At 45.3% G+C, this 72,089-nt stretch overlaps 1 protein-coding gene across 3 annotated transcripts; it reads right to left on the reverse strand.

Moving 5' to 3' along the window:
- Window positions 1–23,706: 23,706 nt before the first annotated feature.
- Window positions 23,707–60,410, reverse strand: DGAT2 (diacylglycerol O-acyltransferase 2). 3 transcript variants are annotated; one of them, XM_034759154.1, is made up of 9 exons: window positions 60,224–60,410; window positions 55,369–55,419; window positions 47,598–47,717; window positions 46,132–46,239; window positions 44,710–44,780; window positions 31,264–31,468; window positions 27,745–27,919; window positions 26,451–26,648; window positions 23,707–25,200 (listed from the first exon to the last, which is right to left on the reverse strand). In XM_034759154.1, exons 1-9 carry the CDS (start codon window positions 60,264–60,266, stop codon window positions 25,176–25,178), a joined length of 996 nt encoding a protein of 331 aa, XP_034615045.1. In that variant the 5' UTR covers window positions 60,267–60,410; the 3' UTR covers window positions 23,707–25,175. The 3 variants fall into 3 exon arrangements, with proteins under 3 accessions (XP_034615045.1, XP_034615043.1, XP_034615044.1); XM_034759152.1 differs by having other exon boundaries at window positions 26,451–26,653; window positions 60,224–60,403; XM_034759153.1 differs by lacking the exon at window positions 55,369–55,419 and having other exon boundaries at window positions 26,451–26,653; window positions 60,224–60,399.
- Between the last annotated feature and the right edge of the window lie 11,679 nt (window positions 60,411–72,089).

Raw genomic sequence — 72,089 nt, forward strand, 5'->3', positions numbered from 1 at the left:
GCTCAGTTTACAAAGGCTAGTGTGTGTCCTCTCCACATTGAGGGAGGGGTGAACTTAGTTAACTTACACTGATCAGACTTCTGATCAGTGCAAGATGGTACAGTTCTGGGATACAGGACTGGGGAGCTGGGGTGGAATTGACTGGAGCCTCTCTATTGTTGCTTCATGAGTGGCTGGGAGATCATTCATGTAACTCAGTTGGATGTGTCTCAGCCTGTGGATGGCTGTGTAAGTGCAGTACCTGCCAGAAATTTGTAGCTTGCCAATGGCATCACAATGGGAGAGGCAGCCCAACTTGGTGGGACAGAGGGCTCAGCGATTCCTCAGTCCAGGATGCACTCCGGGGATCTCATCACAGCCGCACACACACCCGCCCCCAACACCTGCTCCCAGCATGCAATGCTGGTAGGGTGACCACCTTTTCAAAAGGCAAAAGCAGGAAACATGCAGGATCACTCCCACCAAGGGCCCCACCCCTGCATCCCTCTTCCCCAGAGGCCCCACCCCTGCTCCTCCTCTTCCCTCTGAGGTCCCACCCTCTTGCAAAACCAGGCCAAAGCTGGGCTGTTATAAGAGCTGCCTAGAGAGGCTAGGCTGCTATGGGGAGTCCTGGGCCCTCCACTTCCCCTGGGCAGGGGGCTGGGGTGTCCCCGCTCCCCAGGGGTGCACTGCCCAGGGCAGGCAGAGGGTCCAAGACTCCGGGGCTCCCCAAAGTGGCCTGGGCTCTCTGAGCGGCTCTTACCAAGGCCTGGACTGACCAGTCAACCACACACCTCATTTGGAACTGGAAGTACACAATCAGGCAGCAGCAGAGACAGGGGAAAAAAAGCAAATGCAGTATAGAGAACAGTACTGTGTTAAATGTAAACTACTAAAAAATAATGGGAAAGTTTAAAAAAAAAAGATTTGACAAGGGAAGGAAACTGTTTCTGTGTTTGTTTCGTTTAAATTAAGATGGTTAAAAGCAGCATTTTTCTCCTGCATGGTAAAGTTTCAAAGCTGTATTAAGTCAATATTCAGCTGTAAACTTTTGAAAGAACAACCATAACGTTTTGTTCAGAGTTATGAACATTTCAGAGTTACAAATAACCTCCATTCCCAAAGTGTTTGTAACTCTGAAGTTCTACTGCATATCTCAACATTTTCAGCCAGTATTGCCAACCTCATGCATTAAAATATCATTAATCCAGGCACAAAAAATCATGAGATTTTAAAAAATAATTCATTTTGGGTTCATTTTGTTTGCATTCTGCTTTCTGAGCCCTTAGGTTGCATTCTAAAGCCTTTTTCCTTAACAATGAGGGCTAGAAACTTTTTTTTTTTTTTTTTTTTAAGAAAGCTGAGATTCTTTTGCCATCTTTTTATTCCAGAAGTTGGGGCCTTAAAAATATACCCAAAATCAAAAGACTCCTGGTAAAATTATGGGAGTTAGTTGGCAACACTGTATACTTTTAAACCCAATTCTGCTTATTAGCTAAAGGAAAGAAGTGCATATTCCAGTTTGTAGGTGTAGCTGTTTATTGAACATATCTGCCTTTTTTGCATTATTATTGATAATGCTCCCATTTCCATCTAGTAACTGACCAGTACCATTTTCAGAATTCTTTTTGTTTCTGATATATTTTTAAATCTCCTTCTTATTATCCTTAAGTCTGCTGGCCCTACATTTCTCCATGTGTCCCTTGACTTCCATTATTAATTTTCTACAATTCTTACCTTCTGATTTATATCCATTACTATCAGCTTCCCCTTTCTTCCATTTGTTGTGTGTTATTTTTTTTTACAGCTGCCTTCACTTCCCCTATAAACCAGTTTTGTTTTTGTTTTTTTAACCAGCACAGTCTTCTTCCTCAAATATGGGATTCTGGCATTTTGGACATCTAGTAAGGTATTCCCTTATGGTTATTATTCATATTTTTCTGATTAAGTTCTTCCTCCCAGCTGATTGATCTTATAATTGTTTTCAGCTTTGTGAAATTGGCTCTATTAAAGTACAAATATATATATTACTGGTCTGGACTTTATTCTGCTTGCACATTATAAGTCTGATCACTTGTACCTAAACTAGCATTAACTTTTAGTTCTGTCATCAGTCCCTCTTTATCTATTAGGACAAGGTCTAACATAGAAGGCTGCAACCCTGTTTGAGTTAGGAATTTGTCATCTGTAATGTTTAGAAATTCCAAGGATATTTTAGTACTGGCAGCATGAGACCTCCAGCATGTCACTCAAACTGAAGTCCCCTATTTTTTTCTTAAATGTCATAGATAGGTGCGTAAAGAGATGATCATCCTGTTCCTTGTGTAATTTGGTGGTCTGTCACAGACACCAACTAGTACCCTCATGCAGTACATGCAATTTCAGGTTGAAAGTTTTGGGCTTGATGAAGTTAGAAGTGGGCTGAAAACTGAGTTTATAATGAGAAGCTAGAACCTCTCAGTAATAACTTAATCCACAAGAGCAATATAAAAGCTGTCATGGCATAGTCACAGAGGATTTGATTAAAGAATTGACTTAAAAAGCATTGGAGTTACTAATCCTGGGGCAAATCCTGTTTGCACATAGATCTATGAGAGTTTTGCCACTGACATCAGTGAGATAAGGATTGTGCCCCTGACCTTTATACCTTCTCTTTGTATAACATATCTCTCACTTCACTGTTTGTGTGACTTTGCTCTGTACCTTATTATAATGTTGCATCAATGAAAAGTCCAAGACTACTGTACTGTAGGCAGCAACCTATGGCAAAACCAGGTTGGTATGCTGTAATGGTGGTGCGGTCTGCTTTTTATTTTTTGTTATTTAACAAAACAAGTTTTTTCACTGTATGTCAAGATATGAGAATCTCAAAATACTCTTGAATTACTTTGTGACCGGTTTCAGAGTGGTAGCCGTGTTAGTCTGTATCAGCAAAAAGAACAAGGCGTATTTGTGGCACCTTAGAGACTAACAAATTTATTTGGGCATAAGCTTTCGTGGGAGGTTTAGCCCACGAAAGCTTATGCCCAATAAATTTGTTAGTCTCTAAGGTGCCACAAATACTCCTTGTTCTTTTTTCTTGAATTTCTGGTGTTGTTTAGAAAGGTTCAGGTACAAGGTGTTTTCTTACAGCAGCTAACACGATACGTAGATGATGAAGGAGTTTAGTTACAGCTAAACAGAGACTGGGAGAACTATTCAACAATTTAACCCTTAAAAACTAGAATTCTCCCTCTGAAAGAAAATTAAGACACAGCCAACAACAACAAATCCTGTGTCCACATAATAAAGAAAATGGACCAGATCCTCAGCTAAAGTAAATCAACATAACTCCACTGAAGTTCATGGAGTTATGCAATTTATATCAGTTGAAGAGCTGACCCTATCATCAGCTGACCCTATCCAATTCATAGTTCAGATTAGAATTTTGTCCTTTTCCAACTCATTGTGACAAGGAATTTATTGCCAGAGGCTCCAAATCAGTCAGTACCTATGTGTTGTAATACCTAGGTATTACAAGGTGAACTAAGTATGGGATTTCATTGCTTTTGATAGCTTAAGTGTGAACTTTACATAGTTTAATATGGATTTGTAGATTGTATGTGGCCTGCAAATAATAATAGCATATTCTGAATATATTTCATCATAGAATTTATAAACTCCTTTGGGCAGGGACTGTGGCTTCCCTTATGTTTTATATAGAACCAGCCACTCTGAAGGCACTTAAATTATTAATAATAACGGCAAGACAGTGCTGAAAATCTCAGCTGTGCACTGGGCATTACATCAGATCCTTTGTAATTGGCTAAAGACTTAGTAAATTGTAATTTGAAATTTTCTACCAATAATGTTGTCTATTTGTGCCCATTTGATGATTCTAGAGTTACCTAAATTAAGGAGGGAGACAATACCAAGAGAAGGAATAGTCCTTGATCTGTTTTTATCATGAAGAGACTCTTTAGGCAAAATTTCTGTAACTGCAGCAAATACCCAGATATGCAGCACTCATAAGTCCATCAACAAATACTCAGTCCTGCTCATGTGAATCCAATATACTGCAACAGCAACAATGTTTTCAGAATAGTCACCTTGCTTTCAGGCAGGGAATGTAACAAGCTTATGAGTCTTGTGTTCATGTAAGATCTAAGCTCACAAAATCCCCGTGATAAGAGAGCTATTCATTTCAATGCTAAGGCTGGCCAGAAACTATTTCTTCCGGTCACTTTTTGGAAAATAAGGCCGAGAAAGAATTAGAATGATTATTAAGAGAATTTTAAGAAGCATTTTTAATGGAATAGAACAAACCGTTCTGTAGAAAAGATATATTTGATGTCTCAAAAACTTCTCAAGGAAATTGGATGGGGGGGCCACTAAGAAGTAGGAAGGCACTGATAGAAATGGTTGGGGATTTATTATGTATTTTTCTTCTGAATCTTTAGTATATCAATGCCCTTTCAGTTAGGTGGCATTGAATCAAAAGCAATGCTGTTAGGGGATTCTCTGCTTTCAGATGAAATGTAAAACCGGAGCTCTGACCACTTATTGTATCAAGATTCCATGGCATTTTTTTGCAAGATTAGATGTGTTAATGACAGTGCTTTCGCCAAATTCCAAATCAGGTGATTGCATTCTGTCTAATTCCCATCCTAGTCATTTGTGCATGCAGTTCCCTCAAATGTACGCGTAGTCACTGCAACTGCATGAACAATTTAGGCACACAAATAAACACACATTTGCTCATGGAAAAGTACATGCAGAGTTCTGAAAATGTGGCCCTGTACGTTCTCCTGTGTATTCATTTGTCTGGAAATCTGGAAAATCCTAAATTTCTATGGGATAATGTACTGGTAATTTATCAGGATATTTTCTAATCCCTTTTTCACACACACTATCCTCAGAATCACTTCTAATCTTATCATTTTCTTGCAATAGTATAAATTCCCAAGGTAAAGATGTCTTCTTTGGTTAAGACATGTTTGATTTGTTGATCTGGAAGACAGTCCTATATGCTGAAAGGACTGCTTTTTAGAAAAATGAGGAGTCCTTGTGGCACCTTAGAGACTAACAAATTTATTTGGGCATAAGCTTTCGTGGGCTAGAACCCACTTCATCAGATGCATGAAGTGAAAAATACAGGAGCAGGTATAAATACATGAAAGGATGGGGGTTGCTTTACCAAGTGTGAGGTCAGTCTAACAAGATCAATCAATTAACAGCAGGATACCAAGGGAGGAAAAATAACTTCTGAAGTGGTAAGAGAGTGGCCCATTACAGACAGTTGACAAGAAGGTGTGAATAACAGTAGGGAGAAATTAGTATTGGGGAAATTAAGTTTAGGTTTTGTAACCTAAAGCAGCCTGAAGCAAATACTCACCAGCAACTACACACCACACAACAAAAACACCAACCCAGGAAACAAACCCTGCCACAAACCCCGGGGCCAACTCTGTCCACATATCTATTCAAGGGACACCATCATAGGACCTAACCACATCAGCCACACCATCCGGGGCTCGTTCACCTGCACATCTACCAATGGGATATGTGCCATCATGTGCCATCAATGCCCCTCTGCCATGTACATTGGCCAAACCGGACAGTCTCTACGCAAAAGAATAAATGGACACAAATCTACATCAGGAATCACAACATTCAAAAACCAGTAGGAGAACACTTCAACCTCTCTGGTCACTCAATAACAGACCTAAAAGTGGCAATTCTTCAACAAAAAACTTCAAAAACAGACTCCGTGAAGCTGCAGAACTGGAATTAATTTGAAAACTGGATACCATTAGATTAGGCCTGAATAAAGACTGGGAGTGGTTGGGTCATTACAAAACCTAAACTTAATGTCCACCATACTAATTTCTCCCTACTGTTACTCACACTTTCTTTTCAACTGTCTGTAATGGGCCACTCTCTTACCACTTCAAAAGAGATGAAGTGGGTTCTAGCCCACGAAAGCTTATGCCCAAATAAATTTGTTAGTCTCTAAGGTGCCACAAGGACTCCTAGTTGTTTTTACTGATAAAGACTAAGACAGCTACCACTCTGAAACCTGCTTTTTTAGAGGTGCTGATCACCCATGACTCCAGTTCAAATCCAGGGGACTGTTCCTCTGATAATCCAGCCCAAACTCTTCTACAGCGTAAACAATGTTGCCAACTCTCTTGATTTGATCACAAAATTATTTTAAAAACTGGTGATTTTTAAGCAGTTTTCATGATTTTCAAGTCCTGACTCATTAATTTTGAATGCTTGGGGTTGTCAGTACCTCATAAATACAGTCAGGACAGGCAATGGCTTCATGCCTGACTTGTATGGACCACCTCGAAGGATAAGAGAATAGTTCAATCTCCATTCCCATTCAGACCCTGGCTTCTCTAGTGCAACTACCAACCAAGGTAACAATTGTGGTAGTATTATTTATGTGATGTCAACATGTGTCCACCAGGAACTGGACAGAGACCACCAATTCATATCACATAAGCTGCTAAACAGCTATGAGCTAGTATAATTTTCAGGAACAGACCTGAAGATGAAAATAGGCTCTTTTCAGTTTTAGATGCAACCTGGAACCAAAACCATAGGGGCAGGTTCAGATCCTGGAAATTGAGTCCGAAGATCCTTGGAAATCCAAAACATTTCAGATTTGAGGTTCTGGATTTTGTCTTGTCTTGAAATTAGAGCCCTAATGGGAAATGCTCCATTAGTCTTTGTTTACTCTCTCAGCATTCTTGGGCGTGTGTCTTTGTATCAGTTCTTGCAACTTCCAGAGCCATGATCTGGATTAGGAACATTCAGAAAAGCATCAGTCTGGCTTTTAGAAGCGTTAGCATAGGGAGAATTTATGAGACCTGACAAGATCACAGCATAAGATTCCTGGTTTGATTTTAAAATGTTGTAACAATCCTCAGACCACGGAGGATTGGATAAATTCATGGTGGTTAAGTCCATTAATGGCTATTAGCCAGGATGGGTAAGGAATGGTGTCCCTAGCCTCTGTCTGTCAGAGGGTGGAGATGGATGGCAGGAGAGAGATCACTTGATCATTGCCTGTTAGGTTCACTCCCTCTGGGGCACCTGGCATTGGCCACTGTTGGTAGACAGGATACTGGGCTAGATGGACCTTTGGTCTGACCTGGTACGGCCTTTCTTATGTTCTTATGTTCTTATGACTCCACAGTTGTCATTAATCTGCACACCCCACACACTCAGAACTTCACAGTGAGACTAGAAAGATAGGTCAGATCATACTGCTCCAGAGACATAGGTCCCTGTCATTGAACTAAAAGAGGAGTCTTCTTTAGATCTTCATCTGCTAACAGCTACCTGACCAGTTCAGCAATGATGATAGGTGCTATAGAAAACTCTAAGGTGGATGGATGGATAGAGAGAGCATTATACCTGCACAGAGTTGAGCCATTCCAAATCCAACCAGTAGAGGGCAGTGGTACACACGCACACCAGCCATCACATTACATACATAAAATAACAATACCACACGGCTATCTAGCAAGTTTCCAGGGGATTGGTGCACAAGATTTTTGAGTGGTTTAGAACATAAAGTATCTGTTATTTTGCATGGAAGAGCTCTCCTTCAATTGCCCCAGAACAACTGTATGGTTCTTACAAAATATAAAAGACAAAAACCTGTGGAGAGATGTCCCACTAAACCGAAGAGCAGTATCTCACAAGAGCATGAGCACTGCATCAAAATGTAAAAATCTGATGTATTCCAAACTTGGATAGGTTGCTCAAGAATATCTTTGATTTTCCGCTCTTTGGTGTAGGAACCATCTTTTTGTTACATGCATGCATGTTGCCAAGCACAATGGGGCATCAGTCCCTCCTGGGATCTTCAAAACATTACTGCAATACAAATAAGAAAACTAAGTGACAGGCCACAGAATAAACCTTGTATCTTCATGAAGTTTATTGCTTTTTTTTTAAACGATTAATTCTCTGGAGCTCTAAAAATGTTAAATCAATGTTTTAATTGGAGTAGCCTGAGAAATTTGTTTGCAGTATAAAGTGATCATATCATGACACACAGCCTTATCTAAAACTCACTGAAGTCAACAGAAAGACCCCTCGTGGCTTGTTTGGGCTTTGGATCAGGCCCCCAGGGAGGTGAGGTTGCGTAAAAAACATCATCATATTGTGATGCGGTGTCACGTAAGGGTTACGTAAAAGGTTACGTAAAATCACCATGGCGTCACGGCAGCAGTACAACGCAGTTCAGTTTTTCAGGGCTGATATTTTTAAGGTAGTAAAGTTATTCTGCAGCATTGTTTGTTAATGAAGGGGGAAACCACCCTCCTAAATTTGGAATGATTCTGCAGTATTTCAGAGAGCTGGTCCACCATAGTGGATAGATCTTTCTTACTGGAAAGTTTGGGGCATCGTGGGAGGTAGATCAGGATTATACTACTGTTCAGGAGTTGTCATCAGAATGTTCTACACGGGGAATATTGAAAACCCAGGAGCTTTCATGTGCTGGGTCACTCCTCAGTGCTCAGGACATTAGATTCAGAGATCGTCAGAAGTCGGTGGAGCTATGATTTGGGTTGACACCAGTGGGCAATCTGGCACTCAGACTTGTTAAGAGACCCTCACCCGCTTGTTAAATGTAACAGGTACCATCTTATGTGCTAGCCTGAAAAAATTCCCTTCGGAAATGTGATGTTAATTTAGGTTGGAGAATTGCCAGTTATTTTGGATTTTGTTTGTTCCAGTTAGAGCAGACCGTTTTATGGTCATGTGAAGGTCTCTGAGGGATTTTTGTTTTAAGAAGTGACAAGAAGGCTATAAGATAGTACTCAGAAGTGTGCTCTCTCTCACAACTGTTAAACCAAAAAAGAACCCACAAAGGAAAGTTTAAAAAAGTAATGCTTAAAGAATCATACAAAACTCCCGCATTTCATACAGAACAAGAAACACTGAAAAATCTTCAGTCTTCTCACAGGGCAAATGACAGGTCCTGCCATCATATACTGGTGTGTTGCAATCTTACCAGATTTCACAAGTGAAACAGAATCAGGCCTAGTCAGTATTGGATGAGGAGGACACCCAGGGCTGGATTTAGGAGCAGGCGACTCAGGCGACCATCTTGGGTGCTGGGGCTTGGGGGGTGCCAGGCTCCGGGGGTTGTTTTTGTTATTAGCTAGAAAAGGGAAAATAGAATGTTGGAAGTAAATGTTTCAGGTATTCCATATGTGGATTCATTTTTCACTAACCTTCTAAAATGTTCTGGACCTTTGTAGACTCTCGTGGGACCTTCCAGACCCAGACTTTCTGAAAACTACATTTTCCTTGAAACTCCTAGAATGTTGTCAGCCATGCCCTCGCAGGTATATAAGAGGCAGGGCGTAACCAGTCAGTCAATGAGATATAAGAACAAAGTGAAGTGAAGTGAGAGCCCCGCTGTGATATCGTGAACTGTCATAAATATAAAGGGAAGGGTAACAACCTTTATGTATGCAGTAACGTAAAATCTTTCTTGGCCAGATGTACTGAATCACTTTACAGGAGATGTTTTACCTGCCTGGTCTCTCTCTCCGTCCAGAGAGGGAACAAACAAAGAGAGCACAAACAAAACCTCCCCCTCCAGATTTGAAAGTATCCTCTTTCCTTATTGGTCCTTTTGGTCAGGTGCTAACCAGGTTATTTGAGCTTCTTAACCCCTTACAGGTAAAGTGATTCAGTACATCTGCATGATTTTATGTTACTGCATACATAAAGGTTGTTACCCTTCCTTTTATATTTATGACATGAACCTTGTTTTATTGTGTAATTGTGAAAATGTACTTGTGTTTTAAAACTTGAAGAGTGTAAGTAGCAACTAATAAAGGACATATTAAAGGAGACACCAGAGATATCTATTGAACCCCTATCTATGCAACAACATAAAAGAAAAACTCTTACTTCTTTTGCCTTGCTTAACACATAATGTTTGATGACTTTCTAAGACTGCAGAACATAGACTTTTGCTCTCCCTAATACTGTCTATTTTCCCCTTTAGGAAATAAAAGATGCCCCCAAAGAAGCCTTCAGGAGCTCAGTATAGGAAACAAAAAGCTCAAGTTGAAGCAAGGCAAATTTGATGGGAAAATATCTGAAACAGAACAACGTAGACCAGATTTTAGACAGTAGCAATTGTCCCAGTGCAGAAGAAATTGGGGAGCGAAGTATAAATGATGGAAGTCCTATTACTAATGAATTAGCAGATATACCTGAAGATAAGGAATGGAAATGTGAGGAAAGTGATGGAGAATCATCCAGTTTTCCCGGTGACGTACAAGAGGGTGATGATAAAGAAGAATGTGGCTCACATGAAAAGGAAACTAATGACAATGAAAAATCTGGTTTACATGAAAAGGAGAGAAACGATAAAGAAGAATTAGCCTTGCATGATGACAGAAACAACAGTGAGAAAAATTGCACACCACAAATCGATATATCGGGTCTTGCTTTATGGCTGGTGATCCTAAACTCTGCCAATATTGATCGTACAATTTTGAACAGACCGGGCAAAATCAAGGATATGACATTTCCACTAAATGAGAAGAAGCAACACTTCTCAAAGTCACACTGTGAAAGAGTGCTCAGGAATGGGGTACAATTACTGGCATAACTTAGCTGATGCTCTGAAGCAACATGAAAAGTCACCCAGCCATTTTACGGCCTACTCCAAATAGATGGAGTTCGAGTCCAGAATCAAGCTGAATAAATGTACAGATGCAGAAAAACAGCGCATTATTAATATAGAAACCTAGCACTGGAGGAACGTCCTTGAGCATCTCATCTCATCTCAATTACCCTCTTCCTCGCAAAAAATAATTTGGCTTTCTGGTGCTCGTTAGATAAGTTGTTTGCTGAACATAACAATCATTTCCTCCGTTTGGTAGAGCTCCTTGGGAAATATGACAATGTCATTCGTGAGCACCTCCGTCGAGTAGTTCATAAAGAAGGTATGGACCAATCCTGCAGCAAAACAATTCAGAATAAATTGATTGATGTTATGGCAAGAAAGGTGCTTGATAACATATTGATGCAGCTCAGCAAAGCTAAGTACTACACCACAATTATGGACTGCACTCCCGACATTTGTCACAGTGAAAAAATGGTATTTACAGAACACTTTATCTGTTTCCAGGCTGTGGATGACTCTACTGGAAATGGCCTAGCAGAACTGTTTATGAACTCTTTGAATGAGAATAAAATAAAGCTTCAGAACTGCTTCAGCCAAGGTTATGACAATGGCGTGAACATGAAGGGAAGAAAGAGTGGCATCCGCGCAAGGATCCTTGCGCTGAATCCAAGAGCTTTGCCTTGTGGCTGCCATTCCCTTAACCTGGTTGTGTCAGATGCAGCATCATTTTCTTTGGATTCGGTATCTCTTTTTGAAGTACTGCAAAGGATATAGGTCCTGTTTTCAGCATCAACTATCAGGTGGAAGATCCTCACAGACAATGACTTCAAATTTCTGGTCTCAATTGTGGTTTGGCATGATATCTTGTTCCAAATAAACATTTTCAGGAAGGCATTACAAACTCAGTCGATGGACATCGCGACCACTGCTACTTTGATGAGAAGCAGCTTGATTTCGTAGTGGTCTACAGAGACAATGGATTTGAAAAGGCCATCACTGCTACTAAAGAAATGGCAGAAAACTTAGGAGTTGAGTCGGTCTTCAAAGAAACTCATATTCACCGGAAGAAGGGATAGTTTGGTTATGAGGGCAGAGATGAGGTGATGGGAAGCTCGGAAATAAAATTCAAGAGGGAGGGTTTTTTGCTCGCTCATTGATACTGCTTGAATGTCCATTGAAGAAAGGTTTAGACAAATGAAGCACTACAAAAAAACCTGTGGGGGGTGTGTGTGTGTGTGTATGACCTTAGTAAGCTTCTGGTGGACAGGAAAACACTCTTGAACAATTGTATGGACCTTCACCGGACGCTGACACATGGGGAATGTTTGGACATCAATGATAAAGAAAGATCTCTATGTTGACTTGGACAACATCCATCACATTTTGCAACACGGGAAGCACTCTCCACTCCAAGTTCTCCAATTCATTCAGGATGCAGAGCTGAAGGACACTTTTCCTAATGTGTGGATAGCTTTGAGGAATCTGCTCACGCTGCCAGCCACAGTTGCGAGTGGCGAGTGCAGCTTTTTGAAGCTCAGGTTCATTAGAACATATCTTGGATCAACGATGGCCAAGAAGAGACTGACATCACTGGCTATTTCATTACTTGAAAATGCCATTGGCTGGTCTTTGGATCTCTCTGATGCTGTGTTTCAGTTTGCGAGGGGAAAGGCGAGAAAAGGGACCTCTTGAACTAAAGGACTAGGGTTAACATTCTAAGGCTGTCGCCTACTGTAACACTCTTTAATAATGGTCCACCCAGTGTTGGTGCACAGTTCAATTTCTTGATGTTAGTACATTTAAGTTATTCTTCAAATTAAAAAGTTTCTATAAGAAGAAATGAATTTTTTAATTTGCTTATATATGGCAGGAATAAATACAGATTTACAGATCCTAGCATGCACATTTATCGTCTTATATGACAGGGATAAATCAAGTATGCAAATCGTGCATCAAAGTCATGAAATGGGCTACAAATGCAATAAAAAATAAGGCATTCAAAAGTTTAACAAATGGGGGGTTGGGCACGGAAGATGCTCCTCATCTGAGGCATCATTTGGTCTAGGGCCGGCCTTGAGGACACCTTAAAGGGAAAGTCAGGTGCTGCAGGAAATGGTATTGGGGACTGAGGCCCCTGCTCAGCAAAGTACATAAGTATGAGCCTAATATTAAGCACATGAGTAGTCATACTTCATTGGGACTACTTATGCTTAGGTATGCGCTTGTACTGTGCTGACCCAGGGCCTGACTAGGTGGCAATTCCCCCCCGCCCCCCCAAACCCGGAACACTGCTACAGCATGGCATTAGGAGCTGTGTGCTGCGGAAGGCACCATTTTGCATCAGGTGTAAAACTGAGATCCTAACTCTGGATATTCATTAAAGATGCTCCAGGACAAATGGTGCTAAATTAATAGCTCATTAGTAAATATACAGAGATCCATTGGATGGCACATACAGCTCAATGTGGTAATTAAACTTACTGAATAAATCGTCAATTAACCCATTTCATGATCCAAAGAGCAGCAGGGAGGGCCAGATTTGGGGTTGGGAGAGAATTTTTCCTTAAGTTGCTTTCTCATGGTTCTAGTGGTTATACATTGTTGGGGGGCTGTGCATGGGAGGACTCAATGAGGTACATGCCTGAGGGCTTACATGGAACTGAAGAGATGCTGGCCCTCAACACAGAGCTGAATTCTATACGATGGGATCCCTCTGCGTGTTCTGCGGAACAAACTGGGCGCGTCCTTCTATAGAACTTCCTGCTGCAACAATGCTCATTTCCATGCTTTTGTCCTCTTGGGTGATGTTGGGCTGGATGTCAACCTTCACTGGCACCTTCCAAGTTCTCTTAAAACAATACGTTGCAGAAACTTTCCGGGCAAATAGGAAAATCTATTATACAGACATGCCCTGGGCTTAACTGTTATGCTTGGCTAGTTTCAGCGCATGGGGTGGGGAAGACATCATTTAATATTTTCCTTTGGGATCAGCTGTTCGTGTAGTTTCAGTGCATCTTATTTAGAGAGGAGCATGATTTAGTGCTCTGGACAAAGGACTAAGAACAAGCAATTTCTTCGTTCTAATCCCAGCTCTGACACTGACTCTTTTTGTGACTTTGTGCCAGTCACTTAGGCGTTGTCTGCACTAGAGAAATTCAATCAGTTAAAGCTCTCAGAATGCTCACAGAACACTTTGCATCCATACAGAAACATGTTCATCTCATGCACAGAGGAAAATAAATTATAGGTCTTATAAAAACATAAGAATGTCCATACTGGGTCAGAGCAAAGGTCCATCAAGCCCAGTATCCTGTCTTCTGACTGTGGCCAATGCCTCGGAGGGAATGAACAGAACAGGGAATCATCACGTGATCCATCCCCTGTCGCCCATTCCCAGCTTCTGTCAAACAGAGGCTAGGGATACCATCCCTGGTAATGGCTAATAGCCATTGATGGACCTATCCTCCATGAACTTATCTAGTTCTTTTTTGAACCCTGTTATAGTCTTGGCCTTTACAACATCCTCTTTCAAAGAGTTCCCCAGACTGACTGTGTGTTGTATGAAGAAATACTTCCTTTGGTTTGTTTGAAACTTGCTGCCTATTATTAGAACCCAAGGGCGACTCTCCCCAAAGGACCCCAATGCTATGATAAACGATTGTGTTCCCGAGCTATTGCTATGGCAACTAGTACACCCAGCAAGGGGAAGAGCACTAGATACCTGCCCACTCCTTGCTGAGGATATGTCTACACTTAAATCACGGCAGCTGCGTCGCTGTAGCCCTCCAGTCAGACACTCACTACAGAGAAGGGAGAGGTTCTGCTGTCGCTATAGTTAATCCACCTCCCCGAGAGGCGGTAACTAAATTGACTGAAGAATTCTTCTGTCTATCTAGCGCTGCCTATACTAGGGGTTAGGTCTGCGCAACTCTACCACTCAGGGGTGTGGATCTTTCACAACCGTGAGTGACGTAGCTCAGCCGATCTAACTTTTTAGTGTAGACCTGGCCTGAGGCTCTGCAAAGATGTTAGACCCCAAGAAGTTGGTGAGACGAGGATGGGAATTAGAGGCAGGTGCCCAGGAAGGCCGAGTGACTGAATTTTTGGGCGGCCATATAAATGGAATTTGAGGTCTGGCGCATGAGTTTCTGAAGTTCCTACATCAGCCTGGGTTGAAGAAGACTCAAGACCTGTCCTACCCTGTGTCTGAGTCAAAGGGAAGTAGGAAGTAGGGACGAGTCCAGTAACTTTCTCTGGAAAATGTCTCAGTGTGTGAACTGACAGAAATATTGGGGTAGATTAGCTACAGGCCAAGACCACCAGTTAGCCAGGTCAACACAGCCCAGTTAACCACCAAGTGCCTCTTTCATAACACAGCACAGCCCTCAAACAGAATGATGTAGCAAGCTTTGTTATCTTGCAGAGCCACAAGGTGGAGTAATGTGAGCTCTGTGTTGGCCTCTTATTCTGCTTCCCCTGATCAGGTAAACCGTGCTGCTCAGCGGTGTCCCTATGACGGGTCTGCACTCCAATCCTGTGTTTAAAGTAGCCACAATGCTGCCAACTCTTGTGCTAGTCAGTAGCTCTTGCAGTCACATGACTACATCAGAATTTCAGCTTTCATTTAAAAAAAGTAGATATCTAGCTGTCAAGGTTGCAGAGAAAAGCTTGAAAGCATGAACCCTAAAGTCTTGAAAGCCCAGAAGGAATGAATAAAGAATTAAAAAAAAACAAATGTATTATTTTTGAAAAAAATCTCATGATTTTTTAAGCCAGCCTTGTGGTTTTTTGAGGCCTGGTTCCTGATTTTTGAATGCTTAGGGTTGGCAGTTCTATAGCCATAAATCCAACCTTGTGAGTGATTCCTACACATTAGCAGGTGTCAGTTCTGCTGTGTGTATGTAATCATAGGCTTTACCATGCCAGAATGTTATAAAATAGATAATTAACGGAAAAGGAGGACACTAGAATGATAGGAGCTTTTACTAAAAAAAAACCAATCCGGGGCGTAGACACTGTGTCTTTTGTTTTGGTAGGAATAGTTGGAGGTATCTTTTCCGCCTGTTTTCTTGGTGTTTGTGGATCAGTTTCAATTTGTTTTTAAAAGGTATTTGTAACGGCAAGAGTCAGCAGATGACATATTACACATAGCCTTAGAAGTTCTTTTTCTGAGCATGCACGTGATGCTCGGTCCATGCTGATAGTTTTGTGATGGATATTCTTTTGAGGGAAGCTGAGGCATTTGGCTTTAATCTAAATAGAGTCAATTCTTTGAGCAAAGTGGGCAACTGGGTTTTAGTTAAGAGTTCTGAGAGAGGGGATTGCCTGACTGCTGTTTGTGACCACCTCTGTTCAGAGACAGGTAAATGTAGTGTAAAGAAAACAAGAGACACTAAAGATATCCAGCCTTTGTGTTGCTGATTTCTCCTCCAACAAGAAAGTGACTTGCAAGACTGTGACATCAGCCCGCTTGGCAGAAGGGGGTAACACTATTTTCAACTGTAACCTACAGTGTGAATTAAATCATGTTTTACAAGACCAGAGAGACTTGGTTTTTAATGGCTTTTACATGATGATCTGTAACTAAGATCTCTCCATCTTGTCCCATGAGTCATCAGTTGGAGTAAGAATCTAGGTGCTTGTTTAAATTTCCCCTTCTCACCTCACACACCTTCAGCTGGAAAAAGTAACCTCTGATGCGCTCTGGGATTCCTGACACGAAATCCAAACTAAACTCAATTCATGAAACAGACTGAGGTCCTGCTGAATAAAAGCAGATGACCTGATTTTCCAAAGTTCTGAGCGCCCACAAATCCCATTGAACTCAATGAGAGGTGGAGTTGCTCAACGCATTTAACAATCGTGACATGCACCCAACCCTCACATGAACCTCTTGCTACACATCAGTAAAACCTCATGGTTTGGAAGAGTGTTTTAAAGTGTCTGGAAGTATCTCATTAAAATTATATTCTTGGATTATTGTGACGCCAGATCAAATTTCCTCAGTCTACAAGTAAAGAAATGTCTTGCAAATTTATCCTCTAAGACTCTAACTGGAATTTAATTAACGATTCTCTTAACCATGCATGAGTCAGGGCAAGTCTACACTTAAAAGAATGCAGCTGCACTGCTGTAGTGCTTCAGTGAAGATGCTACCACGCCGAGGGGAGAGCCTCCCATCGACTCAGTGCTGTCTATATGGGGGTTAGGTCGGTATAACTGCATCGCTCAGGGGGGTGGATTTTTCACACCCCCAAGCCACGTACTTTTTCCAATAGAGGTCTGGCCGCAAAATCAAAGCCATCTTGCTCTCCCAGAGCTGTATTGATGCTTCAGGGCTAACAGGACTAAAAATTAGTTTTAAAAAAATTGCTTCAATGACAACTAAGCACATCTGGCTTGGAATGCAGACGTGGGGCATGTCTTCTGGGTAAGAAGGTGCTGTTTTACAATAGCCCCCATAACGCTGTTAAACTGAGGTGTTGGTGACTCACACAGAACAGGCTTTTTGAAGGAGAGTTTTACTGAGTGACGATTAGAAGAGTTCTCTTAGTAGAAATTCCTTATTGTGGCCCCACTGTTGATGATAAAACGACAACGCATTTTTACGCACAAGGTAGGGACTGTCTTTTTGTTGTGTTTGTCAGACACCGTCCACAATGGGGTCCCCATTTGTGATTGGGGCTCCTAAGTGCTACTGCAATACATGTAATAAATAAAAACAACACCTTTCCGGGATTTCCCACTCTGAGTACTTTCCTAAAACATACACAAACCCAGGAATTCTATTGTGGCACTACACAGGTTGACCACTGGGGGGCAGGACATGCTTACTGTTTGGTCTTTTTGGTAGAACTGAGATGACAATTCTTTCTGTAAAGATCAAATAAATAAATCACTCGCTATTCCTATATTTGCATATAATAGCCCGAGCGTCTCCCTGTTTCTGTTAATATAATAATAGCCCCTTCTCTCTGTGGATCTCAGAGCACTTAGGAAACATCAGTGAATTCATTCTCACAACACTCTCGTAGGTAGGTACGATTACATCTCCCCTATTACAGAGGAGGAAACTGAGGTACGGACAGGCTAAGTGATGGGGCAGAGCTAAGAATAGAATGCAGGAGTCCGGCGTCCCATGTCTGCCCTTTACCTACAAGACCATTCCACCTACTCTTTCAACCACTCTCATAGGACAGATAGTTCTGCTTTTACAAAGCTAAGTAAAAATGAGCAGGGCGTTACCCACAATAACTAAAGAAACTTCAGGGCATGACTATAGGAGCCAGGCACCAACTGAGGTACTGTACTTTTAGCATGAGGTGGCAAAATGGGATGAGCAAACTTTGAATAAGTACATGAGAAGCAAGAGGTGACAATGGAAAGTTTTGCCTGCTACTTAGTAAGGAGGGTGATCCAGTGTTTCAAGTGGTTTGAAAGCCAGAGGGTTGGGATCAAGCATAAGCCCCCCGCCCCACACGTGAAGTAAATGTTCATGCATTTGCTACAGACATTTCACAATGTCTTTAAAAATATACTAGGTGAGTGCATGTAGTTTGTAGCTCATGAAGCTATTGATGCATATTGATATTGTTTTTAAATGAGGCAACAGGCCTCATACAAATTATTCAAATAAAATACACAAATTGTTCTTCTTAACCTCTGAGGATAGGGCAAGAAGCAAGGGGCTTAAATTGCAGCAAGGGAGGTTTAAATTGGACATTAGGAAAAACTTCCTAACTGGTAGGGTGGTTAAGCACTGGAATAAATTGCCAGGGAGGTTGTGCAATCTCCATCACTAGAGATTTTTAAGAGCAGGTTAGACAAACCCCTGTCAGGGATGGTAGATAATAGTTAGCCCTGCCATGAGTGCAGGGGACTGGACTAGATGACCTCTCAAGGTCCCTTCCAGTCCTACGATTCTATACAACCTGTGAGGTTGGGGGGATGGAGAACTGGCGAGGAAGGGGTCTGTGAGCTTCAGTGGGTTGGAGGGTCTCTCTGGGGATTGGGAACTGATGGGCACAATGAGAATCAGTGGGATGGGGGGGGTCTCTCACTGAGGCTGGGGGTGCAGTGACAGTCAGTGTAGTTAGAGCTGAGGGGTCTCTCTGGGGCCAGGGGTGCAGTGACTGTCAGTTCAGTTAGAGCTGAGGGGTCTCTCTAGGGCCGGGGGTGCAGTGACAGTCAGTGAGGTTGAGGCCAAGGGGTCTCTCTGGGGGTGCAGAGAGTCCCTGGAGCCCGTGCTGGGGGTGCTGCCTCTCTTCCCTCCCATACCCATCCTCTCCCTCCCCTGCTGGCCCAGCTCTGAGTCTGTCCCCACCAGGCACTAGGAGGCCAGCTGTGGAGGGTCAACACCCCCTGCAGCGTCTCCCAGCCCCTCTGTGGCACCGGGGCTGTGCCAGGACTGGAATCCTGGAAAGCTGGATTTAGGGCTCCCCTGTGTGTGGATGGGCCAATGAGTGGGCTGTGCCTGCCCATGGAGGACTGGAGCAGGGTTGGGGTTCTGTATGGGGCAGTAGCTCTGATCCCGCTCTGAGAGCCCCACACACCCCCACCCACGCTGTAACCACCGGGGTGAACAAGTAACAGTGACAATGAGAAGGTTGAAATGCTTCGGAATGCAATCCCAACTAAAAGGGGACAGAGAGGCCTCAAGGACAGATTAGAGCCCAGCTAGGGAATGGGGACATAATGAAACCTGAAAGGTTTGATTCCACTTAACCTAAAGGAAGAAGCAGAAATAATCTTAGCAATTATTTCTGAGCAGACCTGGAGGGGAGATATAGCCCCAGTGGATCGGAGAAAGGGAAGCACACTGTGGGAGAGAGGGGGAGCCCAAGAAGTTTCCCTTTAATACTAAGAAGTTTGCTGTAACAATAAAGCAGTAGAGGAAAATAAGGTGATAAGGTTAAGCGGAAACCACAGATACCAATATAGCAATACTATTTACTACTATTTGTAGGAGGGTGGTGCCTAGAAGCCCTGACTGAGATCAGGGCCCCATTGTGCTAGACGCTGTACAAATGTGTGGTCAGAGCCAGCCCTTCCCCCAAATAGCTTACCATTAAAATAGACAAGCCTGACCAAGAGTGGGAGGAGGACAGAGATGGGAAGTGACTTGTTCATGGCAGGTGAGTGCCAGAACTGGGACTAGAACGCTGGTTCGCCAGGTCCTGGTGTCGAACGTAGCTCTTACAATAGCGCAGAGATAGCCTGTACCTTCCCAGAGTAAAAGCCATGGGAGGCGGATTCTGTGAGATTCATTGTGGAGTGTCCTTCAGACGCTTCCATCAGGGTTAACGGCCTTGGTGTCTGCACAGAGTGTGGGTGCACAACCTCTAATCCGGCGGGAGGAAGGAAGCTGCAGCGTGTTTCACCAGCCCCAACATGGTGCTCTCTTCCCATCCAGGACCACCAAAGGGCCTCTCCTCAACATCTGTCTAAACCCCCATTCCAAGAGGGCAGCCATGTTAAGGGTGTGGAGCGTCTCATCTCCCATGGGCAAGGTGAGCTCACCAGCAAAGCAAACACTGGAACTGATAGTCTTCGTTGTCAGTAAGGCAGGAGGAAGCGAGCAGGCTGGTCCTTAGCTACTACTATCCTTGACTGATGAGTCATTTGGCTCCCTGCTTCTGTGTACGTGAAGCCATCAGGCTACCAGCCCTGACCAGTTCTGTTTCCAGGATACAGGAAGCAGAAGTAGACATGAGATGGAAAGCCCAGATCCAGGTCCAGAACCGAATTGCCGGGACGCTTGGGCCTATCACTGCATGCGTTATAACAGAGAACCCCTGCAGCAGATCAGATATTAACCATAAGCCCCTGTACTCAGTCCTGTCCCGGGTCCGGTACAGCTTTTCTGTAAATCCGACAAAAAGAGAATGTGATTTCAAACATTCCAGGATCCTGTGAATTAGCCTTGAGGAATCAACTTCCCCATCAGACTGTCTTCACAGACAGCACATGTTTGCTTCTTAGAGCAGAGTGACACAGATGGTGTCTGGTCTCTTGGTCCCAATCATCTAGGGCAGTGGTTCTCAACCTGCGGCCCATGGGCTGCTTGCAACCCAATCAGCACACAGCTGCAGCCCATGTGATAGCCTCAGGGCCATACAGTACTATATGTAGTATATAGTGTGGATATGGCCCACATCACACAGAGAGCTGCATATGTAGCCCACAATGGTAAATAGGTTGAGAACCTCTGACTTAGGGGGAAAAGAATCCTTTTTTGCACCTGCCTACTGAGCTTTCACTGGCCTCCCTCCTGGCTGGTTAAGTGCTCCCCTCCAGCTATTCTAGCATTCCTAAGCAGTTCTCATAGCTGGGAATAGTTTTGTTTGTTCCCTGCTTTGGAATTTCAGTGCAATTTATCAGGAGCTCAACTCCTCCCTGGTTGGAGCCTTAGTAATGGAGTATCTCTTGAAGCAAGTACACAGAAGACCAGCCAGACCTCAAGTTTGGGGCTTCTTGAAGCCAAGAGCTTCAAGAATCCTAATCCCAGCTCTGAGAGACTTTGGGCAGGTCATTTGCACACAGGCTCTGGGTGAGTTTGTGATGTTGCTAGAGAATTTAAGGGGGGGCCGGGGATTGGTTGTATATGTTGGACTATAACTGTATCTGTCTGTAACAGTGAAATATGGACAGATGGCTAAAGAGAGGTAATGTTAAGAACACAAGTTATCAGTAATGAAATTTGTTTTGCCAGTATCTGTGTACTTGCAGAAATTGCCGGTGAGATGTTGACTACTGACTAAACATACGGATCTCAGCCTGTGATGCAAAACATCAACACCAGTCACAAAACAGGATCTATACCAAAGACGTAAATGACAAAGTACATCAACATGGGATTTACTTGGACTGGAGACAGTGAATACCCTCAGCCGCAGGGCGTGGGATGTAGTGAAGGTCTGTCGAATAACAGCCTAAAACCATCTCTTCTATGCAGACACTCAGGAACAAAACATGACCACCACAAGGGCAAACCACTAGGATTTTTCAAGCGGACACGGGCGCAGTTAATGGCAAACAAGAAAGTTTTACGCTCTGCTGCTGCCGACAATATTAAGGCCCTCAAAGCAGCATACTTCGTGAGTTACAGTGTTGTGAAATCAGGAAAAAAAAAAATCTCACACTGCAGCAGAGGAACTACGGTACTATTGCTTGTGGCTGCAGCCATGGTAAGCACTATGCCCCAAAATTAATTCAGTTCCTGCCATTATCAAATAACAGCGGCATGCTGAATTGATGACATGGCCCATGGGGTCCTAACTCAATCACTAGTAGCCAGTACTTTGCTCCAAAGCTGGACAAATCCATGGACATAGCAGGCTTAGCTCACCGTCTTGTGTACATGTGGTATATTTACAAAGGTGCAATACAGGAGGACATTTTGTTTTTCCAGTTGCTGCCTACCAGAACTGCGAAGGAGATTTTCTGGTTGCTTGACTTCACAAAAACATGGTATCATCAGGTCAGGATGTATTGACATCTGCACTGATGGCGCAAAACCAATGACTGGTAAGTGTAGTGGACTAGTGACACGTATCAGAGCAGTCGCTCCCAATGCAATGCGGGCACATTGCAGTATACATAGGGAAGCACTTGCACCAACAGGAAGGAGGTGCAGGACAGCGCTGTAAACTTTATAAAAGCTCAACCCTTGAGCTCCAGAATCTTTTCCACTCTTTGTAATGAGAGTGGAAGCAAGCATGTCACTCTATTGCTCCACATGGCGGTTTGACAGCTGTCACAGGGCACATTGCTTTGAACTTCATGCCCACCTCCAGGTATTTTTTGGACAGACCACCCATTCCCACTCACTGTCTGTATGACACAGCTTGGCTCTCATGGCTGGGCTACTTGTCCGATATATTCTCTTGCCTGAGTGATCTAACTCTAGGACTTCAAGGGCTCAACGCAACCATCTTCGATGTCCAGGACAAAATTATTATTATAGTTCTATATATTAGGTGTGTGTATGCGCATTGTAATTTGTAAATGTTTGGGCATTAAGAGAGTAACTAGCTCTGTTGGTCTGGGACCATGTGTGCCCTGGGTACCAGATTTAGATGGCTTCAGTTCTGTCAGTACCAATGACACTGATCCAGGTGGAGATAATTTTCAGTTGATTGTGGCACTCTATGGGGACTCCTGGGCCTTGCCTTAGAGGTCTTGCGTGAGTGGCTCCTGGAGTCTGCACTCACTCATCTCTCTTGCAGTGAGGGCTCCTGCCAGGACTCAGGAAGTCTACGGGCTGACTCCTTGAGTAGGAGTTTGAGCCCCAGTTCTCAGTCTTCCCTGGATCTGGGCTTCAGTTGCTGACACAAGGCACACTTCTGTGGAATGTTTCTCTCTCCCAGGCAGTGAACGCACTTTGAGTGTTCGTCAGGCACTGAGAGATTCCTTGCAACTGAGACACTTTTTGAGGCAGGGAGGGAGAAGAGGGGGCTTGGGCATACCAAGGGGTTGGCGAAAGACAAAAGTTTATTAAAAAGGCAATGTCCAAAATAAAATGTAAACTAAGAAGAGAGGCTTCCAGCGAATTGCTAATTTTTTAGCTTCTAAAAGCATTGAGCCACAAATGGACAGCTCAACCATCCTTGGCTAGAGAGACTGAGCTATAGAAGGAACTGAGGTGGGTTTGCATGTGAGGAGCAGCACATGCACCCAAAGTTCTCCGATCAGCAGCGCAGCGACGCAGAAACCCTTACAGTAGAGCACCCATAGGGACACTACTTGAAGTAGTAACTGATGTGTAAGATCTGCACAAGAGGAGTTTCAGCACATTTCAGGGCTCTACTCAAAACCTGGGTCTCATGAAGGATCTCTGGAAAGTAAGTGTTTAATTTCTGAGAGGTTGAGAGGGGAAGAGTTAAAGATTTACTATTGCTTAATCTGTAGGATGTCATTGCCCTGTGCACATGCACCCAGAGTATGTTGGAGGAGCACTTGCAACACAGTCTAAATAAAATAAACCAAATAGCCACAGATAACATTTAAGGAACCCGGTTACACATCTGTATGATGCAGAAGAGAGCCATAGCGGAGGAGAAGAGGGTATGAACTATTTTTGCTCAAATTTATTTCTATAAATTTGTACAAAAAGTTTGGATGTGGTACAATATTCCATCAAATAGGAAAGGAGGAACATTTAGTTGTGATGCAAGATTCCAGGACTGTCCTCTTGCATAATACAAAGGCACGTTTCAGAGCTTCAATACACTCAACAATTAACTGTTGAAGAAGGCAGGTTACACATGCAGTAGTGCAATGTTTTAAATCACACACACACACACACACACACACACACACACACTCTGAATACAACATCTCACTACAAGCATCATTGTCAACATCCATGTAAACATTTTATAAACAAACATTTAAAAACAGTCAATAAATGTATATCCTGTGCAGAAAGACTACTTCCTTACATTCACAGCATGGAATATATTATAATTTTTTTATAAACTCATCTTTGAACAGCAGAATTCATTCCCAACTTTACATTTGGACCCTGATCTTGCAAACACATGCATTACTTCATGCACATGAACAGCCCCGTCGGATTCACCCTGCTGCACATCCCTGGAATGTTTGCAGGATCAGGGCCATTATTACATTCACATAAAATTGCACCTCCCAATACTTCTAGAGTTTGTTTAAAGTATTGCTGGCTAATACTGAGCGCTTCCAACATTCTCATACAACACACATTCAAGTACCATCTAAAGTCAGACCTGCTTATAAAGACATTCAAAAATTAAAAAGAGGGAGCTAAATATACTATATACTGCATGGAAATAACATGGTACATTAGAGTTACAAGTTCTTTTGGTTTCCAACCCCATGCACACCAGAAGCTATAAAACGGGGCCAAACCATCAAATTGCATTGTTTGTGCTTTCAGAAGGGGCTTTTCCCAACCAGAAACGCCCTTGTGCTATGTACCTACAATACCGGGGTCACTATCAAATCAAATAAGTGCTTTCTTTGGGTTGCAAAATGAATGGGCCCAAATCTCCCAGCAGAATCTGTGCCACTGCTGGTAAGAATCTGTAGCAGTGGGAATATTTAAAGTCCATCATTGGCAATCAGAAATATTATATAGCAGATTACAATGGGAATCACATTTTCCCGTCCTCATTCCCACAGCTGTGGGGAATTGTAGTGTTCTTCTTGATAGTGATAGCAATTTGTAATGGGATGTATCTGAAGCAAGATTTTTTTTATTTTTAAAAAGGTCTAACATTTGAATAGTTTAACAACTTTTTTTCCTTTAAAAACAGACACCCATCCACACATGCTTTCAGCTTTATAGAACAAAAAACAATGTGGACTTTTGGAGACACCATCTCCATCTCTGATTTCGAGCAGGTCACCACCAGGTCAAACGTAGTTCTCTCAGTTGATGTCCAATACCTCCGTCTCTGGCAGGCCAAACTTAGTCTTGTACTTATCAAAGAGTCTAATCAGAGAGCTCACATACATGCAGTGATAAAAGTCTATCTCCCTCTGGCTCGGATGGTCAACTTTAGGAATGGTGATAGGCTCCCCAACTGAAATGAAAAACAAAATCCAGATTAGACAGTTTCTCTCCCAACAGAGGGTCTGAGGTTTCTGCATTGTCTAGACTCCTATCTAGGCTGGAGTTTTGCAATGGTCTAGCTACACTTATGCAGTCCCAGATGTAGATGCCCTGCAATGGTGTAAGACAGGGTTTGCACCAGAACAATTTAACATACTAAGGGGGTTATCCAAAGCCCATTGCAATTATTGGAAGGTTTCCCACTGCCTTCAGCGAGATCTGCGTCAGAGTGCAAGTCACACCGGCACAATCCCTGGTTTCCAGTGGTGCAGAGCATGTCTTTAGTAGCCAATTACAGTGGTTGTAACAGAATCAAAGTTACACCAGTGCAAATTTTGCTGCCAATGCACCAGAGGGTGTAGCAACTTCTGCTGTTACAGACCAGCAGTAACTTACTACCCCTTCAAGAGTAAGAAGGAGGAATTGTATCTTAGCAGGATTTCTCAGGAATACAATGCCTCCTGGTGCAACGCCTGGGGTAGTGCAGCTTATGCATTACCCTGGGCTGAAAGGTAAATTCTAGCACACTGAACTGTTCCTGGGTGATCCATGCCAAATATATTGATCTTCTGCACTCTGCTGAGTTGGCTATTGGTTCATGTGCTGTTCTTATCTGGGTCACAAAGGGAGATGCCGCTCTACAATACTGTAAATAAGATATTCCCATAGGATCCACGTGGAGAGAAGGGGGACAGAGTAAGGAAACAATGATAACTTTGGACTGTCTGCACAGCTTAGGCAATTGCTGTAGGATGGATTTTTCATTCACTGTGGATCCTTTAAGACGACTTCAAGAGTCTCAGTTTCTGGTAGGTCCAAGTAACTGCTGTAACGTTTAACACGGATGAATTAGAGACCTGACAAACCTGCTGCAGTAAGAGAAACCCTGCATAGAGCTGGGCTGTTTTTTCCTTCTGAAAAGCTTGGTGCTTTGGGAGGCGAGAACAAAGAGGGGGCTCAGTGTCAGAACACTCAGGCTGGAGTGGGATCCAGACACAGATCTGGATTCCAGAGAGCAACCCAGTGTAACGACTTCTGCTAAACCAACATGGTAACTACAAGGAAGGATAAAAGGCTAAGTTCACCCTGCTTGAATCTGAGCCTTTAGATCCAGGGAGTCTAGTTATCCTAACCTCAGCACAGTCTAAACCAGCCTCTTCTCCAGCCCAATAGAACAGGGCGGTGCAGAATGTCATGTACATGTTCAAATCCAGTGCCTACCAACAGTGGTGATGGGCTTGGAATAAGGTAGCAATCCCCAGGTGTTGGAAGAGAAAAGGCCACGGCCATGGAATATGCACGGAGCAAAACCGATGTGTTTCTGAAACTTCTTCTGGACCCATCTTCCCCAGGAGCCCTCCTCGAAGATCACCTGCTTGTAAACCTCGTTCTCGCCAAACGAATACACCGGGACCAAATCTGCTCTAGAAAGAAAGAAACAAGACGCGAATCAAAACCTTCCAGAGGCTGGAAATCAGCTTCTAGGCTCAAAGCCAGCAGACACATGCCTGAGCAAAGAAGAGCAACAGGGGAGGCTCCAGCTGATTTTCTGCATGCTGTATTCACTGCAACTTTGTCTGCAACATCCAAAACAAGCCTTCACTATTGCTAGGAGTTACTATGGTTTCCAAGATGCAATATGCTCCAGTGGGTGCCCTGGTCAGTTGTACAAGTCATCAGAAGACAGAGTCTAAACTAGAGAGGGAGGATGGGATTGTGATTAAGGCACCAGAGAGACTCAGGAGATCCGGGTTGGATTCCTTGGGCCAATCATTTAATCTGTTTCTCCTCCATAAGGAAGGATTTCCCCCATTTTTCTCCCACGCTTTGTCTTATCTCTTCAAATTGCAAGAGCTATGGGGCTGGGACTGCCCATGTATATGTACAGAGCATGGCATGCCTAGCACAACGATCTTAGCTAGGGCCACTCGGCGTTCCCATAATACAACCCCCAAATCAGAAAAAAGGTGAGCTATCCACCAATGACTTACACAACCAGAGCTGCATGGGTGGGGCTGAAGCAAGCACCTGAACTGCCAGTTTCATATAGGTGCGCACACACAAAAAGTTAATCTGGTTCCTATTTCAGGGGTGGGCAGAACAATACCGTGGAAGTGGAACAAAGTAAAGGACAATACAGGCTTTGGAACAGCAGAGTCTTACTGATAGGGTTACCATACGTCTGGATTTTCCCCGGACATGTCCGGCTTTTTGGTCCTCAAATCCCCATCTGGGAGGAAATTCCAAAAAGCCAGGCATGTCCGGGGAAAATAGGGAGGGGTCATGGGGCTTGGATCTGGGCCGGGGGCCGCTTGCCCCGGGGGCCGAGCCGGGCCGGAGCCGCTGGGACCAGGGCTGGGGGTGCTCGGCTGGCGCCATTTGCCCAGGGCTGGGGCCGCTGGGACCAGGGTTGTGGGTGCTGAGGGTGAGTGTAATGGGGGGGCCGTTATAAATCTACTCCCATAGGTGTGCTGGAAATTGAAGTGTTCTGGATTAGAGCTGATTTCTCCTTTACCCGTGTCGTAGAGCCAGCTTCACAAATCCCTTCCGATTTTTCAGAGTCACCGAGTTCTTCCCTGGTGTGCAGTTCAGGGACTCTGCGGCTCCTCCCACCACAATGACAATTGCATTTCCACTGCCGTTCTTGGACAGGATGTAATCTATGCTGTCGCGGTTCACAGGACAGATACCTGAGCATTCCAGGAGAGAGAAATCTGGCTAGGAATTACTGAAGACTTGCCATTTGTAGTGCAGAAGATGAGTGGGCAAGGAGGGACACATTTGATTTTGAAAACAAAGTGCTGCATAATTCCCAACTTCTAAAGAGCATCTCCCCCCATCCTCCAGGGTGAGATATGGCACTTATTCAATTCCAGCTGTTATAGACCAGCTGGATGGTCCTAAATAGGCCAACCATCCTCCTAACTTAGAAAGGAAATCCCCACAGACCAAAATGAACTCCAAAGATTTTTAAAGCCACATGGGTATGCTGAGCTCAGCACTGCAACACCTAAGTGATTTAGAAACCTAAATCTCATTGTCAAAAGGGATTTAAGCACTTAAACATGTAAGTTAATATATATAAATATATATATATATATATATAAAGATTATACTTATCTCAAAGAACTGGAAGGGCCATTGAGTCCAGCCCCCTGCCTTCACTAGCAGAACCAAGTACTGATTTTGCCCCAGATCCCTAAGTGGCCCCCTCAAGGACTGAACTCACAACCTGGGTTTAGCAGGCCAATGTTCAAACCACGAGCTATCGCTCCCCCCCAAAGTTCCATTGATACTGGATGGTATTTAGCGTCTTAAGTGCCTAACTCCCTTTTGAAAATGTTTTCACTCCTAAATCAGTTAGGTACTGCAGCACAGACCACAGCAATACCCAAATACCTTTAAAAAGCCGGGCCTAAAACCGATAGACTCAGACTCATAGACTCATAGACTTTAAGGTCAGAAGGGACCATCATGATCATCTAGTCTGACCTCCTGCATGATGCAGGCCACAAAGCCGTCCCACCCTTTCCCTTGCCTCGGCGCCGGCTTTAGGAAGTGCGGGGCCCAATTCGAACAGTTTCGACGGGGCCCCGACAGGGATGACTAAAAAAAACACGTTAAAAAAAACACGTGGGGATAGATGCGGCACTTGTCTTACATCAGTACAAGGACCCTAATCCCACCAGCTTTTTGCTATTACAGGACATCATTGCTCTGGCGCGTGGGCACTGAACTTTACCCTTTCAGTTGGCAGTATTGGTCACTGGTGTAGTGCCGGAACGGCTAGCACATAAGAGCTCACTTCTGCACTCAGATGAATGCCCATTTGTCCAAGAGCCATAGGGCTGTCTAATTTAAGGGAAAAATCCTGCCCCCAAATTTTGTAGCACTCAGAGTAGTTTTACACTTATCAAAGGGAGAAACTGAGTGCTCAGTCAATTTAGCAGGATTTTCTAAATATTTTAATGGCTGTGTAATGGTTTTTGCTGGGGGATATAGTGTGAAACCATGAAGAGAGACAGGAAACAGTGGGGAGAAATCTCATGTCCCTGGAAAGATGCTTTCGTGTTGCATTCTGGGGTGGAAAGCAAGAAATGCACAGTGCACCTTCACACTGGGATCTCTCTATTCCAGTGTCGATTAGCCAAAGAACTAGCGCATTTTTCTAACACTGCACTTCAAAATGGAGAGTGCTAGAAGTTAAAGCAAGCTAGACACTGTCTGTTCTGCTCTCAAACTAGAAAGTATGTATGGTGAAAAGGTATTCTGGTGGCCTTCATTACTGCAGCATAATTCTCTCAAGAACCCAGTACTGGCAAAGATGAGGATACAGTCTGCAGGAGAGTAGGTGAATACCATCCATTATACAGCCCTACAGGGGGGCATAATGCTTTACGGAATTAGTGCCAGGCTTGGCTCCAAGGAGCTTAAAATTCCAATCAGAAGTAGAAAAGGGGGATTTATTTTCCAGCTTTATTAAAAATCACTTAATTGACAATGCCAAATATATGCAGTATCTTCTCAGATTCCTGAAATACAGGGATTTTATGGTAAGGTTATTCAGTCTAGAAAAAGTGTCCTTGTTCCTAAATCAAGTTTCAGATACACTAAAACACAGTACACAGTCAAAGGACTTCTATTTTCCTGAAATCAGTGACAGCTTTCTCACTAGAACCTACAACATACATGATTTAAAGATTGGAATGAATGAGATGCATTAGTGCAACACAGGAAGATCAATTTCACTGCTTAATACCCCCAGCCCCATCTAAAAACGGAGAGACAGCTTGCTTTTCCCTTCAAAAGGGCTTTATGGAACAGCTACAAGCTGAAATAATACCTAGTCTATCTGTGGTAGGTAGCTAACTAGCCCATAGGACATGCAGGTTAGCAAGAGACCATCCCTCCTTGGTAGCAAGCCATGGTGTGACTCTACCTCACAGTGCCTGCCATGGTCTGTTTGTGTGCACTCTACTGGTGTGTATGTGTGTGTGGGCGGACACATACACACACTTCGTTGCAGTGCTTGGAGCTAGCCCTTTGAAAAAAAAAAAAAAGACAAGATAAAAAGCACATCACCACATTGCATGTGGACAGTCCATGGTAGGCTAGATTCAGACCTCCAGCTTGCCACAAACTAAATGTTCAAGTGTAACCTCACCACAGGCTACTGCCACACAGAGCATGTCTAAGTCTCCTTCCTAAGACCAAGTCTACACTACACTTATTTCAGTAGAAGTACGTTGCTCAAGGGTGTGGTTTTCACACCTCTGAGCAACGTAATCATACTGACTGTAGCCCCCTCCCGAGACAGCGCTATGTTGGCAGGTGAGTTTCTCCAGCCAACGTAGCTACAGCCTCTCGCAGAGGTGGAGCGACTACTAAGCCGATGGGAGAGCGCTCTTCATCAAAGCGCTACAGAAGCGCAGCGGCACCAACGTCTCTTTTGTAGTATAGACCTACCCTAACATTCCTTTCCTGGCCATCAGAGTTAATAGTCCAAGTTTCCCCCTTAAAGGCAAACTGCCAATTTTCTATAGCCTTTTTGGTAATTACGGTAAATGTAATAGGATTAAGAAGCAAAGTTAACCACAGTACTAAAATAATCAAGCACTAAAGAGAACACTTACATTTGCTAGACATAAATTTGGCCTGTTTTTTTCTCACCACCTCCAAATGCTCAATAGATCTTAGGAGATGGAAGAGGCTTATTGTATCCTTTAGCCCACATCCACTGGTGCCACTGCTAGATTGCCCACCTGCAGTGTTTCTTAGAACTATAGCAAGATATGGGCTTCAGTGTGCCTTTGTCTTTCTACTAATATAAACCAGTCTCAGCCGCTCCAGCAGGCGAGACGAGACGAGAACAAGCTGAGGAAAAAGATTCTGCAAATAAACTGATTTCAGCTTCAAGCTTTGGATGCTGCAATAGAGACCAGGGGGAGGGGGGAGGAGGGAGAGAGACAGAGAATCTGGAGAGTGGCTAGGTGGGAAGAGGGAGAGAGGAAGGAGTGGGATCTTTCGTTCTTACCGCCAGACATTAAGTAGTCCCTCAAAATAGGCATTCTAAAGTTCCCAGCTAACGTAGCAAGGTACGGTCTGATACCAGGAAACTTCTGGCCAACACCAGTGGCTTCTGTGCTGAAGTTGCAGAACGCACCCAAGCCCATGATTCCATGCGGGTGGTAGCCAAAAATGTAATTCCTGTTGGTCAGCAGATTGTGGGTTTTAACCAGCTGAGAAAGAGAAAGGAACATAAAGTTAACACAATTGTTTTAAAACACCAGCAAAATTGCACGCAGAAATTCTCTCGCACGATACAACATAAGGCCAAGAGAAAAGCAGGTTTTGAAAAATAAGTTTGACACTAAATTTTGAAATCTGCAAAGCGTCAGTGCCCAATTCACCAATGCTGATCTTCTGATCCCAGCCCAGAAATTTACCTCCCATCACCATCCACCAAGGAAATACAGGACATGCCATCTTGAATTCACTTGGGATGGTGGAAATGAATGAGAGATTCAACAAGAAAATCCTTTTGGCACCCTACAGTTAAGAGGCAAATATTGTATGAATGTGTAGTCCCATGATAGGGAACACATGCTCACTTTGCCACGTTTAAGGGAGTGATTGGGTTTCAGCAAAAACCCATTTCCCTTCAATGCCCCTCCTGCCTAGGGTGACCAGATAGCAAGTGTAAAAAAATCAGGACAGGGGGTGGGGAGTAATAGGTGCCTATATAAGAAAAAGCCCCCAAAAATCGGGACTGTCCCTATAAAATCGGGACATCTGGTCACCCTACTCCTGCCATCCCTCATTCCTGAAATCCTATTCTTTGCAGTCCTGGAAGCAGAGGCTGTACTTGGTGCCACAAAGCCCTTTAGACTGAACTACTGCACAGGAACTAGGGAAAAACCATTTCCTGTATTCATTACCTGTAGCTGCTAGCAAAATTAAATTTGCCGAGTACCTGAATGCAGGCTCTGACTCCCTGAAACCCCCATCTGCTGCTTTGCACTTCTAGAGCAGTTTACATTTAGTCACCTCCCGAAATAAGCAGCCTCAACATAGTTTGCGCTTGATTGGCAGCAGATAGTTTCTGTAACATTTTTCTTCCCATGTTAGTGAGATCTTTCCCCAACTCTAAAATGCCAAAAGTGGGTGCACAAGGCCTTCATAACCAGGGGCTGGTACTGTTCAGTTCCTGGAGGACCTGTACAGGAATCCAAGTGACAAGCCTTTTTGATTCAAGGTTGTGCAAGTTTTCTGGCCATTTGAAAATAGGGAGAAGACAGACTGGTACAGAATCAATCCCTCCTGGACAAATTCAAATTTCATCCGCGCATCTTAGTTCTCAGCCACACATAGGGTTACCATCCATCCGGGTTTCCCCGGACATGTCTGGCTTTGTCGCTTCTAATAAAGTAGAAATGTCTGGGATTTCCCCCTTCCCCCAATGCAGAGTGCGGCGCAGCTGATTGGATGGCTGGGCCTGATTGAAAGCCGCTTGCAGCCACTGGGGCCCTCTAGCAGCCAGAGTCCCTCCCCCTCCCCTGCAGAGCAGTGCCACAGTGTTGGCTGCACATGAAGCTCGCAACTCTCCCTCCGCCTGGTAGGGGGGACAGGCAAGGGACAGGGAACGGGGGATTAGATTGGTCGGGGGTGCGGGGGGGGGCTGTCGGGAGAAGGGGGTGTAGAGAGTGGTTGGGGCAGTCAGGGGACAGGGAGACTTAGATGGGGGCAGGGTCCTGGGGGCAGTTAGGGTGGGGGGGGTCTCAGGAGAGGGCAGTCAGGGGACAGGTAGGGGATTCTGAGGGGGGCAGAAAGTGGGAGGGGGCAGGGCTAGGGCGGCACCCCGTGTCCTCTTTTTTGATTGTTGAAATATAACCCTAGCCACACATAGCAAACAAAATGCAGAGAAAAATCCACGACCTGCCTGAAGCCGTGCTAGGTGCAAATTGGTTTCACTTAATTAACCTGCTACCATTTAGCACACAAAAAACACCCCCATGAAAAGCCATCTGACTGGGAAAGGAAGTCATGTAGTTGTCGTGTAGTTCAGTGACCCTGTAAATCATAGCATAGGATGGCTTTGCATCTGTGAGTGACCTTCTCTGCCATTAAAGCCTGGCTACTTTATACAAGTTATCAACTGGTCTTTCACAAGGCAGAACAGGATCACGGACTAGAATTCCTTGGTGGATGCAGGAGCAGAGAGACTGGCTTTGTTTCAGATGGTGCATTCAGAATAAGACTGTACAGATTCTGCCAGGTTCCAAAAAGGCAGAAACTTTAACTGCTCTGTTCTAGTATATAGTACAACACACCACAGTCTAAATTTTGGCCTCAGATATCTACATGCATCTTGCATTAAAGTCAGTTTAATGGGTTAACTTCAGTGGGAGCTGCACTCATGTTTGGGTACTGTGGTAGTACTCAGGAGCCCCAGTCACGAGCCAGGATACCATTGTGCTAGGTGCTGGATAAACACATAACAAAAAGACAGTCCCTGCTCCAAAGAGCTTACAAGTCTCTCACATGTCCAAAGGCAGAATATGACCCTTGGTATGCATATATAATAAGTTGCATTTGAAAGAGCAGAGAAACTTTCCAAAAAACTGATAATGTTGCACCATCATAGCTGATTTACGCCAAGAAGTTTATTGGTGATAGGACAACATGGCTCGACTAAACGACAAAGCAATGAAATGCATCTCTGTGGGCCTAACGTGTTGTGATCAATCTAATGCCCTGGCGTTTGTATGCACATGCAATAGGCTGTATTTGAAAGAATGCAGAAACTTTCCAAATATCTGGTGAAAGTAGGTTTGCACCATCACAACACATTTTACATGAAGAGATTTCTAGGCAACAGAAGTCAAGTCACGTTGTCCTGAATTGCCAAGATTCCAGATCACCAAAAAGTACCTAAGCAATTGATCAAGCATCCAGGAGTTTGAATCAAACAGAGGACCATACTCTCAAAAACAAATCTACCACACAGTAACATATTTGTTCTGAAAAAAGCACACGATGATCCATACATTTAACCTGCTGAAGTATCATTCATCATCTTCCCCAGGGACTTACTCTCTTTGCAACAGTTACAAAGTTATAAATTCTGTGGAACTAATACCCCAGGAGTATTATAAGGATGCTCAGATGTATTACATGATGGTAGCAGCCACCGTTCTTGAGCAGGAGGGGACCCTGTTTTGCTAAGTGCCAACCCCATGCCAAGATTCAAACTTATTGCTTTATAAATTAGGGCAATTTTTTTTTCAGGGTTTCCCCCCTTTTTAATCTCATGAAAAGAAAAGCCGGCAAGAGGACACAAAGCAACTCTGTTTTCCTTCTCTGGAAGAAGAAACCCCAAAGTTCTGATTTTGAGCCCCAGAACGACAATCTCTAGATGAGCTTTCTGAAGAGCTCAATTATTTATGGTTTGTACTGCAGTAATTCTCAAGATCCTCAATCACAGACCAGGATCCCATTGTGTCTGGCGCTGTACAAACCTAGAACAAGACAACCCCTGCCCTAAAGAGCTGCTTATATTATAGCACTCACAATGTTTGAGAATCAGGCACCATGTGGTTTTAAAGCTAAACTCTGTTTCATGTCTCATCAGCAGAGAAAGGAGTTAAATGCAAAAAGATTGCATCCCATTACTGAACAAACTGCTGTGCATCATTAATTGGCACAGTAGTGCATGTTCTGCCACCGTGCTTTGTTCCAGTACCCGGATATAGCAGGAAGGACATTCCACATCTTTATGGCTTTGGGATGCAAGAAAGAGTCATGGGGCCAGACAAAGAAATGGAAACTGCTTTTCAGGAGTAGCAGGGATAACTAAAAGGAGGGGAATGGGTGGAGAGAGACTGAACATTCAGTTATGGATAAAATAGCGGTACCCGATTTCTCCTGCCCTAGTACTGGGGGAGACAGGTAGCAAGTAGTGACTAGCAGGCCTGGGCAAGGAGGGTGGCCACAGTACACCTGCAGTTTGGTTTAACCAGACTCAGGGTCTATAAGTTACATGTAGTGCATTTATTAATAGCTTTAGAGCCTTAGACACTTTGCAGTTAAAAGGGTGAAGGAGCTTTAACAGACTCCGGTGAAGCAGACGGTCCCTTTGCTGTCAGACTAGCAGTATAAACACCTAAGCACAGCTTTCCCACTGCTGGAGTAGTCTAGATAGAGGAGCACAGGGAAGCAGGACTCCTATTCCATTGCCAGCTCTGCAACTAATTTTCTGTACGTCTTGGGGCAAGTTATTTGATCTCAGTTTCCTCAGCTGTGAAGGGATGGGGCCATACCTCTCTCAGGAGAGAGGCTGCTTTGGGTTACAGCTCAGACCTAATTAAAGATGCTGCAAGGTCTGGGTTACCTTTCTGCATTCTAATAATGCATATGGAGAGCCTGCCCCTTCTATATGCCTCATTGACCACACTGAGAGGGGGAAGAGAGCCAGCTCATCCCAGCAGCTGTACTTGGTCACCCCGAATCCCACGTGCTTGTGTTTATCCCGAGAGGTCACTTTAGGAGGGAGTTCACACCCTTCGGGGCTCTGAAAGCTGCACTCTGCAGTGGTGTCTGTTCGCCATTGGACTCTAATCTGTCAGGGCTTCCACTGGACAGGAGGCCCTTTTGCAACCCTGCCAGCCTTCTGGAAGCTGAAGCAGCAATGAGGAGTGTTTGGTTACACCCCCTCCACCCCCTTCTCCCAGCACTGTGAATGGGCTACAGAAACCCCACGGGTATGTCTACACTGCTGTCACGAGGTGGGATTGCCTCATGTGTGGACAGGCCTGAGTTAGCTTGGATCAAGCTAGCTCACTAAAAATAGCAGCAGAGCTGTGGTGGGACCGGCTAGCCACTGGAGTGCAGTCCCACCAGTACTCTGGGTGCATACTTGGAGAGCTAGCCCATGCCGCTGCGTCTACAGTGCTAGCGATACCCAAGCTCGCTCGATCCAAGTAGTAGGTCCAAGCCAGTAGGCCTATGCATTCTGCAGTCACACCTCCAGACAGCAGCCCAGAGACGAGCGCAAGCCATGTGTGGCTTATGCGCAGCAGATGGACAGGTGTTCCCCACAACCCCTCCAGCCTGGCAGACGTCTGGCACATGAGACAACCTTGTCAGAAAACTACATCCTCCCCTTCTCTCCTCAATTTAACACAGCCCACTGCCCTTCCTTTGCACAGCATCCCAGAAGGATGGGGCAGGCCAGCCAGTTATGTCTGTGGTACCTGCTGAGGGGGTAGGTGCCGGGTTAGTGAGTTGTATCACTGAGCAGACCACGCCCATGAGGCTCTTAAAAGCTGTACCCCAGAGTGATGTGGCATTTCCAGCAAAGCAAGGAGGCTTCTAGAGAAAAACACTCAGGCGGAGGGGGAGGGGGGAGAAAATCCAGAATTATAATAATTAAAAGAACAAGAGCTTTGGAAGCATGATAAATGCTGTGTCAGGGCTTCAGCCAAACCTGTACCTGGCAGAGGCTAGAAAGAAACTTTTCCTGGGTACAAGTTACCCAGGAAGATTTTCTTGCACCTTCCTTTAAAACTGCCATTGGCCACTGTTGGTGGCAGGACTGTGGACTAGATGGACCACTGGTCGGAGCATGGCATTTCCCACAAAATCCTATAGGTGATTAAGCCAGCTGATTAAGAGGGAGAGTAGTCCATAACTGCTCATTGTTTTGTTTTCCCCTGTACATATACTACTACTTTAGCATGGAGATCCTAAAGCTTCCCTGGTGCCCCCCTTCAACACCTCACTCTCTGCTCCCTGTGAAACCTTCCTCCTCCGCTTATTTTACAGCCCTCACTAGGTGAAAGGTGCCCTAATGCAAAGTTCAGCAGCACAAAATCCCTGCTTCCCCTTGCCTCACGCTGTTCAGCGGTTACCGAGAGATATTTAAAAAGGGTTACCCCCAGACTGAAGCTACGACCTTTGGCACAGTGCCCTGAGGTTGGACTTTCCTCCCCACAGCTAATAAAACTGCTGTGAACGTGACCACTGGGTGCACGGGGAGCTGTTGAGTCTGACACCGCGACAGAGCATGCACAAGCAGAAGTGGAAGTAGTCATAGTAACAGGACACAGTCCAAGTAGAGAGCCTGAACAGCCTAGGGTCCAAGGGTTTGAACACCATCCAGACCTAGGGCTCACCTCAAAGCACTGACTGTCCAAATTTATTTGTAGACCAAGGGTACGTCTACCCTTTGAGTGGCGGCAGCAATGGTGTGATGGGCCAGCTGTGTCTAGTATGCACCTAGCATGTCAGCCAGATACAGGCTTGGGCCAGCCAGCCCCTCCCACTCCTCACACCACCATACACTACTGTTAAGCCCACTAGATCAGACAGTGGGTCTTACCCCTCAAGCTGTTTGAGCTGGAATTTACACCTCCGGCCCCACATGGAGACACACCCCTGGAGTGAAGGAAAGGAACACAGCTACAAGCCAGGGGGCAGGGGTGACTGAGCACAGGGCTAATTCCTGTTCGTATTTATTCCTCTTTATGCTGGACCAGCAGGAGACGTTGGGTAAGGAGGAGGGAGGTTAGAACAAGCAAAGAGAGCAAGGGGTTGGTGAGGGCAGGGAGAACGATGCAGGCACCGCGAGGACTGAGGCAGAGGCTGGCGCAAACAGCCGATCAGCAGAGAGTAAAAGCCGTCTGAGAGCTCCCAGTGCTGCACGCTGGCTGCTGACATCACTTGGGTCCAAGGTGTCTGGAGCAAGCGATACCAGCTGGGCATCTCCCTGCCTCACTGGTGCCAGGAATACCCCTCGTATCCCCAGAGGCTGGAGTTTGTCCTGTCTTGCTTCCTCCATAGCCCAATCCCCTGACCTGGGGTGGGAGTGCTAAGCCCCAAGGTCTGGCTACCATTTTTGCAGAAACACCCATCTATTCAATCTCAGCAGAGGGGCTGGAGGTTATTGAAATTAGGGATTAAAGAAGACCTGCGATGTCTAGTGCAGGACGCAAGAGCCTCTGCTTCAATTTAGCTGCAGCAGGACCAGCTTAGAAGGAAGGAAAATACTCTTCTGTATGCCAACTAGGCCAGCCAGATCAAAGGGATTTGGGAGCAAGCTGGAAAAGCTCTTACAAGCCTCATTTGGCATGAATGGTGCAAGGCTGCCTGCAGCCACCTTTGACTCTGCTAGCAAGATAATTGCCAGGTGCTTATTTGAAATAATAGTATTAAGCAGAGGCTGTTTGCAGCTACACTCTTCGCTCCCGAATGGCTTCAGCAGAACTTTAAGTAGCCAGCATTAAAGTACACACATTCAGCATTTTAACTGTGCATCTCTTCTGATCAAGCAGGCACTTTATAAAGCCAAGCACTACAGCGTTCACGTGCACAAACACTAGTTCACATTCACAAGCACTGCAGTGGTTCTCAGCCAGGGATACATAGAGGTCTCCCAGAAGATACGTCAACTCATCTAGATATTGGCTTCGTTTTACAACAGGCTACACGAAAGCACTAGCAAAGTCAGTACAAACTAAAATTTCATGTAGACCATGACTTTGTTTATATTTCCCTATATAGGAAATCAGGGTTTCAAACCTGAGGGGGGTCATGATATTTTGATAATTATATGGTAAACAATTTTTCAGTAATAGTGTGCTATGACACTTTTGTATGTGTGTGATTTTATAAGCAAGTAGTTTAAGTGAGGTGAAACTTGGGGTACATGACAAATCAGACTCTTGAAAGGGGTCCCAGTAGTCTGGAAAGGTTGAGAGCCGCTGGTTTAGAGAGAAAAACACAAAGTGTTGATGTGCACCAATGCTGATTTCACTCAGGAAAATTCCCCGTAAATAAAGACCTTTACTTTATGACACAAGACAAAGTTATGCAATCAGATTGTAATGACAACTAGATAAGCAGGCAAGGATTAGCAGAGCACGCTTGGTAAGTGGACTCTAGAATACAACGAGGCAGAGTCTGTTGCTGTCTAGAACCACTAGACTAACAGATACAGGTAACTATTCGTCACAGCACCTGGTCCAGACGGACATTATCAAAGGTCAGGCCTCATATAGACCTTCTCTTGACTGACACCCCCCAGGCTGCAGAACTCCTGAAACTGCCCTGGGACTGCAGTTTACCTACATTGCTAAGCTTGAAGAACTCCTACTTCCAGGGCCAGTCACTAAGTCGTAGCAGACATAAGCCTTACTAAGCCAACAGCTTCCTAAGCTTATTTCTGCCCCACTAACTGATGTTATTCTGCTCCCTTACATGCTAACCTCACTAAATATATTCCCTACACCTTTGGCAGCAGGTCAGTTTTGTATCCAGCATGATCTTTAACGGAAAGAGAGAAAGGACACAGGATTCATGTCTAGCTTCCTCTGCTTCCCAAGTCTTGGCTGTTTCAAAATACAGTACAACCTCCACTATGTGCATCTTGCAGCACAGCCAGCCTAGCTACAGGGATGGCCAAAACCCAACTAGAACAGGACTCTGGCTGGCTTCCTTACTAATTCACAAAAGGTTTTACCCTCCCCCCCCCCCCCTTTTTGGGTTAGCCAGGTTCTCCTGTAGCGTGTTCCTGCACATTTGCAGACCCAGCTGAGTGGGCTCTTCAAGCACTGTTCAGGTGTTTTAAAATTTTTGGATTTAACAGTTATTTGGATTACTGTAGCAGCTAGCGGCACCATTGTGCTAGGCGCTGTACATACATAGCAGGAAGTAGGAGGAACCCCAGCCCTAAGGAACTTACAACCTAGAGAGACAGGTTATGTAAAGAATGGGGTGAGGGGGTAACACAACAGAGGCCAAAAACAGAAGCATGGAGCTGAAATGACAGAGAAGGTCACAGAGCCATGACAAAGCTGGGTGTAAAGCGGAGATCTCTGGCCTCAGTCCTGTACCTGAGCCACCAGATCACACACCCTCCATTTTATACCTTGTTTCTAGTGCCAGATACCCAGCTTAGGAATACTTCATTCATAGCACTTTGCTTATGGCAGAGATACAAGTGTGATGGTGGGATGGGCAGTAAGTGCTCCCTCCTCCCCAGGGGAATGAAAACACTTTACATGGTTATGAACTTTAAGCAGGTTTGCTTTTAAATAGAAGCGTTTAGTACTGCCGCACCTTTCACTGTTACAAAACTAACACGTTGGTAGGTTGTGTCGATCAGAGCAGCAGAGATGCAGTAGGAGAATTAAACACTGATTGTCAGCTGGAGGCAGACATTGAAGATTACACTGTTGCTCAATGATCATGGGAAAGATTCATACGGGGCAAAGTTCTGCATATCACAATGTGATTCCCCTCCCATCTCCACCTTAATTAGGCAGCACTAGGGATTCTCGAACCCCTACTATCTCCCTTGTGCACTTCACCCAGCATGTGGCTGTGCAAGGGCTGAAAAATGCAGACGGCACTGTCTCAAGGCGTATTTACCCCCCAACATCCCTCCTCTGAGCTAGCTAAAGTGATTCACAAGCCAGGGGTCAGTTTAGGGAGTCACCAGCCCGAGTAGCTGGTTTTAAAGCCATTAGCGCCCTTGCTGACAGGTTTTTAATCCTGTCGGATTTGAGCACCTTCCAGGAGGATATTTGTACTTCTACTCCCAAGCAGCCATGGGATCAAATGATGTCCTAGCTCCTGATGCTTCCCAAGCCTACATCCCTTATGTGTCGGAACTCAGCCTAGCTGCTGGCACCTTTTTATGCCTCTCTCCCTGGTCGCACGCCGCTCCCTACAGGTATAAACGCCATCTCACATGGTCATTCCTGCCTTTTAAATGCAGTCCACTGTCCGGATTAGTAGAGCAAGCTCAGCTGTCACTGTTGTTCAGCCACGTGGTGACAGGCAGCCAGTGAAGTATTTCAGTGGCAGCAGTGTGACCTAGACAAACACTGAGCAAATTTTAATCTGATTCCAGAGAATGGTGATTAGAGAGTCAGAGCTGGTGAGCTGGCCCCTGCAAGCATTTTAGAAGGAGGCAATCACTGGTCTGGTATCACCCATATGCAGACAAGAGTATGAATTACACAGGAGCCTTGTGTAGGACAAAGCGAACACCATAACACATTGGAGTCCTGCCATTCATGGCACGTTTAGTTGCTCAATACTTAGAAGAACTGGTCTCAGTCCCTCCATACCCAAAGTAATCCCCCAACCAGCATCCAGCAACTCTAATACATATATCTTACATTTATATAAAGCCTTCCAGCCTAAAGCTAGAGTTTGGCACAGCCATCAGCTGTTGGAATTCTGCAATTAACCCAGGTTCTAATTAGAACTTGGGATACGGATTTCTGCAGAGTACTGGTCTCAGATCACACCCAAGTGCACATCTGGCTGGTTTTAAACACCGACCAATCCCTGGCTGTCCTAAGCAGGTTTTTAGGACATGGTAGTTCGAACCTTAACTCTGCCCATGCTGGCTCGTCACCGTTGCCAACACCAGCCTATCTGCTCTGATGGGAAAGTGGACACTTTCTAGGCAGTAGACCCAGGAGAGAACAGGGGTGTTCTTACCCACTCAAGTTAATCAGGCCCACTACATATTAGCTGTTTACAACACCACGGTACGCTCCTGCCCCAGAGTTAGTAGCTAGGGGTATGTCTGCACTTGCCTTGGGAACCTTTCCCACCAGTGCTCGAAGCTTCAGCTTCACTCCTAGGCTCTGCTGTTTTAAGGCCTGTCTTCCAGCCATGCTCAGAGGATGTCTATGTGACTAAGTTTCTGGGGGCTGTGCACAGAACACAGCTCTTTTGGGAAGTGGGAATCCCCAGCCTGGGCAGCATGGAGGGAAGGACACTTGCTATCACCAGTGGAGCTAAACCAGCAGCAGTGGGAAAGGATAGCCAGGCTCCTAACATAGACAAGGCCACAGAGTGCCAGGAGTACTGGAATATGGTTCTTGCTTAAAAGGTACACTTGGCTTCCACCCTCTGGAGAGAAAGGGCTAGTTGTGTTGTTGGCTGTTTGATAGCCCCCACCCTGCCTGGGGGTGGGGAGGAAGAGCTACAGAAGGCCTTACCCAGTCATGTAAGTAACAGGCATGCTTCTAAATGTACCAGGGCCATTTGGCAGCCAAGGCACCAGAGTGCCCCTGTTTGTTTCCTTACATGGGACAGCCATGGTCATTAGCTATGTGATGCTGCACAGTGCTAGATAAGCGGGACTTTGTCCCCAGCTCTCTATAGGGGTGGTGGCCCCTGCATTGCCATTGACATGGGATCCCAAGGGGAAAGCTCAGGACTGAATATAGCCACCTTACACCCTTATCACACCAGCAGGAGTGTTCAGTCTGACAGGGCTGGGTAGCATGTCTAGACCAGGCATGTGTCCTTATGGAGGGAATGAAAACCGAAGGACGGAGACGGAGCTATGTGCTAAAGACAATAGATGGGGAATCATTTGGATACACAAGAGGGCTCAAGAGAGCCCAGGATGAGAACTACACTTGCTGCAGTACTGAAGCCTGAGTAGCTGGCATCATACCAGCATGATCCAGCGGGAGGGATCTGCAGCCAGATTGGACAGCCCTGTCTGAAGGGGTCCTGCCCATTTGCTGCTTTGGATTTTTGTAAGAGCTGTGCTCTCTGCACAAGTCAAAGAGGCAGGTGTCTGGTGTGGAAACTTCAGGAGGAGAAGACAACCCAGCCAAGACTAAATCCCCAGCCAGTGGAGGACAACCAGAAGTATTGAGCTAATTGCTTTTCCTCTGTTTAATATCCTCTTCCCCCATGCATGCCTGCTGCAGGACATTATCAGTCACAGATGTTCCGACTCTGGGTTGAATCAGTTGCTGACTTCACGTTCCACTGTTTGTGTGGTTGATAAACAATGCTTATCTAGATTCACCATCTGCATGCAAGGCCCAAGGACCAGTGAAGTAGCAGTACACACTCTCCAAGGTAGCTGCAGGGAGATGGCAAGTCAGCAGGGAGTCACTTGGTCTAAGAAATCCCATAGGAGGTGTTCAACAAGCTTCTACTAGAAGACTCTGGGAGTTACAGTTTTGACAAGTTATTGTTTGATGTGCTCAGTTTTGTAGTTATGCTTCTGATTGCTAAGGTCAGCAAGGATCCCCATTAAAAAGCCAACAGACGTCATCTAGTCCAAGTATAGGGGCAGCATTCTTCGATATTATTGATGTACAATATCTGTTAGCAAATACTGGCTTTAATAGCTACCACTGCATTCCTAGAATAAGCACTTTGAACGACCTACCCTTCCTCCAACCGGCATGCTGAGAACAGACCTCTTCCCAGCTCCAAGCCCTCTAACTAGCTCTGAAGAATCCCCAGCTGCACAGCAGGGTTACTTCCATGTATGTTTTCCCATCTCATGCACTTACCAATCCTTCCTCTCCTCAAGCAACCAGTCTAGCGGAGTCAGAATGATTAACTGGGAGACTGGTTGCATGGGGTGGGAGGTGCACAGGCTAGAGGATCAGAGAGCATTTGGAAGAAGAAGAGGAGAGCAATTCCACATCCAAGTCACACCCACTTCCCCAGTGCTGGAGTCCCTCCCAAATTAGCTACAAATACTTAGCAGCCTGCTTCACTTCAGCAGTGGCCATTTCCAGGGGATGCAGGTCCCTTTTGTTAGAGATGGAGACCTTTAACTCCAAGACCTTTCCCCAGCTACTACCTACACATCTGCTGACTGTGCTGTGAAGTGGACTCCTGCTAATTCCAAGGTCTTGTACGGCAAAGTGGCATACAGGAAGCCTTGAATTCTTTAGTTGTAAAGTGCTATGCTGTAGCGTAATGAAAACTGGCAAATCTCAACCCTGGCTACCAATAACTTGAACAGCATCTCAGGAGCCCAGAGACAGAATAGCTATTTATTGAGGCTACCGTGTGATCAAGCAAGGGCAATAAAAATGATTCTTGCCCCCCTCCAAGGACTTTTTGCATATTGATAATAAAATTAAAGTTTAGACATGATCACCCCCTATTCCACCAGGGAGCCTTACGGGCAATGGACTAGATCTTGGTCTTAGGTCGTGTTCTATGAAATGAAGAGTACAAGCTGCAGAGGGGATAGCATTCACTTCACATGTTCTAGCTGGTGGGGAGGGGTGAACAGGAAAATCCATTGTTTATAGGATACTCTTGTACAACCAGATTTCTCCAAGGCAAACTGGTGCCTTGAGTCAATGGAGTCATCTCAGAAACAAATGACATTCCAAACAGAATCGATTAGGGATGCACCAAGTTTGCAACGCAAATGACAGACTTTCAGAGAAACACACAACACATGGAGGGATCCTAAATATAGCACATTCTCCTAATGTGGTTTTTCAGTTTCAGATAAGGATAATGTAAGGCCTGTGTGCAGAACAAGAGCTGGTTTCCTCATGTCAAAGAGGGGTTTTTTTTTGTTCATTTGTTTTTCTCCACAACCAAGAGGTTACCACAAGACAAATCTTTAAGAGGAACAGAAGAGCCCTTTGTACAGTCAGGAATAGAGCAAGAAAAGGTTATTTACCCGTACGGGAAAATAGTCTCTGAAGTATCTCCATATGGCCCAGTTTCTGACCCACTGGGATCTTCTTCCACCTTGGGAAAAAAAGGGAAGAAAGTGCAGTTTGAGAATATCAGTAGCAGTGTGGAAGGTCAACACCACTGATGCCCATTAGAAGATCTCAGGACAGCACAGATGCCCTACAGCCCTGGGACACAGAGACTTGCACAAAGCATGTTAAGGCCTTGTTTTCAGAGGTATGGAGCACCTGCACCTCTCTTTGGCTTCCACACTTCCGAAGAGAGTCAGACCGCAAGCAACAACTGCATAGCAGAGTTAACAACTGAACCCAGAAGTCCCCAAGTTCCAGTGCCATGTAAACACTAGAACTGAAAACAGGGGTTTGTAGTATCAAGACATCCATGTTTGCCATCTTTTGGCTCAGTTTCTTCCCCTGAGAAAGTCCCATTAGCTCAGCCAGGATCTTTTTGCATTGAAAGCTATGTAGAATTAAAGTCTGGCTGAGACATTAAGTCTCTAATGCCTGGCAGTCCTAATTGCCTTCTCTGGTTACAAGAGCCCTTTTTTTTCCTACTAAGAAAGCTTATAAGCATGGGGAAACTGTATTCAAGTGTATCAACTGAAGGAAGCTGATCGTTCTCAACTAGTTTCCACAGAATAGTAGGTCAATATACACCTCTCCCATCAGATGGAGACTCAAAATAAAACCCCTGACGACATGTGCATCACTAACCAAAGCAGCCACTTGATCTTAACTGTAAAAACTTCAACTTCCCCCTGAGCTTTTGCCAAGTCAGGTTTTAATTTGGCTTGCAAGACTCAAACAGAGGACTTTGGAATCTTCTAAGAAAGTTTAGAGACAAGTAATTAGTCTGTGGAGCACATTGGTACAAGAGCTTAATCGGATTTAGAGAAGGGCTACACATTTATAAGGATAAGAAAATTTGCAGTCACTTCCCAGGACAACAGTTAGGCAGGATATACGGGCTAGTCTACACAGGGAAGTCAGTGCACACCAAACTAGGGTGTGAGTTTAAAGCGCATTAGCCACTCTGCACTAATTCCTTGTGTGGACACTCCTGCACACTAACAGTGACCTCATGTGCTTTAGCTTTGTACACTTCCAGAGTGCATTAGGCAGATGTGCACAAAGGCATACAGTAAGCACCCACACAAAGTTAGTGTGGAGTAAGTAGTATGCACCAGCTACTGCAGGCTGCCCCCCACCATGTACAGATAAGCCATGTTATATGGCAAGCCAGCCATTAACTGACAAGAGTTCTATTCCCCACCGTCCTCCCAACACACAGAAATTTCCATAATTGTCTATTATGAGGAGCCTTGCACATTCTGTGGCATATGCCATTTCCTATGTAAAACCTCTACCACACTAAAAGGCATCATGCTACATTCTCTACGACTTACCTTTCTTTGGAGTATTCCAGTCAAACACCAGCCACGCCAAGTACACAGCTGCAATCACCCAGCAGTCTGTACAGAGTATGTACATGAGGATTACAGTGCACGCCACACCTGGAGTTGCCAGAGGGTCAGGGAGGAGATAAAAGAGGGGAAATGGCATTAAAGTCTCATTTTTGCAGAGCGGGTATCTCGATCAGCATTAACACCCCTTGACTTTTGACCCTGCCATACTTAAGGATTTTTAAACTAAATCTGATTTAGTTGTTACAGATTAGTGACATCACACCGAGACTAAGCCTTCGGGAGGGCTGAGACACAGCTTCATCCAGAGCAACCTACTTCAGAGCACTTACTTCCCTGTCCCTGCCCCAGAGTCCACAGGTTCTCCCTCTACTGCAGCAGGGTCACTGGGCCTCACGGGGAGGAGATTCTGCTGCTGGTTCAATGTTCTTGTGTCACAGGTAAGACTCAATACACTGGATATTCCCCAACACAAAAGTTCCTCACATCCCCTTGCACCAGGCTGGGACTTGTCATATAAAAACAGCTAGCATTGATTTTAAATTAGGAGGGGGGGGGGAGAAGAGAGAAAAAAATTCCATCTATGTCCCACCGACGTGTCTGGGATGAAACAAAAGGAAATTCAGCTGGAAACTCCCAACAGACAGTCTATAGGCAGTGAACAGGAAGTATTTGACAACAGGCATGCTGATGGTGGCTTAAATCAGACTTGGTGAGATAGACAATGCAATCCAGGTGCTCCGAGAGACTAGCCAACTTTGATTTACTTTAATACTAGCGATTATTAATCAAGAAAAAAAAAAAAAAAAAAAAAACACTAAAATGCTTCTCTTCCTCCCACTCAGAGCTCCTCTTAACTAAGCAGGTATTAAAGCAGGAAGGAAAAGTCTTTGCAGCCGATATGACAGGCACACAAGTGTCACCTATAAGACAGCTAGCTGGAAGCACTCCCCAACAATCAGTTCTACTGGACTGGAATCTTCAGAGAAGAGTCACATTGCAAGCGATCATTAAAAAATTAGACTGAACAAAGCTTGGAATATATGGTAAGAAGCAGCCCATCAGTGCTAAGGAGATTGGAAAGACCCATGATTCTATATTTTTAGAGCGTCTGTCACTAGAAATGCAGATTGGATACTTTTTTTCAACTACATTTGGAGCATTCATGGTAAGACGTACGTTATCTGCAGAGCACAGACTGTACAGAAGGAAGGATTTTAAAAGAGATCTGCATCTTTGTGCTCCAATACCTACAGATCAGCCCTGCTTACATGTGTGTAGTAATCCTTCCTATGTGTTCTGTTTATCTAGCAATAGTAACACCCTGTTCTTAAGCAACAGAGGGAGACCTAACAGGTTTTACCTTAGCTGTTAATGACCATGATTTGATTTCTGCCAGGACAGTTTTAATCAAGAACCTTCATTTTCAAATGAAAGTTATTTCTTACCCATGACGAGGAAAGTAAGGACCCATTGCAGCACAGATATAATCTGAAGTTGCTTCTCTACTTTGGACTTGGACAACCAGGATAAATCCTGCAGAGCAGAGAGAATGCTTGACCCAGTACCTAAGAACAGAAAAATAAAGATAAAAATTACTCTGTACATCCATTTAGAACAAAGCCTCATTTGAAGTGAAAAATAGAAGGCAGAGACCATTGAGTTGTATGCTGTATTACAGAAATCACTTCTACTTTAAGATGACTAAACAGGATTTATGTAGTTTACATTAGTCTCATCTCATTAAAGGGAAAAAACCTGAAGGGGAAATCTGTTATTCTATAACTAACCAGAGCTGTTCTATAAATGCTTGCCATGCCTGTTACAAAGCAGCACAAATCCTCTTCCGTGCTCCCAAGTGCAGTAACATGGAGCATACAACCAAAAACCTCTGTAATAAACATTACAACTCCAAGTGTCCTTTCAGCCTCCCTAGTACTTCAAAGTTTACGTTACAAGACCGTGATGGTCACACTGCAAAGTGTATTAACATATCTAGCAGTTTGCCACAGGAATCTTTTCCATACCCGACTGCCAATTGCTGGGACACTCTGAGGCCAAAGGCAACTTGCTCAGTTCCCCCAGTTTACAACTTGGGAAAAAACTAATCATTTGTAATCCTATGCTAGATCAAGCCATTGAGAACTATTCTTAAAGAGACAATGTCAACTTCATGTTTGCAAACAGACCAATAAACCAAACCACAAAAAGCAAACAATTGCACTACATTAATCATCATTCAGACACACTTCCAGATTTTTTGCACATTAAAGTGGTTTGTTATTTACAAGTAGATTTTTGACTCCAAGCAGACAGCTGGAAAGTTACACATTTACAGATCCATCAAGACAGGAAATTCCAAGTGTAAAGGAATTTGGCTTCTGGTTAACCATTCACAACAAGCTTTTAAAGTGTATACTATGTTATTTGTCAGCGTTCAAATCTGTTGCTTGCAGTAAGTACCAATAGGTCTACAAAGCACTGATCAGGAGTGTAAAAGCTGCAGAAGTCAGTGACAGATTACTGGTGTAGCTACCCCCCACCCCCCAATGGGCCTCATCTCTTGAGCCCTGAACCCACCCAACCTCACCGGCCACCGTCAATGCCAAGGAGTGAGCCGGGGAGACCTCACCCGCCCGCAAGGGGGATGGGACCTATCAACCCCCCCCACCCTGCAGGGCTTCTTTCCCCTGGATCCCACCCCGTGAGGGTCGCCCCATCTCCACCATCAACCCACCTACTTGTGCCCATGACTATTTGTGCCCCATGTGTGAATGATTGACCCTCACCGATTATTAACTGTCTTTATTTCGCCCACCGCCCTCCCCCCCAATTGGGGACTCTACAGTTCGTATTTACTATGTGTGCTGTCAACCCCAATATAACAAACATCCCCCCATACTCTGTATGATCCCCCAATAACTGACAACTGACTCCTTGAATCGTTTGTACCGTGTTTATTTTTAAATATTCTCTAATGAATTTAGGGGAGAGTTCTACACTACAGCAACATGTGCATGCTTTAACCCAGGGTAGGCAACCTATGGCACGCGTGCCAAAGGCAGCACACGAGCTGATTTTCAGTGGCACTCTCACTGCCTGGGTCCCGGGGGCGGCTCTGCATTTTAATTTTAAATGAAGCTTCTTAAACATTTTAAAAACCTTATTTACTTTACATACAACAATAATTTTGTTATATATTATAGACTTATAGAAAGAGACCTTCTAAAAATGTTAAAATGTATTACTGGCACGCGAAACCTTAAATTAGAGTGAATAAATGAAGACTTGGCACACCACTTCTGAAAGGTTGCTGACCCCTGCTTTAACCAAACATCAAGTCCTGATTAGTTTAGAAGATAAATGTGGCATGAACAAGTGACAAGAAATATACTGCTAACTACTTCATAGCAGATTTAAACTAAAAGAGAACGGGATAAATTCATGGTGGTTAAGTCCATTAACGGCTATTAGCCAGGACGGGTAAGGAATGGTGTCCCTAGCCTCTGTCAGAGGGTGGAGATGGATGGCAGGAGAGAGATCACTTGATCATTGATTGCCTGTTAGGTTCACTCCCTCTGGGGCACCTGGCATTGGCCACAGTCGGTAGACAGGATACTGGGCTAGATGGACCTTTGGTCTGACCCAGTACGGCCTCTCTTATGTTCTTATAAAGCTAGCTGTTCATGGCTCGCCGAGCAGCCTCTAGACTGAAGGAATACACTTGCAGGTACTAGCTTTAATACGATTTCTATAAAAAAAAAAGTCCTGTTTGTTTCACTAGACGCTTGAGATGTAGCCTTACAATTAGTTTGATTTAAACCACAAGTGCTATATGCCAATGTTAGCTAGAAGCCAGTGTTAATGCATAAGTCCAAGCACAAGCATCTTTAAGTTTTCCTTTGAAATGAGCCATGCAATGTTATGTGAAGTCAGATTCCATAAGAGGTGAGAAGTGTGTTTGGTGGCACTGAACTATTCCATAGGGAGAACTAGTATGAGAGTTCGTAATTGGATAGGTAGCTTTCCTCCTATGGCAGGTCACTGGCCTGAATCTAGCTCACGATAGCCATAAGGCAGACAAGCACTCCAACAGCTTGTGAGAAGAGCCTCCATTCAGTTCCTTAAGGACACGTTAGTTCACAGTCTGTACTAATTGGTCCCCTTGCTGACAGTCCCAGCAGAGGCATTAAGGACTGAATGAGTATTAAGGCACAGAAGAACAGCACGGGGAAGGCTACGGGGATGAAGTTTAGACTTCAGACCCCTCATTATCCAAGACCTGTGGGGGATCTCCCAATTTACTGGGAGCTGTGTCTAGAAAGGTAGGGGTGTGTGTGTGGACAGAACTCAATAGAAGTGTCATTGTCAGGGCACTAGGCATACCACTTTGTAACATCACATTTACGGTCTAGAAGTATATCTACTGTCTAGGACACACCACAGCTACACAAGCCCCACCCCGCACAGGGCACCTGTCTCACATAGTCCTGGGAGGCCACTGAACCCTCAAGGCTCTTCCTCCTCCTCCGCAGCTGGCACTGGGGGACAGGATCTCTGCAGGCATCAGGAGCAAGGAAACGAAGCCCCTTGCTCAGTTATGGAGCATGTGCTCCAGCGTCACGGGGGCTGTGAAGATGCCACTAAGGAATCAATGGCACTTCCCAGGGACTGAGGAAGTCCTAAATGGGTCTCTTCTCCCTCCCCAGCCCAAATGAAGTAGGCATCTGTAGCGCCTCCCATTATTTGTGTTACAGCAGCACCCAGGTTCCAGTCAGGACCCCACTGAGGTAGATGGTGTGCAACTAGTGGAACAGAGGTTACCACAGGTCACCCAACAGGTCAGTGATTGAGCTGGCAATAGACTCCCAGTTCAGTGCACTGTCCACTGGAGCACCTTGCCTCTGGATGGTCCACCCAGCAAATCCTCTTCAGCCCACATGACTGAGGAGGGTGACACTGCTTTGTGGGGGAAGGATTCACCCCACCCACCTCCTTTTGAGGTCATTACTAGACAAATCGGAGGGAAACCTTGTGCTGGAATGTGACCAATCTAGTGTGAGCGTGCAGACCTTCTATGAGTTACAGTAAACACACTGCCACTGTCATACTTGAGGGGCTCCCCGGCACTTACAATTCACATGCAAATACAGTCAGATGCAGGTCCAACTTTGGAGGACAGAAGTCGCAAGTAGCTAACCAGAGACATTGCAAGCATACTAGACAGGACATTAGAGGCAGCATAAGAGAAGGGAAGCAAGTGTCGCCTGTCTGAAGTGCACTATTTAGAGGGATGTCAGTTTTGTAGTAATTAGGTTTAATTGAGAAGTTAATGAATTCGAAGTAGTTTCCAGTACAAAATTGGACCCCAAAATCCAACAGAACGTGGCAGGGTTTTAGAACTGCATTTTTACGTTCTCTCCCTGTTGCTGTCAAAGACTCTCAGCTTCTCCTTGTTTTGAGGAACTGGCCAGTGCATTTGATGAAGATATGTGTGTGTAAAGGTGTGTGTAGGGGGAGGGATAGCTCAGTGGTTTGAGCAGTGGCCTGCTAAACCCAGGGTTGTGAGTTCAATCCTTGAGGGGGCCATTTAGAGATTTGGGGCAAAAATCTGTCCGGAGATTGGTCCTGCTTTGAGCAGGGGTTGGACTAGATGACCTCCTGAGATCCCTTCCAACCCTGATATTAAACAAACTGAAAGTACCTTGGAGTAATTTCAGCTGCTGCGAGTAAGGCTAGTCAGTAAGATATTCAAAGAGAAGTGCAGTGCCCTTTAAAGGGGCAAGACACCCAGCTGCTATTGGGTGGTGGGGAAAGTTACCAGCAACTCTGCAGTAGTCCTTAATGACTTTGTGCCCCCTTATTATTTTAGTTATAAAGTCAGTTTGAAAAAGAGGCGGTACAGTACTGGGAGGTAGATGCTAATTCTAGGCTCTGCTCCAACAATGACAGTGTCTTTCAACATGTTATTTAACCTCCCTTCCCCCTTCCCAAATCTTGCTTATCTTGCATGTGATCCTGCTTCCATTTAAGTCAATAAGAAAAACTATTGATGTAAGTGGGAGGTGTACAGGGTTTCTGTATTCAGAAGTGGGAAAACACTTTACCTGATGTAATGGCATTGCAAAAATATTTGTAAAAGAGCCTCTAGCAGTAACATCAGTATGGTTGGTTTCTTGTATTATAGTTGAGACGCAAGACATTCATCTCACTTGTGATGTTCGCAATACCAAACCCTAGAAGAAAGTTAACCGTAAGGAATATCTGCATGTTTATCAGCTTGAAGGGAATTCCATTAAGCCTGTCTAGCAACCTGTCCTCCCAAGAGGAGGGGGAACTTTCCTAACTGGGGATAAGCAGACAGGTGTTCGAGTGGATGCATCCAAAGTAGGAACCAGCCCCCTGTCTGAAAAGGAGATTGAACAGTACAAGATTAGCATCTGCTGAATTGTAACTGAAGTCTGTAAAGGAATTCAATAAATTGCAGGCATTTAGAAGTCAGGCAGAGTGAATGCTATGCAGATTTAGGATTGCAGTACATAAAATTAGGGGGAAGGATCTTCCTTTGGTAGCAGTCACCTAAAACAGATAGCGTGACTAGCACTGCTTCTCAGGACGGGTTTTGTTTTAGCTTGCTAAAGAGGGATAATTGCAACACAATCAAAGAGACCAAGGCAGCAAAAGTATTTAACTTCTTAGCCTTGTAAGATAATTGGGTGGAGGGGAGGGTCTTTATAAGTCAAATGAATTGTGGAATTGCAAGCCAGGCTACTCCACTGCCCTCCACAGTAGCCATATTGTGTCAGAGGATATTTTGTTGAATCCTTTAAACCAAAGGCATTTTCAAGTCTGACAAGAGACGATTCTACACCTGCAAACAATGAAGGCCCCGGCATTAGGGTATACCTTACATCATCCAGCAAGGTCCACCACGAGCGTGGCTGCTGGCAAATCCAGATCTAGGAGAATTCCTCCTGTTGTAGTTTTTGCAAAAGCCAAACTGCCTTAGTGTAACCCTTAACAGAAGGCCTGCAAGGTACAACTAGACTAGTGCCTCTGCAATAATCCGAGTGGTACAGACCAATCTTGTCCAGCATCCTGCCTCCAAAATTGCTGGAGGGGAAGACCTAGCATACACCCAGTTGTACAATACCTTACCCTGTGGGACAGTTGCCTCCTAGAGACAGCCAGCAATTAGTTTATACCAATAGCATGAAAACCTAATCCTTTTAACTTTATCATAGTATATACTTGCAGGTGCTGCTATTCCGCCGTACGTTTAATTACTTGGAGTGGGTCCCTATCCTTTTCTTTCTCCTGAACCAAGCACCTGTTTAATCCCGTTAGACTTGTTCTTCAGCATTTCTTGAATGCTATAAGCAGATGGGCTATTTACTCTACTGACAACCCCTAATATTGGGTATTGCTGATTGGCACTATGCTACCACCCACACCCCCATGCTTGAAACTGCACTATGCATCACGTATGCTAGGATTTGCTGCTTCACAGTGAAGCAATACATACTCCAGAGCAAATGCGCTATTTATCAGAAGGAGATTTAACAGTTCGCTAAGTGTTTGGTTTTCAGAAAGTGATTCAATTACAAACATTAATCCAACAAAATAAAAACCTATTATGAAGTGTTTACCCGAAGTAATTCAGAGAGCTTTTCAAGAGGGATTACTTTGAAGCTGAACTGTAATCTCAAGTTTGTGCTGAATGCTTAGCCAGCTTTTTGGCATGGAAAGTTTTAGATTACTTATTTAGAATTCTGACTTAGTACTTTCCAGTCCATTAGTGTGGGACAGAATGATGTATTCTGGGATATCCGAGATACTGCATCCCCTTTCCATTTCTCGAAGGGAATGAGACTGGTTCTATTTAAACACCCATGGTTAGCCCATTTATGAGGGGAAGCAAAGATGATGTGGACTGACCTGGTCTTTGATCACCATTTACATTAATCTCTTCCCTGGGTCCAAAATTTAATCCTGCAAAAATAGGAGCTTCCATCATCTACTGAAGCAGTAATAAGACAGTTAGTAACTGTTCTTTGGTCCCATTCGCAATCTGCTCCACTTTGGAATGTTTACTGGCTGCGGTTATGGCCACCCATTCCAGAACACCATCCCAGGAATGGCACAATCTCCTAGCCAATAATAGGGAGCACATTCTTAGCGATCATGCCTAGCAGGCAGAGCTCTTTGAGGCGACAGGGTCAGGATACTGAACTACACCACTGCCCATGCCCAACTGCAGGAACAATTGAATCACTTCTCTACGTCACCTAGCACTTTGGAAATTACCTGGGCAACAAGAGGGTTCCAGCATTTTTATCGAGGGCACAAAAATTAGGTGCTGCCTTGCTTTCTCTCTGGCCAAAAACAGCTGAAAGTTTTGCAGAAAAAGAATCAGGCACCTGTTTGCAATTAAGGAACCACACTACCTCCAAAATCCCCTCCAGTGCTTGTCAACTTGAAGGATAATTAGAGAGAAAGAACAGATTCCCTTCAGGCTTCAATATGTATGCAGTAGATGATTCTCTGTAAAGATCACATGAGGCTCAAAGACCGCCCCCCATGACAGTAAATCAGAAGGACTAGGGAAAGCACCACCAGTAGCACGGAGCTCAGTATTCATAGGTACTTATGGATAGATTTTTCCACCATTTTTCCACCCCATCCTTCTTTTCTCCTCTGGCAAGTTCCACGAGATTGGATATTCGAATTCAGCCTGAGCTTGACTAGCAGTTATACAGCCACTGATCCTCTGTGGCAGGCTGCCCATTTCTAAGCGTCTAAAAGATAGTTCATAATCCTGCTGGAAGGCTGTGCTGGACTACAGTCTACAACTGGCATAGCCTTCATAAGAATTCCCTTGGCGAGAAGGATCCAAAGAGCTTTGGAGAGTAGATATGTTGCAATATTGCCTCAAGTACTGCATGCTGCTCAGACCTGGAAACAGACTGGTAGATCTTAAAGATTTCCTGAATAGGAGCATCCTGTAAAGAAGCAGATACTGAAGAGAGGTGATGGAGAGTTATTCCTTTAAGTGGAGGCAAACAATAGTAAGGACAGCCACATAAAGGAACTCCAGTGGCATTACTGATTGTTTGAGAGGAACAGGTAAAAAAATCTCAAATGATCTAGGATACGGAGTTGGTTGTACCTTTTTTGCCAGGCTTCATCACTGCCCTCTTCAGTCAAATCAACACTCACCTATTCTGGTTCCTACTACAGCCTCTTCCCATTCGCACTTGGTACCTGAAACTACAAGCAGAACAGCTGTTGATCCTTAAGCCTTGTCCTATAGTGAATTTTAAGCCACCAGTGCAAACTCTAGTGAAGACACTATTTACAATAGTGCATTTTCATTTGTACTAGTGCAGGGGTTCTCAAACTGGGGGTCAGGACCCCTCAGGGGGTCACAAAGTTATTACATGGGGGGGGGGTCACGAGCTGTCAGCCTCTACCCCAAACCCTGCTTTGCATCCAGCATTGATAATGGTGCTAAATATATTAGCACATGTTGTTAATTTATTGGGGGGGGGGTGTCATCGCACTCAGAGGCTTGCTATGTGAAAGGGGTCACCAGTACAAAAGTTTGAGAACTCCTGTACTAGTGCATCTTATCCTGGTGCTAAACCTGGGTAAACTGCACTAGTGAAAATACCTGTAAGTCTTTTACATTGGTGCCCTTACAGAACAGACTGCCCCAAGCAGAATTTATACCCAAAATAAGGGAGAGGAGCCAGAGACTACACAAAAACCAAACAACGGATCGATTTATGCAGATCACAGCTATTTTACAGGTTTCAGTTTTAGCTCTGAACAGGTTCAACCCAGCAGCAGCCGGTGCTAAAAGCCAGAGAATTACTATTGGAAGAAAGGGCTGCTGGAGGAAACAGCAGTAAGAAGGGCCAGATTAGCCTATAGGGCCTGGTGCCAAATGTCCAGGGCCTGGATCTAGAACAAAACCTGGCCCAGGCCAACTAAGCTTTGCTAAGCAACAAACACCTAGTGAGAGACAGTTCTTGCCCTCACGAGGCTACGATCTAGATTGACAAAGTCAGGGGATAAGAGGGACCCAGAGGCAGACAGGTGACGTGATTTGCCCAGTGTCACACAGCAGATCAGTGGCAGAACTGGGAAATATAATCCAGGACTCCTGACTACCAGCTCAGTGCACTATCCACTAAGTCACACTGCCTCTAAATTCCCTGCCAGAGGAATCCCACCGAACAGTTTCTGTAAGAGACAAAACTCATTCCAGTGGTACAGGAGGAATCACAAGATTCCACAGCTTTTCTCTGGGTGAGGCTCTTGTTTTTACAGACAGGCTTTTAAAATCTCACACACACACGGCCGGCTCTACCATTTTTGCCACCCCAAGAAAAACAAAACCTGCTTGGACTGCCACCCAAACTGCCAAAGCAAAAAAAAAAAAAAAAAAAAAAAAAAGCCCCCCGGACTGTGCTGCCCCAAGAATGCCACCCCTTAGCATGTGCTGACCCAGGTACATGCTTCCTCCACTGGTGCCTGGAGCCGGTCCTGGGTATCAGTCACTTCTGACAAATTACAGAGCTGTGAACAGCTTGCAAGCCTAGAAAGTGGTGACATTTAACTTGCACCATGAAGGAAGCTGCACTTACCAAGGCAATACCTTCCTTCCAAGGTGAACAAGTCACACTTGTAGAAGAACGAGGAGTACTTGTGGCACCTTAGAGACTAACAAATTTATTTCGGCATAAGCTCAATTACAGACCTAAAAGTTGCAATACTCCAACAAAAAAAAAAAAAAACTTCAAAAACAGACTCCAATGAGAAACTGCTTAATTGGAATTAATTTGCAAACTGGACACCATTAAATTAGGCTTGAATAAAGACTGGGAGTGGATGGGTGATTACACAAAGTAAAACTATTTCCCCGTGCTAATTCCCCCCACCCTCGTTACACCTTCTTGTCAATGGTTGAAATGGGCCATCTGGATTATCACTACAAAAGTTTTTTCCCTCCTGCTGATATCCCACCTTAATTGATTAGTCTCATTATAGCTGGTATGGCAATACCCATTTTTTCATGTTGTGTGTGTGTATACAACATGAAAAAATGAGTGTTGCCATACCAGCTATAATATATATATCTTCCTATTGTATTTTCCACTGCATGCATCTGATGAAGTGGGTTTTAGCCCACAAAAGCTTATGCCAAAATAAATTTGTTAGTCTCTAAGGTGCCACAAGTACGCTGCATTCTTTTTACTGATACAGACTAACACAGCTGCTACTCTGAAACTTGTAGAAGAGAACTGGAAATGCATCAGTGCAGGCCTGAAGGGAAACAGACCTGCATGGAGAATTAAGACAGCTTTTCATCTCTACATCAGATTATTTTGAGTTAAGACCAACTACACTGTACATAAACCACAGGCCACTTTAAAATATGCATATGCCCTAAATACATTATTAACGTATTGGCTCAGAATGGACCTCACAAAGGAGGTGCCATTGTGGTCTATCAGGTCAGTGCTACATATTTGATGCCTTCCATGAATGATTTAGTCCTTTCTTAACAGAGTAAGTTAAGTACAAAAGTGGCGTATTGCAGTTTATACTGCACTGTCAGCTCATGCACAGGCTCTCATCTTCAAATGGCACCTAGGAAAAATCTTTGCTTGTCAGTTTACCACAACTTCTTGGTTTTATTTATTAAGGGCCAGTAGTGTTTCTCAGGGCTCACCAGGACAGCAAAATAAAGTCTCTTTTCCAAGATCCTGTAATCAGAACTACTCACAGAGAGCCCTGTATAGGTGTGGACCCCTCCTGATGCCATACTGGAGTAACTCACACACCTCCTGGGTGTGGTGCTCGGTCCTCTCTAGTGGCACTGAGACCACTTAGAATTAATGAGTCTGCTACAGCCTTAGCTAAGAGCCATGGGGCTTTTAGCTCATGCTGTACAGGCTCATGCATTTAGCTCCTGAGATCCCAGGTTCGATCCCACGCACGGACGAGCAGGGACTGTCAGGGGTACACAGGCATCCACATCAAAGCTATTTGCAGGATTGGAGCCCAAAAGACACACGGAAGACCAGAAATCCAAACACAAGGACAACAGTGGAGGGAGTGCATGCTAGTGGCACTGGAATAGAAGTCAGAGGTCCCCCCGCCCCCAGCTTTGCCTGTTGGCAAACCCTGCCTGGACAGGTCACTTTACCTCAGGGCTGCTATGTCCATTCCCACCATTTGTCCAATGTCTACTCAGTTCTTCAGAGCAGGAGCTGTCTCAACAGGTACGTGTACAACACAATGGGGTCTCCAGGCCGCACTGTGTTACAGATCATCAAGGTGTGGGTGATTTTTAAAGTTTCAGTTTATCAAAGTTATGTAAAACTTTACTTGTGTGTAAGCCCCGCACCACTGCTAAAAGGCCAGCAAACCGGTTTCTCTAAAGGGTAGAGAACAGGCTCTGAAGCATAAACATTTGCACTTGCTAAGTTTATTGCTGCTGTACCTTCGGAGGCCTTGTTTACTGACACCCAAGGCAGCTGTAACACAAGCTTCCTCACATCGCCCATCCAGTGACCTCAACCTGAGGTAAAGGTTCGACCCTCCCTAGATGGAGTGTTCAGTATCTATAAAGCAGATAGTTTGTCAAGCTAGAAGTCTCCTTCAGGTCTGTCTCCTCTCCACAGCCCAGAACCACCAACCCCATTTCACTACGGAAATGGGAGGAGAGTTTTGTATTGGTGGGTAGAGGTGAAAGGAAGTCTTAGCCACTAACCCATGCTACCCTGGATAAAGGCCTATTTTTAAACTTAATCTTTAAGATGTTTTAGGGAGACAGACATCAGTCACTTCTTTCCAGCTTCTTCCTACTGCCACACGTATAGGAAAAGTAGCATTTAAGAAACTAAATTAAGTTTTCACAGCTAGTTTCCAATGAAATGGTTATTTGCAGCCACAAGGCTGATCATAAAAGCCATTAAATTCCTCTTCCCCTCGCACACAAAAACCCATGTGTTGTTAAGAAAATGAGACCCACTGTGTCAGGAACACATCAAACCCAGAAAGAGACACTTGTCACAGGCTGAGGCATCAGAGCCGGACAAACCCAGCAGCTTTTCCAAGGCTGGCTGAAGAGTAGACCCCCCAAGCAGACCCTTGTGGAAGCCTCCCAAAGCTACAAATGAGGTATTTTTCCTTTCCTTAAGACAGTGGCTCTCAACCTTTCTAGACTACTGTGCCCCTTTCAGGAATCTGCTTTGTCTTGCGTGCTCTTAAGTTTCACCTCACTTACAAACTTACTTGCTTACAAAATCAGACATAAAAAACACAAAAAAAGTGTCACAGCCACACTATTCCTGAAAAATGGCCAACTTGGATCATGCTGGCTGTATGAAATTTCAGTGCGTCCTGACTCCGCTAGTGCTTTTTATGTAGCTTGTTGTAAAACTAGGCAAGTATCTAGAGGTGTTGGTGTGCCCCCCTGGAAGACCTCTGTGTACCCCCAGGGGTTCCGCCTACCCCAGGTTGAGAACCACTGCCTTAAGATACAGCCACACTGCTACTGGGGGAGAGGGAGATGGCAGATGTAACCTCACAACATACAGCTCTAAGGTTCTGGCCCCAACAGCCCTCCCAACGTGAAAAGCCAAGCAGCCAGCACGCACCTGCCACAGAGACATGCTACAAACACCCCTGCAGCAGGCATGTTAGTCAGTCACACAATCAACAGGCAGGGGATGTATGGGCAGGGGGCGCAGAATGCCTAATGCAGCAGCCAGCCCGCTCCAGACGTTGCACCCCAACTCCTCATTTTGCAAAACGCCCCTCAGCTCCCCTCACCCCCAGACTGCAGCTCCGTGCCTGCAGAAGGAGCATCATGCCGGCCCCTTTTCCCCCATGCAAAGCCTAGGGGGGTGGGACACTCAGGAGCTGAGATCGGCCCAATTCATCGGCCTGGGAGGAAGGCGCTGGGTCGGCCGCGCAGAGGCTCGCCCGCGGCTGGTCCATATAGAGGCATATGGCCCTGCGAGGCTTGGGGACCGGCCGCTAGGAAGGCTGCGGTTACCTCGCAAGACGCCCGAGTAGGCGGCGATGATGGTCTTCATCATGGGTCAGGGTCGGCGCCCCCCAGGCAGGTCCATAACGCGCCCCGCCGGGGACGCGGCGTCCGTGGGAAGGCAGAGTCCGGCGCACTGTACGGACCCAGCCAGCGCCCTGCACAGCCCGGCCGGCCGCGCCGCGCTCCTTTATATCGGCCGGCCCGGAGGGAGGCGGCGCGCAGGCGCCCTGCCTGCCTCTCCCTCGGGGATTGTGATGCAGCTGCCAGCCAGCGGTGTGTGTGTGTGTGTGAGAGCGCGCTGGAGGGAGGGGGAGTTTGCTCCAGAGGGAGCTTTATGAAAATAGATATTCTGATAAATTATGTTGCAAAACAGCCGGGTGTTGCAAGGGGGGGGGGGGGGATTTCAGTGGCAATGTCTTGCAAGCGAAAGGAAATGCTCTTCCACCCCCTGTCCCCAGTGGTAGGTGCGTGGAGCCGGCGGAATGGCCGTGCGCGGCGCTTGGTGCCACCTGAACCGCAGACAAGTTTCCTGGGGTTCCCCTTCCCCCTGCTGCGCGCGCCCCGGGGACTGGCCCAAATGCAGGGACTGGGCAGCAGGAGGCCGACGCGTGGGTTTCCTTCCTGCCCCCGTTGTGCAGAGCGAACTGTTGCCGTATAGCTCGAACAACACCGGTGTGACTTTGCACTAGCTTCTTATTGTGCCTTGGTTTAATTTACTATGTCATGGAGCACCTGCCTCGTGTGAGAGCTGTGCAGTATTATTTATCATTTGTATTATTACTGCAGTATCATAGGAGCGCTAGTCCTGAGCCAGGAACCTGTTGTGCCAGGCGCTGTATAATGTGTTATGTAAAAGGCTTTCAGAGCGTTGGGAGAACAGCATTACAGAAGCCTGGAGAGTATTGAGTCCCTATCATTTCCCCCAAGAAGCTGTTGGATGAAAAAATACACGCCAGATAGTAAATATTTTGCTATTGTTGCGCACACTTTTTTTCTCCTGTGATAGGTACAAAGTCTGTGTTTAAGAAAATATTACTCTGAAATCCTTTATGGATGCTGTACAATTTTAATGTAAGATGCGGTATCTATTTATGCTTTTCAACTTCTTGCTTTTCTCTGTGTGCGCACTAATCTAGTGTTAGAGCTCAAAGTGCTCTTTAGACATTAGAAGACCTAGGTTATCTTCCCAGCTCTCTAGGGTTTGATCCTTCACTGGCATTAACTACTCTTTGGGCAACTTGGGAAAGTCACTGAGGGCCAGATTTTAAAAGGTGTTTAGGCCCCTAAGATGCAGATGGCATCTAGTGAGATTTTCAGAAGTGCCCAGGTGTCTAATTCCATCTGTTTGAAGGGGAGCTAGGTGCCTTTTGAAAACCCCAGTAGGTGCATCTTTAAGCACCAACATATTTTTTTCAAAATTTGGCCCATAGGGCCTGTTTCTGCTTCCAGTAGGAAATGTGCCATTGATTTTGGTGGGAGTTGGGACAGGTCCTTAGAGTCCGATCCTGCACTGAAAAGGGAGCCAGGTTCAGGCCCTTCACTCAATCTCTGTAACATGGGGATAATATTTATCCAATTTGTGAAGCAATTTGAGAACTAATGTTAGTGCCTAACATTGCTATTATTTTTCTGTGCTCCCCACACTGCCAGCATGGGCTGCAGCAGTGCTAGCTTCCTTGAGCTGCTTCAACCCTCACCTAGCAGCAGCTACCTTTAGGGGTGAACTTGAGTTCTGTTCTTGCCCATGCAATCATAGCATCCCTGGAGGCAGGAGGGCAAGCTGAAACAATAACTTTTTGGCATGGGGACACCCATTTGTTAGGATCTGGAGTGAGACCAACAACTCATTTCACAATAAGGTGACCAGACAGTCAACAGATGGTTACAACTTTTGGTCGTTACCAGCCTGTGTTGGACTTGAATCAGTGACCTAGAGGTGAAAGGCTTTGGATTTCCCATAAGCCATCCCCTGAGCCATCGCTGTATAAACCATTCGGTGCCAAAAGGGCATTTGAACTGTCCTGTCGGCAGTCCCAATATTCTGTTGTAATATGTACCAAAAGGGAATATTGCAACAGTCTGTCTGGAAGCTCTGTCTTGCCCAGCAACTCCTGGGTGTAAACTACAGGGATGCGTCCTGGATGGAAAAAGCCATAGTTACAGTATACTTAAATATTATCTTATAGGAAAGAGGATGGACAAGGAGTATGGATTCCTGCAGCAAGCAGTGCTGTGGTACGTTCTATGGCTTGCGTTATATAGGAGGTCAAACAAAACGATCATAATAGTCCCTTCTGGCCTTGGAATCTATGATCATCTATCTATGAACATCCATTGCCATATGTTTGGCGCTGACTGAGTTAACTCTATCAATGAGCTCATACCTGTGTGCTTTCTCCTATGCTGTCCCTCAGTTGGGAGGAGCTCCTTATAAACATCTGCAAAACTGACTCCGTCTCCTCCTTCAAGTCTTTCCTCAAAACTCCTCTTTGCCATGATGCCTAAAAAAATTTGACAACAGTTAGGCCACTGGTATTCTCACGGCCTATCAAGCTAACCATGCTGTTTCCTTGTATTCCCCCCATCAGTTTGTCTGTATCCATTTGTGATGTCTTGTCTTGTAGTTAGATTGCAAGCTCTTTGGAGCAGGGACTGTCTTTTTGTTCTGTGTTTGTACAGCACCTAGCACAATGGGGACTTGGTCCATAACTAGGGCTCCTAGGTGCTACAGCAGGGGTGGGCAAACTCCAGCACGCGGGCCACATCTGGCCCACGGAACCATCCTGTCCAGCCCCCGAGCTCCTGGCCCAGGAGGCTCACCACCAGCCCCTCACCTGCTGTCTCCCCTCAGCCTTAGCTAGCTAGCTCGCTCTGCCGCCGTCGCAATGCTCTGGGCGGCGGGGCTGTGAGCTCCTGGGGCAGCGCAGCTGCAGAGCCCGGCTTGACCCGGTGCTCTGAGCTGCGTGGTGGCGGCAGCGGCAGCGTGGCCCGGCTCCAGCTGGGCGGCACGGCTGTAGCGCCGCCAGCCACTGGTGCTCCAGGCATCGCGGTAAGGGGGCAGGGAGCAGAGGGGGTTGGATAGAGAGCAGGGGAGTTCGGGGTGATGGTTAGGGAGCTGGGGTGTGGATGGTGATCGGGGGGGGGGAACAGGGTAGAATGGGGACGGGGTCCCCAGGAGGCAGTCAGGAAGGAGGGGGGAGTTGGATGGGGCGGCAGGGGGCAGTCAGGGGCAGGGGTTCCGGGGGTAGTAAGGGGACAGGGAGAAGGGGTGGTTGGATGTGGCAGGGGTCCCGGGGGGGCCGTCAGGAATGAGAGGAGAGGTTGGATGGGGCAGCGGGGGGCAGTCAGGGGCGGGAGTCCAGGGGCAGTCAGGGGACAGGAAGCGGGGGGTGGGGTTGGATGGGGCAGGAGTCCGGGGGGGAGGGGCAGATAGGAGGTGGGGGCTGGGTCACGACCCCCTCCCCTAACCGGCCCGCCATACAATTTACTAAACCCAATGTGGCCCTCAGGCCGAAAGGTTTGCTCACCCCTGTGCTACAGTGATACAAATAATTGTAATGGATAGAGATGTGGAGTTCCAGGGCTAACTTTATCAGGTTTCTCTCACTGCACCCCATTAAGCATGTGAGTATAATTTTCCACCCCTGTTTATTTTCAGAAACAGTTTGGGTCACTTAAAATTAAGAATCTGCAGCCACAAACCAGATACCTAGATTGTCGGGTGACAGTAAGTGGGGGGCCTAAATAACAGCATCCCCAAACTCCACCTGTCATTATCTGCACCCACATTTTGTAGTTGCAAAATGTGAGACCAGTTTTTGAAAATTTGGCCTCAGATCTAGTCCAGCTCTGCTAAGCTTTCTGGGGACTGTTGTAATGGACCAGGATATAGGTAGTCAGGCCTGGTGGGAAGACCAGACTAGAAACCAGAGCTGGGGGTCAGAGCCAGAGTCAAACCACTAGCTGGAGGTGAGGCGTAGAAGCAGGGATCTGGAACAACAACAGAAGTCAGGCAAGAAAACAGTGTCCAATGTAGCAGCAAGACCAAGATTCCCCAAGCAGCTGTTCAGACAACTTTCTGTCCCTCCTTCTGGCTTAAATAGTGAGTCTGAGCCAGAGAGGCTAGACATCTCCTCCAGTCGGGAGTTTTGTGGGTGGTACGTATGGTGAGCAAGGGTCCAGCGAGCTACCGGGCAGTTGCTGTGGTCTGAGGCCTGCCTGAGGACCATAGATTCGGGTTAGAGACCGGTGATTGTTCAGACATGGTCTGCTTCTGTGTAGATTGTCTGTATACTGCCTATGTACAGTAGGACCCTGATTCTGTAGGGACTTTTAAGTGCTGTTGCAATATCAATAATGAATAACAGCAATGTCAAAGTATGCTTGAATAACAGGACATGGGAAAGAAGTTGATGGTAACCCAGATTCTGCCTCCCTTACTTACATTAAGCAGTACCTTGTTCTGTAAGTTGTCCCATTCATGGAGCAATGTATGACTCATTGTGAGGAGGTGTGGCAGAATCGGATCCTAGATTTTTCTTTCTGTGATCTCTTCCGCCCCTCCCCCCCCCCCCTCCAATAACCCATCCACCACACTACTCACTTGTGAAATGTTTTTGTCAATTACAGGAGGCTGGGTTGGTGGGTTTTTATTTTTTTATTTTTAAAAACTAGTGCTGCTTTGTGCTAACATTCTTGCTTTGGCACAGAGATAACATAACCCGAATCTCCAGCAGAGGCTTCCTCAAACAATGCCATTCTTTCAAATAACATACTATTAGTTCACTTGAGCCTGTGGGAGAACAGGTTTTGAACAGATTATCATGGATAGCAGGCAATCTTTGGGGTTTGTGCACCAAAATCATGTTTGTGTCTTTAGTAAGCAGCAGGACCTGAAAAACAATGGGCAACAACAATGCACCTTTGTGCAGTGACATTTTTTAATGCATGCACTGAATTTTTAGGACTATTCCTATTGAATATTAAATAAATGCCCCCAGAGCTCTTGGTCTTTTCACCAAAAAGCAGCTTTCTTTTCCAGTAACATTCAGTGACTTTGAAAATATTTGAAGGCACCTGTACAGCAGTTTATGAGTCCGCAACAAGTTTAAAGCAGTTTTGTGGGGCTATCTCACAATACACTATAATAAAGCCAGGATTTCAAAGTCAGGCAAGTGTAATTATCTGTGTGCACATAATTCACACATACAAATATCTAAAGTACTTACCCAAAGATCAGCTATTTGCCAATGTGTACGGCCATTTAGGGCTGCATATATTAGGTACATACAAATGCATGAACATAATTGACCTCAGCTACCTTTGAAACTCTTGCCCTCTATCTATATATTTAAAATGTACTTAATAGTGGGAAGGGAAGCTAATTAATATTTTGGGTGTTGCTTTTCTAGGTTTCTGGTTCCAGGTGATATCATTTTTAGAAGATTTTGTTTCCAGGAAGTTGAGTGATCCATCAGAAGGATTTGAACCAGAGACTACAGTGGAAGTGTAGGCAGAGCCAACCCATGTTCTGTAGCATAGGTTACAAACACAGTACTTCTTACAGTTCTTTTACCCACAGTTTCCCTCCTGCTTGCACTGTCAACTCTAACACACAGAGACCACCTCTAATGAAAGAGAAAGTAATTCAGTCTCCTTGCCCATTCATACCTTGGCCTCTCTGTTAAGCTGGTCAAGAAGGTGCCAACTTTGATGGAACTAGATATTCACATGAGTGAGTACTCATGTGAGTAAAGGTTGCCGAATTGGGTCCTCAGGTTGTGTAGGAGCAAATATTCTTGTGATTTTGGACTCTTAGGTTTAAGTCAGAAGGCCAGAATTCTGTTCTCATTTAGGCAAGTCATAAATCTAGAGTAACTACCTTGTGCTTGATGGAGTGACTCTGGATTTACACCAATGTAATGAAGAATAGAATTGGGGCATAAGATGAAGACCACCTCTTTGCATGCTACTTCCTACATCTAGGTTGGCTAAATCTACACTGAGCCAAACCCTTCTCATCTGGTTTACTTGTGTGACTCAGGTGAGCATGTGTCATTCCAACATCTGCAATATGATAAACCACATTTCAGTTGGAAACAGGGGAGATAGAAAATGTCACCCAGCTAGAAGGAATAATGTATCTTACTGAGTTGGCTTGATGAAAGAGCTGGAGAGAGAAAGCTGTATTGTATTTAGATAATATCATGAATTGTTGTCTGTTAAAGCCCAAGTGTGTATTATAGGAGTCAGTGGGAATTTTGCCATTGACTATGTTGGGAAGTCATTTGAGATCTGAATGCATCAGGGAATGGGTGGATCCACAATCTTGGGATTTCCATATCAATTTTACTTTGAGCCCAGAATCCTCTACTGATAGCAACAGTAATTATGTATTTAATTTGAATAATGTAAACCGCATTTTCAGTTACACAGCCTAATAACTAGACAGTAAAAGCAGATACATAAATAGGGAATTTGAACTTGAATGAGAGAGCCAGCAAGATTTGTTTTGTCAAATTGCCAGGAAGACAAAACACACAGAAAAGTCTCATTATAACTGTTGCTTTGGTTACTGTTTTAGCTGCCACTCATTTTACTTATGCTGATGTCTTTTTGCTCTATACATTACATGGCGTCTCCACTCCTGCTGATGCCTGATGCTCTGTGATCAAATGATATCTCCTGTGAAGGCATTTGAGTTAACTCAGCTACCTCTAACAAAGTCGTGCCCACTTCCTCCATCAGCGAGTTTGGCACAGAGTTCAGTGATTATTCACTCAGACTTGAGTGTAACATGATCTGCAAGATGCCATCTGTAGATAAAGCCCTTTCTAATGCCACACTTGTAAGCATGGAAACTAGAGATGGAAAACACCTATTAGGTCATCAGGTCCATCCCCTGACATTGCAGGATCATAGCCTTCAACATAGTTTCAAAGGTTTTGTGCAGAGATAGAGGAAATTCCATATGACCTTCTGCTATTTGACAGATTTTTCCCTTCTTTTTCTTAATTTTAGTGCTCAATAGACGTACCAGGTTAACAGATTTGATGGCTGTAGTCCTGTATCCACAGAACATCTTTGGAAGCAACAGTGACAGCTTCCCCACACTACCCTGTCAACAGACCTCAACTTTAAAATGGAGGGACCACCTGTATAATGGAGAAAAGTAGATTTTTAGCCAGTTCATTTACTACATATTGCCTCCTCCAAGCACTATACAGAGATAGGTAAGTGCTACTATTCCTATTTTACAGAACTTCCAATCCTGTTCCTTATACAGAGAGAAATGCTGCTTCCCTTAGAAATATATTTCAGATCAATACATGATTTTCACACACTCATCTTGCTCTCACTTACCATTGGTTAACACCATTGACTTCAAAGAAGATACTTCTGAATCACATCACTGAAAGTGGAAGCGGGGGAGGGAATTGGGCACCCAAGGTTTTTTGTGTGTTTGTTTAAATTAGGCACAACTCCAGTATTACCAAGTGAGCTGTCACCAAGGATCTTTGAATCCAGCAACAAATCCAGGTTTTTCCATCTGTTATAGCACATCCTCTGTAATTGTTGGGTTGTGTCTGAAATGTCCTTTGTCAGCTTTTTTAATCGAAGTGTCCGTAGAACGTAACCGCTCCAGAGCAGATGAGCAGCAGTGACAGACCATTATGTTGCATAACACTCATTAAGAGGGTTTTCCTGCTTCAAGAACATCTTGACTGCAGGACAGCAAAGACTCACTTGTCTTGAATAAGGGAGGCTTTGATCTAGTAATAGGAATAGCCAATTCCTTCCCAAGATTACTTGATTGTAATGCTTTGGGCTCTGTGCAGGTGAACTCCAGCCTGCAAGTCAGAACCATAGTGGTTGATGGGCCACTAATAGCCACTACTCAGAATGATCTAGTGGGTAGCAGTATGGGCTAGTGTACTGAGCACTGGACTGGGATGCAAGAGTTTTAGTCTGGCTTGGTCACTGGCCTCCTGTGTGACCCTAAGCAGGTCATGTCCCTGCTCTGTGCCTCAGTTTCCCCATCTGTAAAATGGGGATAATGATGCTGCCCTGCTTTATAAAGCATTTTGTCCTGGGTCCACAACGGAACTCAGGTGTTGTGATGCTAAGTGTCACGGCATCTAGAAAGTTACAGGAACAACACTGCGATCTACAGAGCTTGAGTTAGGAGCCTGATACCATGAATGGAGAGAGATAGGCACCTTCAAATATGATCCACAAAAGCCAGCACACTAGGCAGAGCGCTGCCTAAACTAGCCAATGAGAGGCATGTGTCCTAAGCCCCCACCCCTCTTGCAGAGTTAGGTGCCTAACTCTGGGCTGGAGGAGGGGTCTATTTCACTAGCGATCCACAAGCAGGAACCCCTCGCCTGCAGTCAGATGGCCTGGGTGCCCGAGTTCTCTCTTGTGAGAATGCACTAGGTCCCTGTCTCACTCCACAGAAAATAGCCAGAGGAAGAGAAGGTGCCCCTGCCACCAAATAGCTTCCTGCCCAGGGGTTAACGTGCTCACCTGGGATGTGGCTGTCACAGGTTCAGTTCCCGCCTCAGGCCAAGAGGGTTTGAACAGGGGGTCTCCCCCCTCTCAGAAGAGCATTGGGATATTCTGAGGTGGGGCTCCCGCAGTCTCTCCTTTGGAAGCTGTTCCAATATGATACATAATTAAAGACTGAGTGGAGCGGGGGGACTGCACCCTGGGTTTGCCATCTCCCAGGCCACACAGCCAGCCTCTCTCTCTCTCTCTCTCAATTACTCTAAGTAGTTAATCCAGAGTTTAAGCTGCGCCAGAGGAAAGGCTGTGGGAATTCCATAGCTCAGGGGTTAGCGCACCTTCCTAGGAGTTGAACAGGGGTCTCCCCCTTCTCGAGGAGGGAATGACCTGTGTTTCCCACATTCCAGGTGAGTGCTGTAACCACTACAATTATAAGGTGGTAACACCACTGCCAGCTTTTGAACAGGACTCAATGCAGTAGGCAGCCTTTGAGCAGCCCTAGTGGGTTGGGCCTACACCTGAGTCAGGCGGTGGAACGCGTGTCTTCCCCCAGGTTGTGGATCATGTGGCGGCCTAGATGGGAGATAGGTGTCCGGACACCTAGAGCGGGGCAGCAGCACATGTGCCTAGGGAACTTTTACCCTGAAAACTTAGGCACTGAGTTTTGTTGCTTTACAGGGTTCAACCTAAAACTGGGACTAAGGTGCCACCCCAGATGTAGGGCTTGTCTACACAACACTGCAGTCTGGACGATGGGGTATGAATTGTGGAGCCCCTCTGTGTTGTGCTCTAACTGCCCCATGTAGGCCCTGCTGGCATGAACTAAAAGGTACCGAGTTCATGCCAGTGTAGTCCTGTTTGAAACTGGACTACATCAGTGAGAGCTAGGCAGGGTCTGCACAGGGCAGTTAGAGCACCACACGTTACAACACTCACAATTCATCCCCCTGTAGCCCACACTGCAATGCCATGTAGACAAGCCCAAGTCTAGGGTTTAGGGGCACTTAAGTACCTTTGTGGATCAGGGCCTTACTTTTCATCCAGATATTTCCAAGGAAGACTAGATATTCTTATTACTCAAGCCTTTTATTTTCCCAACCCCCATACCTTCATAACATCACTTGGATTTTAGCAAGGGGCTGTGTTTATGTTTTAAACACCACCCTTATATTCTCCTGTTACTTAGTGATCTTATCTAAAGTGTGCTTCTCATGTGTGTCCTTCAGAGAACTTGCTTAGAAAAGGAAGATTACCAGGGAACTGGTGTCATCCCTCAATCTTTTGGAAAAAATTTACCTTTACATACAAAATGGAAAGTGACTGCCTAAGAAGGAGGACTGCGGAAAGAGATCTGGGGGTCATAGTGGATCACAAGCTAAATGAGAGACAACAATGTAACACTGCTGAAAAGAAGAAGGGGGGGGGAAAGCAAACATCATTCTGGGTTGTATTAGCAGGAGTGTTGTAAGCAAGACACGAGAAGTAATTCTTCCTCTGAACTCTGCGATGATTAGGCCTCAACTGAAGTATTGTGTCCAGTTCTGGGTGCCACGTTTCAGGAAAGATGCAGACAAATTGGAGGAAGTCCAGAAAGAACAACAAAAAATGATTAGAGGTCTAGAAAACATGACCTATGAAGAAAGATTGAAAAGGGGGTTGTTTAGTTTGGAAAAGAGAAGACTGAGAAGGGACATAACAGTTTTCAGTGCATAAAATATTTTTACAAGGAGGAGGATGAAATATTGTTTTTCTTAACCTCTGGTGATAGGACAAGAAGCAAGGGGCTTAAATTGCAGCAAGGGTGGTTTAAGGTTGGACATTAAGAAAAACTTCCTAACTGTCAGGGTGGTTAAGCACTGGAATAAATTGCCTAGGAAGGTTGCGGAATCTCCGTCATTGGAGATTTTTAAGGGCAGGTTAGGCTACATCTACACTACAGGGTGGGGTCGATTTAAGATACGCAAATTCAGTTACGTAAATAGCGTAGCTGAATTCGACGTATCGCAGCCGACTTACCCCGCTGTGAGGACGGCGGCAAAACCGACCTCTGCGGCTTCCCGTCGACGGCGCTTACTCCCACCTCTGCTGGTGGAGTAAGAGCGTCGATTCGGGGATCGATTGTCCCGTCCCGATGGGACGCGATAAATCGATCCCCGAGAGGTCGATTTCTACCCGCCGATTCAGGCGGGTAGTGTAGACCTAGCCTTAGACAAACACCTGTCAGGGATGGTCTAGATAATACTTAGTCCTGCCATGAGTGCCGGGGACTGGACTAGATGACCTCTCAAGGTCCCTTCCAGTCCTATGCTTCTAAATGGGCACATGACTGAAGGTTAAATGCAGCATTTAGTTCTATGGGACTTCTAATTTCTATCTGAATAGCCACAAGAGACTTCAGTTTAACTTTTCCTTTGGACAACTCTCTAAAAGCCTAGGTTTTCTCCTGTATTGCACTGCAATAGATGCAGCCCTGGGGAGGTACCATCTGTAAGACCTGGTCACTGGATATCAACTCATGATCTTCTGATCAAGAGTGTGAAGTCCTACCCTGAGAAATGCTACAGCACTGTCTGCTGAGACTGCAACAGAGCAAGCCCTTGCCGTGGTATAAAAAGTTACCGGGCCACATTCTCAGCTGAAGTAAATCAGTGTAGGTCCACTGATCTCAACAGGCCTGCTGATGGGCGGGGGCAAAGGGGGCAATTGCCCAGGGGCCAGGGCGATTTAAAAGGTCCCAGAGCCCCCAGATGCACAGTGGAGCTAAGGCAGGCTTCCTGCCTTCCCTCACTCCGTGCCGCTCCCGGAAGCGGTCGGAATGGCCCTACGGCCCTGGGGGGTGGGGGGGTGTCTCTGCACGCTGCCGCTGCCTAGAGTGCCTACTCCGCAGCTCCCATTGGCTGGGAACTGCAGCCAACGGGAGCTGCGTGGGTGGCACCTGCGGGCAGCAGCGCATGGAGACCCCCTGGACCTCCGGCCTAGGAGCCGCTGCCAGAGGGGTGTGCCAGTCACTTTCGGGAGCCGCCCAAGTTAAGCACTGACCCCCTAACCCCCTCCTGTACCCCAACCCGCTGCCCCAGCCCAGAGCCTGCACCCCTCACCCAAACTCCCTCCCAGAACCCACATTCTCTCCTGCACCTGAAATCCCTCCCAGAGCAAGACCCCTCACCCCCTCCAAACATCCTCCCAGAGCCTGCACCTCACACCCCCTCCTGCACTCCAACCCCCTGCCCCAGCCTGGTGACAATGAGTGATGGTGGGGGAGAGCGAGCAACAGAGGGAGGGACAGGACTGGTGCTACCATTAAGGCAAACTAGGCGGTTGCCTAGGGCACCAAGATTTGGGGGCACCAAAAAGCGGTGCCCCT

Source organism: Trachemys scripta, chromosome 1 (genome assembly GCF_013100865.1).
Source record: "Trachemys scripta elegans isolate TJP31775 chromosome 1, CAS_Tse_1.0, whole genome shotgun sequence".
NCBI lineage: Eukaryota > Metazoa > Chordata > Testudines > Emydidae > Trachemys > Trachemys scripta.

Bases quoted from the DNA above. Each gene is read 5' to 3' on its own strand.
- DGAT2 (XM_034759152.1), bottom strand. From the start codon at position 60,266: ATGATGAAGACCATCATCGCCGCCTACTCGGGCGTCTTGCGAG. The intron at 55,420-60,223 runs GTAACCGCAGCC...TTCTGCTTGTAG, and splicing joins CTACTCGGGCGTCTTGCGAG to TTTCAGGTACCAAGTGCGAA. The intron at 44,781-46,131 runs GTAAGTCGTAGA...TTTTTTCCCAAG, and splicing joins CTGGAATACTCCAAAGAAAG to GTGGAAGAAGATCCCAGTGG.